The sequence below is a fragment of the Excalfactoria chinensis genome, chromosome 5, assembly GCF_039878825.1.
Source record: "Excalfactoria chinensis isolate bCotChi1 chromosome 5, bCotChi1.hap2, whole genome shotgun sequence".
Taxonomy (NCBI): Eukaryota; Metazoa; Chordata; class Aves; order Galliformes; family Phasianidae; genus Excalfactoria; species Excalfactoria chinensis.
Window position 1 is genome coordinate 478,164 of NC_092829.1, and position 72,089 is coordinate 550,252.

The window sequence follows — 72,089 nt, forward strand, 5'->3', positions numbered from 1 at the left end:
GGTGAGAAAGACCAGAACTGCAAGCATAAGCAGAATACATTTTCATAATGTAAACCATTTGCAGAAAATACAGCAGCACACTTGGAAACAGGGATGGATGATGAATGAGAAACATGTTCCACCTTGTCTGAAACATTTTTGCTCCATCTCACCTTCTTCTGGACGAGCACACAGCTGTGCTGTAGGGGCTGCAGGTCAGCCCTTTGCCCTCAGTGCCTTCACTGACATTGTATTTTTACAGTATGTGTGTGTAATACAAATATTTATACACACACCTATGATAATACGTAGTGCTTTACAGCTTGGGGCTCCTCAGATTCTACTTTATCAGCATTTCCTGAAGGACCATGGAAAAACATGGTTTGCTGACATCTGCCCAACCAAGCACCAAGCACGATCCTAAGAGCTGTTTAAAACCTGTGCTCTTTATTTGATTCCCTTGTTTAAAAATAAACAAAGAAAAAAACTGTGTCAGGTTAAATCCAGTTATTCAGCAGGACTAGAAAGTTTTCCACTCCTCCCAACCCCAGCTGGAATTCCAGCTTCCTAAAGCACTGCTGAAGCCCACATTTGGTTGCAGTGCAGCAGTGCCTCCAGGCACAGCATTCCTTCAGTGGTTCCATGCAGGGGGCTGCACTGGGGCTGCCCATCCATGGCAGCAGGATGGTGGCACAGCATGCAGCCCCCCAGCCTGCACTGTGTGCAGAGCCCAGGTGTGGAGCAGAGGAAGGACGAGTGGAGGGGGACCAGGTTGGATCCCCAGTGAGGTCTATGCTGCAGCTCAGGACACAACCAGGAGCAGGCTCTGTGTTTCCACCACACTGCAAAACCCTGCAGAAAGAGTGCAGCAATGGCTCTGATGTACACTCAGCACTGACCACTGAGATGTTCAGAGGGCTGGAGAACCTCTCCTATGAAGAAAGGTTGAGGGAACTGAGCTTGTTTAGCTTGGAGAACTGAAGGCACTGGGGAGAACTCATTGTGGCCTCCCAACACTTGAAGGGAGTGTATAAACAGGAGGGGGAATGGCTGTTTGTGAAGGTGGGCAGTGACAGGACAAGGGGAATGGTTTGAAACTGAGACAGGGGAGGTTCAGGTTGTATCTTAGGAGGAAGTTTTTCCCCCAGAGGGTGGTGACGCACTGGAACAGGTTGCCCAAGGAGGCTGTGGATGCCCCATCCCTGCAGGCATTCAAGGCCAGGCTGGATGTGGCTCTGGGCAGCCTGGGCTGCTGGTTGGTGACCCTGCACACAGCAGGGGGTTGGAATGGATGAGCACTGTGGGCCTTTGCAACACAGGCCATTGTAGGATTCTGTTATTCTGATTTACTATGCTGTGGATGTCACGCATTGTGGGGACACCTCATAATCCACCCATCACACTGGTGTAAAAACAGACAAGATAACAACAGCCAACTCTGCCTTTGTCTGGCAGGAGCCCGTTTTGAAATTACTGGGAATACATGTGTGCATGCTGGCAGGAAGGGGAGCATCCTGATGCTCACCACACTGATCCAGAGACAGTGTTTGTCAGTGCTGCTGTGTGGCCAAAGGGATCTTGGTTCACAAGCAGGGTGGTGCAGACAGAGGCACAGGAAAAACACCAGAACCCAAGGGGGAGGATGGTCCAGAGCAGGGCTGGGAGCTGGCAGTGCACTGGAGCAGGACATGAGCAGCAGGAAGTTGCCTATTTGCAGAGCAGGAGTTCTTCATCAGTTCTTCACCAGTCCTTGTTTTCTCCTGGAAAGCTGTGCTTGCAGGGGTGCACACCTTTATCACAGCCTGTCATGTCTGGGGGCTGTTGTTTGTGATGTAAACGAGTGCTCCAATTGCCTGCCATGAGATAAAGCAGGACTTCTCTCCTGGCCAGGGCAGAGCTCACATCACCTCTGCAGGTACCTCCTGTCCTCCAGACAAAGCACAGCTGCAAGATGAATAGATCCCAAGTCACGCCATGAGCCAGGTACAGCAGTAAAGCTGTATGATTGATAACCTTTCAATGGGGAAAAAACATAACGTAAATCTTCATCTGACAAGGCGTAGTCTGAGAATTGGACAATTCATTTTCTTGATATATTTGCTTTTTTGCTGCACGAAATCACTCGTGTTACAGAGCCCCACAGTGTCACTGGGAGCTGGACTTTGCAGCACTAAGCACCTTGCTGGGTACCTGGAGCTTTGTTCCACCCCTGCCATGGGCAGCTGGGGAGGCACCGTGGCTGTGTGTGGGCTGCCCTGGCTGCTGGATGGTGCATGTGTGTGCTGTGAGCACAGGGAGTGAGGTGGGAAGGGGGGAGGGCTCCTCATTCCACAGCTGGGTTAACTCAGGGCTGTCATGAATTGGACCAAATCCGTTTTCAAATCATGAATAATTTATTGATTTGAGTAAGCGACCGCAAACAAAAACAGCGCTGGGCGACCACGGGAGTCACAGCTCCGCACGTGTGGCGCACCCTCCCCCTGCTGGCCCCAGCTTTTATAGTCTCTCTTGTATTCTGATTGGCTGCCGTGTTGGCCTTCCACGCCTGCGCTCCCTTGTTGCCGGGCAGTATTGCTCCGAGTGGTTCTTCTCTTCTTGTTGATTGGTCCCATTCTTCCCGCCACTCTGTTCCCCGCCGCTATGCTTTCCCGCCACTCGTTGCCACGTGGCGGGTAGACAGAAGCCGCAGAAACAGGGGCGGCAAGTGCAGGAGCCGCAGGGGCGCTTACAAAACCCGGAAGCCCGCTTGACTCCGTTCCGCGCAGCCCCCTCCCCAACAACAACAACAACAACAACAACATACCCAACACAATGAACAAACTTTCACCAACTTTTTACAATCCCTCCTTTTTCTTTAAACTAACTTATTTTGTTCATTGAATCTTTGGAGTGCCTGCCAGCTTAATGCATAGATCTCGTTATCTTCATCATCTTGTTCTATGGTCTCATATTTAGCTCCTACTAACATTAAATGAGCAGCTTCTGATCGGTTCTTTACTATCGTGGTTACCCAATTGAAAATACATTGTCCAAAGGTTAACACCATAATTAACAACAACAGAGGTAATAATGTGGTGAGCCAAGGTGAGTAATTAAACCAGGATTCATACCAACTTTGGTGAGCCTCATTTTCTTTTTTACGTTTTTCCAATCCTTCCCTCAATTTGGTCATTGTGTCTCTTACCACCCCAGTATGGTCTGCATACATGCAGCATTCCTCCCGGAGGGCTGCACACAGTCCCCTTTTTTCAGAAAAACCAGATCCAATGCCCTTCGATTTTGAAGAACTACTTCTGAAAGGGACCTTATTGATTTTTCTAACGCTGAGATGGACTGTTCAATTTTAGCCAAGTCCTCATCTACAGCAATGCGCAGAGCTGTGAATCCTGTACCAGCTCCTGCAGCTCCTAAATCCTCAGGGTGGTATTGAATCCTTGGTATAATTATCACCTGTATACAAAAATCATGTGATATATTCCTTAAGCCTAATTAGACTCCACCGGAAAGGTTGATGTGAGCAGTGTTGTGCTGCCACACAAAACGTGATTACTGCGAGAACTCCTAAGCACCATCGCTCATTTATATCTCCCGGTTTTGGGGAGTTCAGTAAAGTCCAGCTGGATCCTTGCAAAGGGTCGATATGCCAATTCTCGCCTTCCTGGGATCCTTTTTCCTCATATTTTTCACATTTACCCTCCGGCAGGTCATACATCCATTGACAATCCCCTTTGCTACATTATATACCCCTATACACATATAATTATTAGCAAACTGGTCCACTAAGGCCTGAGTACCCCAATGTGTTTGTTCATGGAACCTCCGTAGCACCTTTGTAGCTACTGACTTTGGTAAAACCTCTCGTCCATCAGGTAGTATCCATTTCCCCGTTTCATTTTCCCGAATCCCCATTTGTATCATTTCTTTTTCCACAGACGTGAAACAAAGCAGGGGAAGGGGATTCTGTCCACCTTCTGCAAACATGGCCGGGCAATCCTCCCTCTCGGTTACCTTATATATACACATAAGAGAGGCCCTTTTGGCCTCCTAGTCAGCTAGATTATTTCCTCTAATTTGCGGATCCAGTCCTCGCTGGTGACCTTTTACATGTACTACTGCAATCTCTCTTGGTTCTCTAATAGCTTTCAAAACTTTAAGGATCAATTCCTGATGAATTAACCCCCTTCCCTGTGAGTTTATAAGTCCTCTTTCCTCCCATATTTTCCCAAAAGTGTGTACTATCCCATACGCATATTTAGAATCTATATATATTGTACCACTCTTGCCCTTTAATAGTTTTAAGGCTTGCAACAGGGCATACAATTCACAAGCTTGAGCAGACCAGCTCGGGCTTAATAGTCCTGATTCTATCACTTCAAATGTTTTTCCACTTACCAATGCATAGCCTGACTTTCTCTTTCCTTCAACTACTCTAGATGAACCATCTATGTATATCTTTTCCCCTGTAGGTAATTCCATGTCATCTAGATCGGGTCTCAGTTTTATTTGCTCCTCTATACTCCTAAGGCAATCATGTTCTAGGGGCTCGCTGGGTTCACCATAGAGAAACTGAGCTGGGGTCTGCACTGAAGTTGTTTCTAGGGTCAGTTTTGGGGAGGAAATCAGAATTCCCTCATACTTTAACAATCTTGCATCTGTGACCCATTTGTCAGCTTTTTGTTCGTGGCATTCCAGTTCAGTCCAGTGTGCATTACAAATATCACACTCCATAACCAAATAACAAGACAAAAACTTATTGGTTGTGCAGAATCATTCCAAATGTCCACTGCTTGGGGATTATTTAGGAACAAGGTCTCCTCCACTCACAAACTATCAGTCCGGCATGAAGACTAGATTCCCAGTTCATACCTTCAGGCACATTGGGAGCAACGCTGCCTCATGTGCTGTTACCAGCAAGCTGCTGGCCAGTTGACGTCAAATCACTGGCTGCACTGGAGACATTAACCAAGGAGACGTTGACCAAAACCGGTGCTGAAATGTTCGGATCCTCACGGTGTGTAGGATGGCTCATCGTTTGGTGCCGGCTTAACCCAACGTGCCGGCAGCCAGCGGGGCCCACTTGGGGTCCCGACACAGGCGTATCCTCTGCCCATGACGAGGAGTGGCATAGGGTCTGGGAGCCATGACCCTCCGTCAGGTCTGATCAGGACCTGACCTATTGGAGTCTGTTCAGTCAGCTGATGGTCTCCCATCCGATTCTCCAGATGCTTTAAACTAAACAGTGCACACAGGAGGAGAGCGTCTGGGCACAGCTCAAGCCCCTCTAGCCCTCCCCCCTCTTTAAGCGCACGAAGACACCCCTTCAAGGTCTGATGCACACGCTCCACAATAGATTTGTTAGTGCTGTTGCCAGGAATGCTGAAGGTATGCTTAATGCCCCAAGCTGTACACCAGTGTCCAAAACGTGCACTTCTATATCCTGGGCCATTTTCAGTCTTTAACTCCTGAGGTGCACCCATGACAGCGACAGCCATGTGCAACACTCTTATGCACTGCATGGCAGTCTGTCCAGATTGTGCCACAGCCCAGAGAAAACCACTACATGTGTCAATTGTGACATGCAAGTGATGGAAACACCCAAACTCTGGGAAACCCGTAGCATCCATCTGCCGAACCTTATTTGGTCTCAAACCTATGCAACAACAACTGAAATGTGAAGCATCTGGGGTTCACCCCTGCAGGAAACCTGTCAGCCGAATGGCAACCTGGGCAATTCTGTACAACATCACGTGCAACAACTGGAACGTGAAACATCCTGTGTAGTGACCATGCTGACTGCTGGAACCGCCCACGTGACACTTGCAACACTCCATGTATATTATAGGGGGAGATTAATTTCCCCTCCAAAGGTTATCTTTTGTGCTTCCTCTAGCAAGAGAGCAGCAGCTACTACTACTTTTGCAGGCAACTAGGCCAGCCCCGGCTAACATGATCTAATAATTTAGATAGGTAAGCCACAGGCTTTTTGCCTCCTGCCCAATCCTGGGCAAGCACCCCATAAGCTGTCCCCTCCACACTGTTTACAAACAGAAAGAAATGGTTTCTTTAACTCCAGGAAGCTCAGGACTGGAGGGTGCACAAGTTCCTTCTTTAATTTATTTAATTGTCCTTCATCTGTTTCTGTCCATTTAAGTAACCCATCTTTGTTTAATTTACTATAAAGAAATTTAACTTTTCCACTGTAATCCTCTATCCATTGTCGACAATATCCTATTAATCCCAACAACTGTCATACCTGCCTTTTTGTTGTTGGGGCTTTTAGGGCCAAGATCCCCTCGACTCTCTCTGGGTCCAGTTTTTTGTCCCTTTGCTCAGCAAATGACCCAAATACTTCACCTCTTCCTCCACAAACTGCAGTTTTGATCTAGAAACCCTTAACCCTTGTAAACTAAGGAAATTTAACAACTGTACACTAGCCTGCCTCACGCTATCTTCATCTGTCCGTGCTATTAACAAATCATCCACATACTGTAACATTGTTGTTCCCGGTGTTCTATTATAATCCTGTAAAATTTGTTCCAAGGCCTGACCAAATAAATTTGGGGATTCTATAAATCCCTGGGGAAGGACCATCCATCTTAGCTGTTGCTTCCTATGAGTATCGGGGTCTTCCCATTCGAAAGCAAAATAATCCGTGTTGTCCTTGTCTAAGGGGCATGCCCCAAATGCATCCTTTAAATCTATTACACTATACAACCGGTCATCTGGGTGCAATTGGCTTAATAGGGTATGAGGATTTGGCACTACGGAAAACCTGGTTACAGTTCTCTTATTGATTTCCCTTAAATCATGTACCAGCCTGTATTCGCCATCCTCCTTTTTTTCTTTTTTACTTATTTTGTAAACCTCCGCCCTGTTCCGCGGACACTCGGTACCTGGCCCTGGGCTGAGGGAAACGACACGAGGGCCCCGCGAGGTGCCTCCACCCGCCCGCTCGGTCGCCCGACGTCCGGGACGGCGCGCCGAGGGGAAACCCGGCAACCGGCCCCGGCGACCCTCGGGGCAGCGTCCGCCCGCGGGGGCGCACCCGTCGTCCGCCGCCACCACCTCGCCCTCCTCCCGGGACCCGGGGTTTCCCTCCGTAACCCGGCGCCCGCCGGCAACTGCGGCCGGGAGAAGCGCGGCTCGGACCGCCCCGCCCGCGCGGGACTCGAGCCGCCCGGCCACCGATCGGACGGCCCGGACCCGGAGGCGGACCGGACCGGCGACGGACCGGCGCCGCGGGGAGAGCGCGAGGAGAGGAAAGAGGGGAAGACCGCAGCGAGGGGGGCGGGTCGGTGCTCCCGGACCCCGGCGCGACGACACCCTCCCCGCCAACCCCCCGCTTCCTTGGCAGACGGGGCCGTCGGTTCGGGTGGGGGGTATGTAGGGCGGTGGTGACACTGGGACTTCTAAATCCCTTATCTTCTTCTTCCGCCCTCCTTTTTCTTTAGAGGGTATAAATGCATAAGGTATCCAGACGTGGGCATACTTACTTTCCTCTGAACTACCCAGTCCTCAGAGGAGCCAAAAAGGGCCAAAATACACTCTCCCCTTTTATGGGCTTATTGCCCCACACTAAATCATTTTGACTTTACTTTTTCCCCGCCTAGAAGGGGAATCATTCCAATTCTTAATCATTAGCCCTAATGGACTGTCTGGGGGAATAGGGGGTATACCTATACCCACACCACTAGTTCCCCCACCCATGGGACCAGAAGGCTTACTCTTCTTCTGTCCCATCTTCCGGAGCACCTTCACACACACTCACAACGCTTCCCCCTTGTCGTGGCCCAGTCCCTCGCGGGATGTGGGAACCGCACTACCGAGGGGTCTGCACTCGCTCCGCCCACAATTGGACGTCTCAGTCGTTGTGCTCCGGGATACCCAACCCCAACCGAACGGATCACCGGCCTATACTTACCCACCCCGTGGGTCTTCGCTCGGTCTTCGTGCACAAAGATTACTAGGGGTTTACCGGTTTTATTTTGTTTGCGTCCTTATTTTAGGTTCGTCGGTGAAGGGCTTGAGCAGGAGTTTCCACTCCTGGGGCCGCTGAAATCAGCGGGGCGCCTCCCCAGAAGGACCCCTGATCAAATCTCCTTCATCCGAGTCACGGCACCAAATTGTCATGAATTGGACCAAATCCGTTTTCAAATCATGAATAATTTATTGATTTGAGTAAGCGACCGCAAACAAAAACAGCGCTGGGCGACCACGGGAGTCACAGCTCCGCACGTGTGGCGCACCCTCCCCCTGCTGGCCCCAGCTTTTATAGTCTCTCTTGTATTCTGATTGGCTGCCGTGTTGGCCTTCCACGCCTGCGCTCCCTTGTTGCCGGGCAGTATTGCTCCGAGTGGTTCTTCTCTTCTTGTTGATTGGTCCCATTCTTCCCGCCACTCTGTTCCCCGCCGCTATGCTTTCCCGCCACTCGTTGCCACGTGGCGGGTAGACAGAAGCCGCAGAAACAGGGGCGGCAAGTGCAGGAGCCGCAGGGGCGCTTACAAAACCCGGAAGCCCGCTTGACTCCGTTCCGCGCAGCCCCCTCCCCAACAACAACAACAACAACATACCCAACACAATGAACAAACTTTCACCAACTTTTTACAAGGGCAAAGCTGCCCACAGCCGACCCGTTTCCGATAGACAAAGCTGTCATGGAGATGAGATCCACCTCTCATAAAGCATCAAATCAACCCACAGAGAAGTTTCTCTGTATTTGGTATTCAAATGAAAAATATTTGCCAGTGATCCTTTACAAAGCAAGCTTAGCCCTCCCAAGGGCTAATGATCTTTTCTGTTTTGTTGCTCGTTTTCTAAAGGGCCTCTTGTGACTTTGCAATAAAGCTGCTGCTGGCAATGCTGTGTAAAAGCACATGGGACGTTCCCATGGATGTAATCACAGAACCACAAACTGTGGGGGTTGGAAGGGACCTCTGGAGCTCCCTCAGACCAGGCCCAGCAAAGCGGTTCCCTCCAGCAGCTGCACACAAAGGCTGAGCCCCACAGCCAGGGAACCTCAGCATGGGATTTCCCACAGAGCCCTCAGGTGTGTGAAACAAAAGCAGATGCTTCCAATGGCTCCTGGGAAGGCGTCAGGCTCTGGGCGCTCTGGGAACAGTGCCATTTCCATTTCCAAAGCCTTGGGATGGTGCTCCTGGACACAACACAGCGCGTTGGTTCGGATGAGTTGTTTATATGCCTAAAAAATACAGTTTGTGAGTTTGGGCTGAATTCTGCTTTTGTTTTTCTATTGATAAGAGAGGGGTTATTTGCTGGAGATTTCAATGGAGGCGTTACTTTATATGAATATTTTTACTGTTAATGGTAATGGTGCCTTATTTTGAAATCAGAGTACCTGAATTCTGCCTTCCTCTTCAGATGGAGATGTGAACGCTTTTGGCTTCTATTTTCATCAACAAGCGGCCCAATAATCTCCCCCTTTATGTTAACCACCCTTTTCCCACCTGTGATTTTAGCTCACCTTCTAGACAGCATTGTGTCCAGGTTGCTATTTCCATGGTTTTTGTTTCCTTCTCTTTCTTAAATGCTTTAATAAAAAACATTCAAAAATAAAACAAGAGTTGTTACTTGTATGCTTTAACTATGTCATATATTTTCCATGCACCACATGACAATTCCTCTCCACTCTGTGGCCCAGGCAAGCCAAAAGGTCGTAAATCCATGTTGAAAGTTGCCATTATTGGCATTACTCTCATGGCCTCGGTGGTACCCATGCAAACTTATAGCCTGGCATTCCTGTTGGGCTCCTCCCAGGTCTGCCAACCTGTGTGATGTGCAGCACAGCTGAGTGTGGCTGCGTGGGTGAGAGATGTGGGTGCGGGCTGCTGAGTGGCACTGCGGATTTCTGTGCTTGGAACCCACTGGTGCACAGAACAGCAGTGGTTCATAATGCCTGAAGATGAGTAAAACACATCTAATTCCACTTCTAGATGGAGGGGAGGAGGAGGTGGGGCTGGAAGAAGAAATGGATAAGAAAGAAAACAAAAGAGGTAGGCAGAAGTCCTAAGAACGTGAATGTGAAAGAAAATCTGTTCGTATCCTTTGCTGCCTTTCTCTTTCAGATCTTCTTCCATTCAGGAGAAAATTTTCCTCAAAAGCTGCCACAGATGAAGTCTGGGCGCTGATCTGCAGCCAGTGAGCACCGACTATAGCTTAGCAAATAGGATTTACGTGAACTAAAAATGAGGTAACAGAGGAAAAGGCACAGCAATTGTGAGAACACATTTCAGCTTCTTGAACTCACCCTTAATAGCAGCCTTTTATATCACACATTTCTAGGCAGAAAAAAGATGCTTATCTGAGTGGGAAGGTTTAGCAGCCGGCGTCTGGGCTTACAGCTCGATTCAGCAGCATGAGCTCTGTGCTGAAACCCATCCAGAAGCATTTGTATGCTACGTACTACACAAAGCAATAGCCAAAATCTTGTGGCACCCACCGTTCAGACAGAGCTTCCTGCCTAAGAGCAGAAAACATTATAAGAAAGAACTCCCCAAAAAGATAAGGTTTCCCAAAGGGGCACATGGAGCTTTTAATGGGTAATTAAGAAATGAGTCCCACTCTTTCAGAAGCAGAGCTGCCTGTGCACTCAGTGCTCTGCTCTTTGCACAACCAAGTCATAGAATCATAGACTCATAGAATGGCCTGTGTTGAAAAGGACCATAATGATCATCCAGTTTCAACCCCACATTCAACCAATGTGCAGGGTCACCAACCACTACAGCTGGCAACCAGCAACACTGGTGACCATTCTGAAATAACAAAGCTTCAGTTCTAAGTCGCCTTTGTGATTTCCCCAGAACTGAATAAATGAAGCATCACGCAGTCACGACTATTTTGTCATAGTTGACTCGAAGGAATCCACAGTTGTGAGGAACTACTCCATTCCAGAATTAATGACTTGTGGCACTGGAATGCTTATTGCAGTAATTGGAGCAGCAGCTCCTCCACGTGATCTCAGAACATGCAGAAAATAATGCAGCAGCAAGATTTTCATGTCTGTTCCTGATGAGGAATGAAGACAGCATGCCCAAAGACACCTGGTGTACAGCAGCTGAGATCCTCCTGCAAGACAAAGCTGTTGTGGATAAGAAAACCCTGCAACAGCCTCCAGACAGGATTTATTCTCTTGATGATAAGCCAAATTAGTTTTGCTATTCTCTTCTTAATCTGATTGACAGGGCAAATCTGTCATCATTTATCATGACACCTACTCTGGAAGTCAATTAAATCAACAAGCACGAAGCTATGTAGCACTTTATCTCACACATAACTGCAGGGCAGGATGCACAGTGGGACCATACACACTCCATCTGGCCACGGTGATGCACGTACTGTTGGGCTGCAATGGAAAGGAGCTGCAGCAATGGCTCCCCATGGCCCTGAGGTGGAACTTCCTTGCCTGGAGGCTGCAATGCATCTGTATCCTAACAAGCTGCCTGAAAAACAAGTTGATAATTGAGAGTTCTAGTTTGTGCATCTTAACATTTATTTAATTGAATTGATCATTAGAGTTAATTAAACAAGTCAGTGGCTTCAATCCCAGTTTCAGAACTTGGCATTCAGGGGAGAGTGATGATTTCTTCTGACCTATATTTGGAGAGTCTTCCTTTATCCAGATATGGTCTTCTCCTAATTAGAAATGTGTTGCAGTGAAACAGGAAATACATTCTCCATCCTTCCCATAGAGCCTGCAACAAATGGGAAATCGGCCGTTTCCGAAATAGCCAATTTTCAAAGCATTAGAGAATTAGAGATACATCCTGCAGCTTCTGTCAGGTTTGGTTTGATCCCAAATGGAACCATTTCCAGAATGGCACTGCATGGAACTGTCATCAAGGCAAGAATTTCTCCCTGTAATAAAGATTTGCCAAAAAAAAAAAAAAAAAAAAAAAAAAAGGAGAGTTGTTCTAAAATTCATTTTATTTCTTAATTTAATTTAATTTAATTTAATTTAATTTTATTTTATTTTATTTTATTTTATTTTATTTTATTTTACCTCATTTTTAATTTCAGCAGCAAACACTTCCCTTGGCAAGGAATACGTGCTTATGGAAAGAAACTACATTACTCGCTCGCCTTGTCAAAGATGACTTTTCATATCTGGTGAACTTTATATTACATACAAATACATGATATTATTTTGTTTGCGTACACCGAGTATTTTAAAGAGAATACATCAGATCTCCAGTGTTTTTCAGAGCTAATATGTTTATTACTCTAAAGCATTTCCTGGCTGTGGCAAACAATCAAGTGAAAAGTGATACAACCTTACCAGATTTCTTGAAAACACTGTAAGTGGCGAAAAATTTCTCCTGCCCCAACAATGAAATTTTAAGACTTCAAACAAGTTCTCATGAAAATGAGAAGCACATCAATTGCAGTGAGAAATCTTAATTCCTAGTCTATCATTAGATATGGAGGTTGGTGGTCCTGCATGCAGCAGGGAGGTTGGAGCTTGGTGATCCTTGAGGTCCCTTCCAACCCAAGCTGTTCTATGGTTCTATGGTAATCACAAGTAGATATTAGCTTTGGGATATTTGATTATTATTGTCTATTATTGCAGGATTTTAACCAACCCCATCAGCGATGAAACCCTTCAGTGTACTCATCTGTATGAAACAATATTGTGTGAAACTTCTGAAACAAACCTATGCTTTTTCTACAACAAATGTGTATTTTTCTTTTCTTTGGCTCTTAAGTCATCCAAATTAAAAAGTGCTGATCTAATATTAAGAAGTTCAACAAAATGGGAGACATATGAAGTTCACTGTGACCATTTCTGCCTCTTTCAGTAGAGAGATGGCAGAACCTTTGCTGATCAGAATCAAATAGAAAATGTATTCAGAGTAACAGAAAGTTCACACGTTGTTCTAATGCAGGAACTAGGAGGCATCAAACATAGAAGGCAGGAAGCTGCATCAGAGCAAGCAAAGCAGGATCTGCATGAGAGCCTTCCCTGGGGAGCTCCTTAGCACACGGCGTTTTGATGCTCACAAATTTCATGGGTTGAAAAAGCAGCTGTGCTAATTCAGCAACGAAAACATCTATTGGGGCACAAAACATAAAGATAATATTTCTGCCACGGGACATTTTTTAGTCTGCATTGCTGTAGGCTAAGGTTTGTTTTAGAAGAGCATCACTACATGCTTGTGCACAGGAAGGGGTGGGTGAGAGCGAGAGAAGACTTTTCACATCTCCTTTTACACATAAATATTTGGTGAAATGTGTTATAGTGCAGTAATAGGCACCTGCTCCTGGACAGTTACAGTGACATAAATAGTCCTATGAGATACACAGCATCCCACAGCAGCTACCCAGTTAACCTATCACCTGGAATTTGGTGTTGCACGCTGCTGGGGGCCTCTGAGACAGAGCTGTCCCACCTGCCCCCACTGCTTTGCTACAAAGAAATGTCTTCATTACACATACAAGCACACGGGGTGTATGATGAAAAGCAGGTCTTACCATCTGCTTCCATTACATAAAATAAAGTCGAAGAATGTTTTTAGAGGAGAGCATGAAATTTGCACAAAGAAATTAATTTGAAAGATGAGCTATCCATGAAAATGACACAGATTGCTGCTGTGAATGCGATGTACTTACAGAAGTGTAATGCCATAACAGCTGATAGTTAATTAAAATCCATCTAGATTTATATTTTTGCATAGTAACTAAACCTATTGATTTAATCTTGACAGTCTTCAAGTGTTGTTTAGATAATGCCCTTAATTATATGTTTTAGCTTTTGGGATGCTCTAAAGTGGTCAGACAATCGGACCTGAGGAACTTTCCTAAGTACAGCCCAACTCCTCTCCTCCCCTTCTCCTCTCCCCTGCTCTCCTCTTTTCTCCTTTCCTCTCCTCTCTTTCCCCGTCCCCTTTTCTCCCTTCTCTTTTCTCCTCTTCACCCTATCCCATCCCATCCCATCCCATCCTATCCTATCCTATCCTATCCTATCCTATCCTATCCTATCCTATCCTATCCTATCCTATCCCATCCCATCCCATCCCATCCCATCCCATCCCATCCCATCCCATCCCATCCCATCCCATCCCATCCCATCCCATCCCATCCCATCCTATCCTATCCTATCCTATCCTATCCTATCCTATCCTATCCTATCCTATCCTATCCTATCCTATCCTATCCTATCCTATCCTATTCTACCCTTGTAACTTTCAGTAGGTCACTTTCTTTCTAACGAAACAGTTCTTGTTTTAAGTTACACTATAAATAATATATTACTAGGTACTATTTTTGTTTCAAAGTGTAATCAATACCCTTGTTTAGCTATTTCATGTCTCGTGTCATTTTTCCATTCAACTGTTCAGATCTCAGAAATTCTTTACTTTAGTTTGTCACGGTGTACTTTGAAAATGACACTTTCCCATTCCTGTGGCCTTTTATATATCAAAAGCACCCTGCTTTGCTCACAACAAAAAACAGAGTCATCTACTTCTCTGAGCAGGGACACCTTCCAGAGGGCACCAGGCTCAAAGGCATCTCAGAGGGACAGCCTGCCTTCCGGAAGGCCTGTTGCCAATAAGCTAGAATGAGCACAACCAAATCTTCAGATCCATACAGAGTGTGTAAGGTTAGTGAATAAATTAAAAAAGAAAAGATATTTAATTCATAACTGGAGCAGGTTTGATCCTGATTTTATCATGGTTCAGTAAACATGGCTCTTTTGAAGTCTTTTCAAGGGAAAATCATATTTACCGCAGCATTATTATTCAGACTGATCAGACCAGAATTCACCAGCTGTCTCAATCAGAGCATTCACTCACCTTTCTATGGAGCTCGTGGGTAACTTTGAACATGCATCAAGCAGCAGTGTGAGCATCTGCTCAGAAACACAAATTGTTTCACTGCCCACCCCACAGTGTTTCAAGTCCTGGAACCATAATAACAAATGCAGTAATCACAGAATAGGTGACCAGAACACAGAAATGACGTTCACTGCTGCTAAAAGGACCACCCTCCCATCCCTGAGATTGGAGGGAGCCTCGTGTTGGCTCTCACTGCTATGTCTGAAAATACCAGGATAGAAGTGGGAGAGCTGCCACCTTAGGAGTGCTCAGTCAGTGCATGGCAATCAACCTGTGCAGTCCTGTCAGGGCTTCCGCAGGGAGCTCAGCCCCTTGCAATGCTTAGTGCTGCTCCAGAATGATGCAGAATGAAACCTAGTCCCAAGGAAGCTTTGAGGTGCCACATTTTATACAGAAGGAGTTAATGCCTGTATGACGTAGCTGCAGCTTGTTAGTCCTTCCCATGGCCATACTGACTTCAGGAGGAGTCTTGAATATATTAAAAAGAAACCACCCTAAATAAGGAAAAATACGGAAAGGCATGAAGTTGTAGTTTAGTATGAAATCACTGATGAACACCCTCATAAACAAGAGAAGTCTGCTGCAAATCCTATCAAAACACACTATTAATTCAGGAAATTAGGCTGGGTTAATTAGTCAGAATGATCATCACTAACAAACTTGATTTCTCTCACTTGCATTTGCAGTTTCTTCTGTACACCACATGAACAAGCAGCTCCCCTCAGATCCCAGGAGCAAGAGACACTGTCTGCCCTTTCAGAAACCCATCCTAGTGCTGCAGTGCTGCTGTCCCACCTGCCCAGTTCCCATGCAGCTGCATGACAGTGAGGTGAAGATTAGCTTAGAGACCCCTGCTGACTTCTGCATATAAAAAGCAATACAACTGAAGATGCTGTTTAAAAGTAAGTCACAGATTCTACCTCCAACCAATTAAAAACTGTGTGAGTCACTTCCAAAATACAATCTATCCCACTTGTCCTATGCACCCGTGCTACGACAGGCTGACTCTCCTTGACAGTGTCAGTCCTCCTTCAATAGCACTAGCAGAAACCTGCACAGCTAGTTGAGAGTAGGGAGCTAGCAGCAGACAGGTGAGATAAGCACCAGGTTATGAAACAGCTGCCATCTGATGCACCTTCTCCTTCCCTGTGTCCCCATGTTTTGGGCAGCTCCAAGCAATAGTGCACTCAATCTGAGTGCTGCTAATGGCAGAAATTATCCAGAATCAGAAAGGGATTCAGCCACAACCTTGTGGTCATAGACTTAACTGGAGGCCGTGTGTACCAAAACAGTCCCAGAGGGCAACAGGAAGCTCATCAGGCTCTCCACAGCATCTGCTGGATCTCTGCCTGTACAGACTCTGTGTTTGAATCAAATTGTGTTGAGTCAGTGTTGCATGCAGAGCTGATTACAAGATAATTGGGTGACATGAGGCCATTTAATGGGCTGAGCATGGATATGTTAATAGAAACATGTCAAGAATTAACTGTACTACTCCACAGACACAACTTTGTTAAAATATGCTTCTGACTTCATTTCAAGTTGGACAACATTGTATTGGGGTTACGTGGTGATATTTTGGTAGTGGGAGGCTGCAGGATAGGCCTTGTGGAACAGATCTACACAGGAGCAGTGCTCAGAGAGCTGCAGCCCATGGGAAGCCCAATGGGGATCCACTGAAGAAGGAGAGCATCCATGGGAGAGACCCTATGTGAAAGAGGGGCAGAGGGACCATGGAGCAGAGACAGAACACTACAGACTGTCTGCAGCCCCAGAGCATTGACCTGCTCTGCTCAGGGGAAGAGGTAGAGGAGGGTGGATGGGGAGGAAGGTGGTTTTAGTTTGCTTTTAGTTGCTTACTGCTTCACCCTGTCAACAGTCGGCAACAAATCTCCCTATGTTGAATTGGTTTGGCCCATTATGGTGGCAGGAGAACGATCTCCCTGTCCTTTTCTCAGTCTGTTTCCTTTCACATCACTTGTTCTGTTGAGAGGGAGGGAGTGGTGTAGTGGGGCTGAGCTGCTTGCCAGCATGAAACCACCACACGCATCACTGCAGGGTGACTGTATCACTGAATCTGAGCAGAAGTTTTGCTTCAAAAATATTGTTTCCTAGTAAGTGCATTTTGATCTGCACTTAACAGTTAATGTGCAGATGTGCAGATGAACAGATTCTGAATGTTTCGTGATGGAAAGATTTAATGGCTATTGATTATTGCTACCATTACTACTTGTGTATTCAGTCTCTGTTGTAATAATACTGTTCCTTAGGATGCAAGGAGGAATTTGGGTCTGATTTGATACAGGGGTTTGGACCATTGCAACAATATTCTGGAGTTCTAACCAGTGTTACTGCAGAAATCAAGATGTGGGCTTTGTCCTTTTGCATCAACTCTTATGGTTTGGTAGAGGATAATTTCCTTAGAAAAACACCTACTCCTTATTTAGGGATCTGAAGCAATAGTGTATGCTACATTCAGTTACATCCCCTGTCCCACGTTAACACCTCGTTATTTCTTGTCATATATTTCTTCTCATGTTCAGAAAGTCTGGCTTGACCTTCTACCAAGCAGATCTCATTTCCTTGCCTGATACATTAAAGAACCTCTCCTTAGCAAGGACATTCACAGACACACACACACCATGATCATGTCAACTCGTAACTTCCTCTGGGATCCAATTTTAGACTGAGAGGCTGACTTTGTTTGTTTGCTTTGTTTTTCCTGTATTCTGTATTTTAACTCCGGTAGGTTTTTTCCCCATACTTCATTTCATTCTCATTTTTGCTGTTGCTGTCAGTGTTTTTTCCCCCTAATTCCCACCTGAAAGATCATTTTACTACAGGGACAGAGAGAGGTGAAAATATTAATGAACAGAAGATTTTTTAAGCTACATTCACTGTGAACTTTAACTCAAGTCCCTGTATCACTTACAGGGGAATTTACAGCAGAAAGCTACCCTCGTTTCTTGTTTTGGTCCCTTGTCACTGTGAGCTACAGCAGAGAAAATGAAGTGCACAGCACCACCCTGCACCCATTCAAGTACCTGTAAGGATTGTTTCCTGGCCTAAAAACTGCTGTTGAAGCAGCAACAGACAGGAAGAGCTGAGGACAGCCAGAATCATTTTATTTCCTTCTCTCTCCGTGTAGCCAAGGATACACGAATCCTCCTTAGCCCCACGTCTCCATGGGAGCTCACACAGAGCTACAGTGAAATCTTTTCCTCATCTAAATATTAGACATCTAAATCGGAGCCAGTTTTCTGGGCTCCCTTTAGCGTCCGTGGGGAGGAATGGGCAGTTCCCGTTCAGCTGATTTACCTACATAAGCGCTGCTCTTTTGATGCTCCCATTTCTCTTCATTAGCTACATGCAGAACCCAGGGTGACATACCCTGATCTAAGAGTTTAGCTCTTGGTTATCTAAGCCAGGATACACCCAGTCCTAACGATCTCCACTTGCAGCTGAAAGCCCTGCTTTCCAAGGCGCATCTCCCCAGCTCCCCCAGCGCATGATAATAGAGTTCTTTGTCCCCATACACATGTTAATGTTTATTTATATGCATGGTAATTACATCTTGCAGAACAAAGCCACCTCTGCCACTCCACTCAGATCATCTCTGCCGCCCACTCTATTTATGATAACCTCATTACTAGTATTCTTGGCAATGATGATACATTTCCTTTCATGTCAAAGGATTTCACAGCAAAGGTCTGAGAACAAGTGTTACAAAGCCTATGAACTATTCCTTCGTGGGTTTCTCATCAACAGAGCATGTCAGGTATTCATGCTCTTGAGATAAATTGTTACAGTGCACCTACCCCAGCTGAATGAGCGCTGACTAGAAGATCATGGAAAAGAGAAAGCGCAGTTAAAAATCAGCCTGGAGAGGAGAAGGCTCCGGGGGGATCTTACAGTGGCATTCCAGTACCTGAAGGGGCCTACAGGAGAGCTGGAGAGGGACTTTTTATACGGGCATGTAGCAACAGGATGAGGCGAAAGGGCTTTAAACTGGAACAGGGCAGACTTAGACCAAATACTAGGAAGGAATTTGTCACTGTGAGGGTGGTGAGATGCTGACATAAGTTGCCCAGTGAGGCTGTGGATGGCCCTCCCTGGAAGCACTCAAGGCCAGGCTGGATGGGGCTGGGAGAAGCCTGGGCTATGGGAGGTGCCCCTGCCCAGAGCAGGGGGTTGGGAATACACGATCTTAAAGGTCACTTCCAACCCAAACCATTCTATGATTCTCTAATTCTATGAAATTCAGGGAATAAATTGTACAGGTGAAGAACAGAATGGCACGAGCATTGGAGTTTGAAAAGCCACCATTATTTTTTCTTAATCTTTAAAATATAGAACTCATCATTTATTTATTTATTTATTTATTTAATAGGATCGACTGTGGTGCAATCAAGCAGCATTGCTATGAAAGTTATCATAAAGGGATAGAAAGCACTCTGATTCTGTAAAGAGAGTTTGCTGACCAGGGGCAGAGTCCTGTGCCTTCTCTGCTTATCCCTCACCAGATGGGGTCTGCAGAGTAGCCAGTGAGAGGCACAGTATCAATAGCAGGCTCAGTCCTGGGTAAATGCTGCATGTGTTTTGATTTCCAGCTTGTGGCTGATGTTCTAACACCAGTCTCTGGACTGTTAGTATTGCAGGATAAGCTTCCAGCCAGCATCTTCCTATTCACTGATTTCCCCCTTCTCGAATATTTAGTTTTGTGCTTCTAAAACAGTTCTTCACTGAAAACAAGCGGCACATGCAGGAAATAATTATTTTCTTCTGCCTGGTTTAAACAAGCTTCCTTCCTATTTCCAGTAAGTGCTCCTTAGCCCTCAGATTGTGGAGCCTGGTGAGCAGTTCTGTATTCACTACAGCTGCTGCCTTCATGATGTTGTATGCCTCAATCATTTGCTGTCTGTATGGGAGAAATCCAGCCTTCTCATGTCTTCTACCAGGGCATCTGCTTCACCCCCTTGACTGTATTGGCCGCCCTTCCATATGGGTTGCGAACACCTACCAACACTGTTCTGAATCGAGGCTGACAGTTCTGAGCCCAGCATTTCCAAGACCTGAATTAGGTTCCCTTCCCCTTGATGTAACACTCCACATTTACGTGTGCTGGAGCTTGTTTGCCATGATGTGCCCAGTTGCTCAGTCTGCAGCTCCTCCTGGAGTCCCTCACCCTTTGCACAGTCAGACACACCGAAGGAGCCCAGTCACCTGCAGGCTTGGAGCTGTCACTTCAACGCTCTCTTCTTCAAATCGCTGGTGAAGTCATTGAATAGAACCAGTCCCATTACTAACGATGGGGAACACTACTGAGGAACATTCTCCAGTCTTTAAAGTGACCAATATGCACTATGCTTTGCTGTTCTTTATTATTCTCCCATCCTTTATTTATAGATATGAATCAAGCTGAGATCATATCGCAGGCTCGTGTTTATTTTGATGCTAATATTCTGATATAAACAATAATCTTATATATTGTTCTTTTTAAGCCACAGATCATAGATCTGTGCTTTATAAGTGTTTTCCTTTTTTAGTCGTAACTCCCAATTCATAAACAAAATCATCAGAGTTTTCAGTGTCATATATTGCACTTGAGCTCCATAACAGCGTTTTGACTTCTAAAAATGAAAAAGAATAATTATCACACCTTAAAAGCTGACATTCTAAACCGATGGAGCCTGAATAATTGTAATCTATTACATTTCATATGGGTTTGACAAACCTCGGTTCAATTTCTGCCCCACCTGCAACTTCTGACATCTCTTAAAAACGCGTGGCCCGAACAGAAATAAATGTATTCCTTAAATAGCAGAGAGACTTTGCTGGCTGATGAGACACACAGTTCATCATTAGGCAAACCAAGGTACATCCAGACACACTGCGACTGTTCAGTTCATTACGTCCAAATACTTGTCTACAGAGACAATAAATGTTAGAAAATGTGTGGTTACAAAACTAGGAGCATCACCTCTCCTTTTTCCAGCGTGTTTGCAGCAAAGCGGGGATGGTGGCTGCAGCTCAGTGACAGAAGGCAGCTGCTACGTATTGTTTATGTTCTAATAAGCGTATCTCAGTTCTCTCTATTTTTTAACAATTCCAACGACTCTGATTCTGTGTGGCCACCTTGTGACGTATGCAATAATATGCAATGAATATTTACTGAGGATGAGTCTGCACTGTATAATGCAGCACTATGAAACATATAGTGAAACAGAAAGGACCATTTGGCCATCCTGTCAATAGCACAGCCTCAATGTGCAGTCTCCTGTCTGGCACACCAGGTAAGGAACAAGTGACCACCCTAAAGCTAAGTCTTGCCTCCACCCTGTTCTTGCAGGTCCTTTCATCCAGCGTGCAGCCCTGATGGCATGCAGAGATTGCTTTATAGCTCACTTTATATTCATTTATAGGCCACATCAAAAAAATAAAGTTTTCAGCTGGCAACAACTTCTGTTGGCTTCTAAAATCCTTTAGAGCGGTCACTGGGTGTTTTCGTAGTCTTTGAATACAGGTTGCTGCGTTTCAAAATGAGGTGGCGTGTTAAAATGTCTTCAGGGCATGACGGGAATTAAGATTAAAAATGCTGAGGGTTTCTTGGCTGAAGCTTCACCAGCTTGAAATTAATTTGCAAAGGGCTGTAATGAACCCCACGCCATATATTTTGGTGAGTAAGTAGTAAGAAATCCTACCTTATCAAGATGATTATTAATTGCTCTGTGTTTTCAGCTGAAATTATTCTATTATTAGCTTTTGAAACCTTTTGAAGATTGTATTGGCAAAAGGAAACAATGGCACCGGAGGATTAAAATATAAACTCCTTTTCTCCTTTTTCTTTTTCTTTTATTTTTCTCCCATAAGCAGACCTCATTTTTGTTTTAGAACTCATTTTTTTAGATCATTTGCGCACAATAAAAGTGGGAAAGACACTTTGCTTCTCCTTTTCATTCTGAATTCCTATGACAGTAAGGTAGCAAACAGACTTCCAGAATAACAACTCCCGGCTTGAAACCTTGACTAATGAGGTGCAGTCTGGTTTAACAGCATTGTTAAAGTGGTGCAAGTTTAAAAACACGGAATTAGAACAAAATCATCATCACAACATCAGCCGCGGCGGTCTCAGATTCCAAAGTGCCATTGAAATGTCTCCTAGAAAGGCCACAGTCACGGCAGAGAGAGCCCTTCACTCATTAAAAAGCTCCTCCAGGAGTTCTGAATAGTGAAATGGAAGAACTGAATAGTTCTAATGGAAGGTGGGCTGTTTGTGGTGGAAAGCTTTGGCAAACATGTTATCTCAGGAGCTGCCGTGCTTTGTGAGCAGCCATGCCGAGGGTTATTATAAACTGATGGTTCTGGCCAGTTGTATCGTTTACATCGAGATTCTCCTGTAGCAGTTCCGTGTGTTCTTAGAGCAAACTATGGCAGGGAACGTAGGAGAGAAATCAGCTTGTTGTCAGAGGGAAAGAGATAAAGGACTCGTCTGTCCTGGAGATCCTACTGCACTGTAGAAATATGTAAACTAACTTTAAACAAGCAATTAAAGCCTGAACTGTTCAGCTTTAGCAGCGTGGGGTCTAGCAGAAGCTTTTTCTTTTTTTTTCTTCCTTTTTTGCTAGAAAGTGAGATAAAATAGCCTACAAAGAGCCTGCTTTTGCAGCTAGAATACATCTGAGCTGGCACATCTAAAAAGTAGCTTGATTTTTCCTAGAGGATGCTGAAATCCGTTGTGCAGAGGGCACCTGAGAAGGAAATTCTGATCCCTTTTTTCTTTGTTTTGAATGGCAAGCTGGCTGCCAGAGGTGGGGATCAGAGCAGAACTATGTCAGAATCGCTACTCAGTAAGACTAGAAACCATTTAAACAAGGTTTGGAAATAACTGATCTCCTTCTGCCAGCTTTTCCCAGCCAGCTAGCCTGCCTTTCATCAGACCCTGACTTTGACAGACACCTTGGGCTAGGCAGGAACATCTAGCAGTTTGTGGTCAGATTAAATGTGGGCTGACTAATGAAAACCTTGTGATGGTGCACAGCAGCTGCTATCGCTGTATTACTTAGCCTAAGCCTTTCACCCCCTTGCAGCGTATCCCCTGATATGTGGGGAAGTTTCGAAATGTTCCTGCTTAGAAAAGATATCTTTCTCAGAATATAATTAATTGTCCATAGTATGACCTTGAAAAGCAGAAAGCAGAGCCCTCGGCGAGGTAAACTGCCTGGTCTGAGTGACTGCAGGCAGGAGCTGCCATACAGTGACAAAAAATTCAGCCCTTCGTAACACACTTACAGTGCACACTCCTGGGTGGCAGTGCAGTCCTGGGCTCCTTCCTGGGTTTGATAAACTACTTCTAAGTTGGAACCTGGCTCTGTTTCAGGGCAAAGAAGACAGGACAAAAAGATCCACACCTAATATGAAATACAGTTGAGGAGAAGATATATTGGGTCGTTATCTTATACAGTCCTTCAAAGCTTTCAAATTATTTCATCTGAAAACAAATAAACAAGAAAAGAACTGTATTTTTCCCTTAAAGCCAGAGGTTCTATAGTGGCCTGTGGGAGACCAGGGCCAGGAGTTATACCACACTCTCAGTCCTCCTCTCTAGAAAAGAAGAGCATGAGGTAGTGCAGATACAAGCTGTGATCCACAGACAGGGATCCCTTCTGGGTGGAAGGATGCCTTTAGCATTGGGTGCAGCTGTATTTGATCTAATGCTAGAACTTGGGACAATCTTAGCAGTCAGCCATCTGACTCCTTCAGGTATCTTGCCAAGAGGTCCAGGTGTCTGCTACCACTTTTCTGGTTCTCTCAAAATTAGAGGCCAGTCATTGATGGTACCTGTAGGAAAGTGATGAGGGAAGGAACGACCTGCCAAGAATCTCTGTGGTAACTGTCTGGAGAGCTGGGAGGGTTCAGCCTTTTCTTCTTTGTAATGTCCACTCCTGCTCTTCTTTGTTCTAATCACCGCCCTTGCAGCAGTTGTGGAGCATCTTGAAAGCCATTTCTCTCCTCAGAGATGTTCAGGATGATCAAAACAACAGAGCATAATTTCCTGCATTACCAATAGAGCAAGCAGGTAATTCACACTGTTCTACCATCAGGGAGCCCAGAGGTCCTGGCAGCATTTGGATAGATGGTTTATCAGGGACTTTTCCCTCTCTATTTGAAGGAAATTTGGAGGCATTAATTTGGGCTCATTTTTTAGCCACAGTTTCTGTACTGAGCTCAGAATTACTCTCACAGGTATACTCTAATTTATTGCAGCAGTCAGAAAGAAACAAACCAGCTATTTCCTTATGAACTCTTCACAGCTGTTCTCATAACTTTTGTTCAAACTGTAGAAAAATGTGATTTGATTGACTCTATGTGTATAGCCTTTTGTCACTGTTCTACCTAGTGTGTATGAGAGCAGCCAGGTAAAACTGTGCTGAGCAAAGGCACCTTGCATTGGCTCAGAGTCCAGCATGATGGTGCTGAGTTCACACATGGCACGTTGGTATGCAGGAATGGCAGCATCATCTGCAAGCTTACTACTGTGGGGGCTTCTCTTTCTCGATTGCCTGCACGTCGAGGTGTCTGTAGGCAGTTTGCAGTTTGATGTTTGCAGTTTGCATGCAGAGCAGGGGCTTATGTTCACCAGAATACTCAGTGTGAGCCATTTGCTGATCATGCAGGGGTGCTGGGATCTGTGGCACACACCACTAATGGCTCGCTGCCTCAGACTGTGGAAGGGGCCTATGCAGACCCTTCCTGCTTCAGTAACAGCATCCATCCCTCTGGAGTTACTGTGGACAGTGTTTGCCTTGGTTTTATGCTCACATAATAGAGGTAGAGGTATCAGCTATATGAAGGATCTGCTGGTTCAGAACGGGCATTTTTTGAAGAACTTTGTCAAAACGGCTTTCCTGTACTATATCCTCCTGTGATATGTCTAGTTCATAACAAGGACTCTGAGAATGAGCCACCTATTCTCCTTGGAAAAGGTTGCTTGGTTAGATAAAACATACTTGCAGAAAGATGAAGGCATAGCAAGAACAAATGTTCCTCTGGGATGTCGGCTCTGATACAGGATGGTAACTCCTCCTGCTGGGCTGTGCACTGATTTGTCTCCTTTGTACCTTTTGAAGCAACTTGGCAGCAGTGTCCATTACTAAGCAAAAAGAAAAAAGCAACAAAGAGGTTAATTATCGTAGGCACAGAAATCCCAAACACTTCAGATCCGAACACTTATCTCCTTTCATTTAAAGTAACTTTCTGAAGCACGAGAATTGGAAAGCATTCTATTTTACTCCATTGGCTTTTTAGAATGATCTGTCTCCTCACAGCTTACTCAGCAGATCAGCTTATTATGCACTCATACACCATATTTATTCATCGGTGGCAATTGAAGAATCCACTGTTTTGCTTAAAATGAGCCCTTGAAATATTGCAGGCTAAACACACAGGTGTAGCTGTGCCTTCTGCCATGCAGAGACTGACTTCAGATTTGCCTGTGTCACATACTGACATTGTCACTTAGTGAGAAGTGACGCGGGGATGATCAGTGATGAGTCCCTACAGCATCAGATTAGTTTGTCACGAGGATCCTTCTAGTCTTAAAATCTGTGAACGTTTGCGATTTGTTTTCACTACTGGAGAAGGAGTAGGATACGTGTTATACATAGGAATAAGAGTTCACAAAGTTTACAGTAATTTTGCTGGGTATGTTTTGTTTCTTCTAAATGAGAAATGTGTTTTCCCCTCACCAGAGAGACACATTTGTTTTCCACAGAGCAATTCAGCTGGGCCTTGATTCTGCATTCCTGTGTGTTGGATTCAATCACCCAAGCAGCACAAAGCAGGATTACAGTTGTACCAAATCAAAGTGGACAGACTTCATGTAAAAATTTGCTGCTGCAAATGGCCGCATGCAGCCCATGGGAAGGCAGATCCACTCATTGGTTTTTCTGAGGGCCCTACAGAGAGAAACATTTCTTTGACCATTTCTTGTATACATCAAACCGTACCCTTGGAAGAGCATTCTGGCCCACTGGAGTCACTGTGACTTTCATGTTGCCTTTGATAGGGTTGTGTTTGACCCCTGGGAGCTTCTCTGTGAAGCACAAGAAGGCAGGGCTGTCAGGACTGGGATGTCCAGCAGATCCTGGATGTGGACTGGTTAATAATGTGAGTTGCATTCTTTCCCACACTGTGGTCGCCTTCTGGAGCACAAGCAAATCGTTGTCCTGGGATGCATGGACCATCCTGCTCTTAGTTTTAGCCATTTCTGCTGGAAGTCAGGTTGTCCAGGCCAGTAGCTGCGATCAACATGTCACTACACAGCTCACACCGCTGGGACAATTTCATGTTAATACAGAAGGCGGCCAGCCCTGAACACCCCCCATGTGAGCATAACCACAGCACCACAACCAGAGGGGTGCACCATGTTAGAAACGCTTGTGGGGAACCAGGAGACCTTTCTCATCATTCCTCTGTTTAGTGCAGTATTCTTCTTCTAACTTTTGTTGATAAAGTGGCATCATAGTGCTCCCCATTTACGGCATCTCACAAGACAGCAGATGGAGTGAATTTTATGACTGAATAGTCTGTGTGTGTGTTTGTTTGTTGTCCACCAGAGCACTCGCACTGATTTATGTTTCAGTTCTGCACAATAAAAACTTTGGAGAATCTCTGGAGCTTTTGCAGCACATCTTCAGCCCGCACTGAACGAAGATCAGCCAACCACAGGTACCAGGACTTCTCTTCTTGGTTGGTTCAAAGCAGCTGAAGGTTGAGATGCAAACTGGCCTCAGTGTGCTGAGAAATAATAAATTGCTCAGCCATGTGAAGTCCAAGAAGAAAGGAAACCCAGTTCATACCGCCCTGTGCTGCTTTTAAATATGAACACGTTGCATGAGGAGGAAGTTTCCACTTTCACGTTATCTCTTGTTGCAAGTGAAGCCAAGGCAATAAGCTTGGAATCTGGATAACAGGAACATGACTCTGAGATCATGTATTGCAAGAGACGGTGCTGATAGAATTTGCTCTCATTTATTCTTTCTCTGAACAGAATTGGTATTGGACTCTCACCGTGAAAGAAAATGAAAGACTTCTGGTCATAAATTATATGTATAAAATTTCCTAGAAATAATCCTTGAGAACATATAATTAGAAGCCCTCTGAGTCATGCACAGAAATGATTTATATTTAATTATTCAGCTTCTGCATTAGAAGGCTGGATACAGAGCTGTGATATTTTCAATGAACAGAAGCAAGCATTAAAACTCCAGACAAAACTTGTGCTCACATTTTTTTCACTGTTTTCATACATCAGCATGAAAATTGTGCCAATCATAATATCCTTCAGTAGCTTAAAGTTTGGGCTCTGTAAAGCCCAGCAAATTAACCAGGGGTATTTAGAAAACCTTGTAATCACCCACTATAAATTTAGGCTTGGTATTCCACTGGTTGGCATCTGAATTTATTTATTTATTTGTAATAAATAGGTAAAAAGAACTCACTGTGAAAACTATTACTCCTTTGTGCTTACCAACACAAAAATCAGTTCATTAAATGGTTCCTCTTCATAATGATATTGAAAAATCCTCTCTGACCTAAGATTATCATATTGCCTCTTACTACCAGGGAGTAAGGCACGGAAAATGTGAGATATGACATATTATATTTCATTGTAGCAGAGCATTATTCCTCCCAATATGTAATCATAGGCTGCAAGAGAAAAATTATAGCCCATTATGAGTTAAGCTGAAATCTCAGTGTTATGCATAATGACCCTCCTGTTCCCTAAAGGACTGGTGGATGCTTAAGCTCTTTCTAGGCAGTTCCTCGCTGTAGTTGAATCTATACAGATCTGCCTTCACTGAATTTCTTGCTGATGGAATTCAATGAATAATCCCTAGTTAGCTTTGGCTCCTGTCCTGCTTTAAAATCCTGGTGACAGCTGTGGAAGTTTTTCCAAGTGAAGACAACAACATAAACCCCATGATGAGAACCACTGGAAACGTGCTGACAGTTGTTTCTGTGTTAGTGAAATGTCTGGGGATCCAGCTGAAAAGATTGACCATTGGCAGGTGAGACCAATACACCTGACTCAGCAGAATTCCTGCTTACTTACCCCATTCAGAGAGGCAGAGATTTCCTCCTCTCTGCAGGTCAAGAAGGTAAGGCAGGGGAGGTTACAGCTGTGATAGCTGTGATTCTGTACCTGCAGAATTAAAAACTTACATATTAAAAAGAATGGTTTTGTCTGATGTCAGCTCCCAGTTGGATCAGAAGGAGGGGGATTTAACTGTGGGGCAGGTCCAGCAGATTGCCTTGAGGTGCCCATCCTCTGCCTGGAGAGGGACCCAATCTTACTGTCTGCTTTGGTCAGCAGCTCAGCAAAGTCACAGTAGAGGAGTAGTTTGAGCAGCTGTTGATGAAGCTCATGTGTCTGGCCTTGTTTGCTGAGCTGATATAAATCCTGTTGGAGCTGTGGCCGCTGTCCTGGTTCTGCAGTGAATCCATGCACATGAACCTCTCTGCTGGATGTAGGATTTTGTTTTGGGGTGTTGTTTATTTATTTTTTTCATCAGCATCTAATTGGCTGAACTATGAAATTTCACTGGAATAGAAAATTTGCTACAGTAGCTTGAAATACAGCTAACAGTTAGCTGGAGCCACACACATGGGTTGTGTCAAGAACTCGCTTGAGTGCAGCCCTGTGGAGAAGGATTTGGGGGTGTTGGTTGATGAAAGATTCAACATGAGACAGTAATGTGCACTTGCAGCCCGGAAGGCTGACTGAATCATGGACTGCATCCGGAGAAGAGTGACCAGCAGGTTCAGGGAGGTGATTCTACCCCACTGCTTTCATCTCGTGAGGCCACATCTGGAATGCTGTGTTCAGTTCTGGGGTCCCCAACACAAGAAGGACATGGAGCTGCTGGGCAGGTCCAGAGGAGGGCCATGAAGATGATCAAAGGGAGCACTGCCCTTACAGGGACAGGCTGAGAGAGCTGGAGCTCTTCAGCCCAAAGAAGGGCAGGCTCCAAAGAGACCTTATAGCAGCCTTCCAGTACCTGAAGGGGTCCACAGGAAATCTGGGGAGGGATGTTTTATAAGGGCAGGTATTGACAGGACAAGGGGAAATGGCTTTAAACTGGAAGAGGGTAGATTTTGGATAGATATTAGGAAGAAATTCTTTATGGTGAGGGTGGTGATGCACTGGAACTGGCTGCCCAGTGAGGCTGTGGATGCCCCCTTCCTGGAAGCATTCAAGGCCAGGCTGGATGGGGCTGTGAGCAGCCTGGTCTGGAGGGAGATGTCCCTGCCTATAGTGCAGGGGTTGGAACAAGATGGTTCTGCAGGTCCCTTCCAAACCATTCTATGATTCTCTGAAATAAGCAAATTAGTAAAAATAAAATGTATTTAATTCCAAAACACTGGATTTTAACATTATCGGAATGGGAAATTTCAGGTTTTGATGTTTTAAAATCTCAATATTTAATGAATCGCTTTTCATGAAGAAATTGAATTTTCCATATTAAAATGTTCACAGGTTTATGGAGGAATTCTGATTGGTGTAATTAGCACCGATCTGGTTGGAAACAAAGTGCACTTTCAGTTTTATTTGTTTCCTCAGTACTTTTAAAAAATATTTTGGTTTAGCTGAGCATAATTTCCTCCCTTCCTGTTTTCCTTTGCTTTGGATGTGTCTGAAAATCCCATTATTCATCTTCATGGATTCTGAGCCCCTGTAAACTTGGAATAAGTCATAACAAGGCGAGGGCTCACAGCCAGAGTAATGACAGACTCCTGCAGCTGAAGGGTAGCGTGGATTTGAAATGCTTATTAAAACCAAGGCCAATGTCCATTTCGAAAACCACTGGCTCGTGGCAGAGGAGTCTGAAAAGATGTTATTCTCAGTGTTCTTTTATTTAGACTGCAATTTTCATTTGTACAACCAGCTCTATATTTGCCTGAAGGCAGCAGCACCGAGTGAGGGGAAAAAATGACCAAGTTTTAAGGATCTCCCACTAACATGCTGGTATCTCACATCTATTCGCACACCGGGAAGGGGTAAAAAGGCAGAGGATGAAACGATTCCAGGCAGAGCGCTGTGTCCTGGAATGACCTTGCAGCTCACACAACGCATTGAGACAGATGCTTAGTAAGCCTATATATATATATATATATATTTATCTTTTAAAGAATTTCTTCTCCATTTCCATCGGATCCAGGTTATGGTAGGGATTCAAGCTTTATCTTTATTTCTTCATATTTTACTTATTTCTGGGACCCGGAATATAAAGGCCGGGGTACATTCTGTAGCACTTCTGGACTACTGGCACTACTTGCCTTCCCCAAGTCCATTGGAAGTTACAGTGCATCCCTCTTTCTTTTTACAAATGCCCTATCACCCCCTACAATGGAATTTTCTGTCCTGTTCCATTCACCTAACAGTGTGGCCACTTATCTCTGTGCGGTTTTGTCTTTGCATTACATACGTTTTGTGCATGAGAACTAACTATTCATTCACATTTTTCCATCACCATGGAAACGGGGGATAAAAGTTTGCTAATTCTCTCAAACAAGCTACAGTGACTTTCTGCGTTTCTGTGTTATGTGAATTTATATTGCTGTAATGAGAACAACAGGGCAAATCCCATTCACACAAACTGGGCGTCTTTTCAGGCAGCACCACCTTTGTCCTGGAAATCAGGGCAGGTGATTCCAGACTTGCTTCCTTCTTGTCCAGTGATGCGTTGTCTTTCTTTCCTCAATGCAATCTTCATGTTTTCCCCTTTTCATTCATTTTTCTGTGCTATAAATGGATGTTAGCAGTTTTGTGCAAGCTTGCTCTAGATGAATGTGGTTTGGTTACTAAAGCAGCCATATGTGTAAGTCAGAGCACAACTGGGTCTCCATCACTGTAATTCTAAAGTCCTCTGGAAGACAAACCAGTTTAGCTCAAAACATATTTCTCATAGGAGAGTGGTGCACAGCCTGGTGACCTCAGCTTATTACATTTGAAAAGCTTTCTGCTTTCATGTCCCTCAGCCTCCTCCCTCTGCAGCATGTGCCTGCCTTAGGAGAAGGAACTTTATCCTGACTGCAGGCAGCTTCAGAAGGGTCAGGGTGCTGGGACGTGGGAGCATCAGAAGTAAAGAGATAAATGTTGTAGCACTGTACAGAAAGGCTCCCTCCAGAGGGAGAGCTGTAGGGAAATCAGCCCTGGACCTTGACCTCTGTGAAACTGGCTTCTGAGGAGATGAGATTAAGAAGAGAAAGGACAACTGGGATAATCCACACTGACCCTGACTTGCATATGGACAGAAGGAAAATAGGAAGAAGGAAGCCAAGGATGAATACCAAGCGCTTCTGCTACCACAGGTAAAGGCTCCATAAGGAGCAGGACAGGATTGCTGCTACCTGAGGTAGCAAACCCTCCAGTAAAAGGGCAGTACCTGGTACACAGAGGAGTTACTGGTTCTGTTTATTCCCTTCCTTTGGGGTTGCTGATCCCTCAGTTAAGTCTGACTGAATCTTTTCCCAAACATTTATTTCTTTTTAAGAAAACCTATTTATAAGTACATCACTCTGAATTCCTTTTCACAACCTTGCCTGTTCCTCAGTGCCCAGGTACCTTATCATCCAGCACCGGAGTTCCCAAGGAGGTAACGTAGTGCTGCACTTTGATTTGTGAATGGCTGTTTGGATTGGTAAGGCCCTGAAGGCTCGTGCCTGAGTAGAATACAGTGCTTTTCCCATGGCTCTGCAGTATTTTCTGTTTATGGCTTATGGAAATTGGTATTTTTAGTTGGTTTGAACATACAGGAACCCTAAGATTTTAAGACACCATATAAATAATTAAAAATCACTAAGAGAGTAGAGTGTTCATATGCTAAGAAAGTTTTGGAACAGTTCTAATATATTTTCTTGACTTGCCACAATGTTAGAAAAGCTACTTCTGAACAGCAGATGGTCTCAGGCCAGGAAATTACCAACAGAGTGGAACAAGTTGAATTACAATTGGTTATTTCTTGCCAGGTTTCTAATCTCAGCCCTGCGAGGTGTTAAGTGCCCTCAGCTCCTGATGAAATGAGGGTTGATGGCATTCAGCACTCAGCTGGATTGGGGACTGCATACATAATATAATTTGTCTATTTTAGAAATGCAATTTCTGATACAGGTTTTAAGACTGCACAGTAAAACTATCTAAGAGTGCTCAGGCAGGTGTGGCTGAAGCCGAGGCCTGTTGCATCGCAATGCAGAAATATTTTAAGCAAGATATTTGCTTGCCTTAAATCCAGCACACTGAAATGGAAGAACTAACGGCAATGTTCAGGTACAAAGGTTGCCCTGAAAGCAATGCCTCCTATTTCTTTCAGTGGAAACTACAACAGTTACTATTTGATGGAGCACATTCTCAGCTACAAAGCGCTATTTTTCAACATAGTCACCACCATTAGCTCTGCACTTCTACCAGCGCTGAACAAGAGCTGCCCGCTGTGCTCGTAGCAATCTGCCCCAGAGGAGGTGACCCACTGTCACCACTGCTGAGACACACCGCTCACCCCTCGCTGTGCTCACACTCTCTGTTTGGCCTTCATCAGAGGTCAGCAAGTGTCAGTAAATGCCAATGGGTGACACATCTTTTGCAAGGAGGAATTCAATGGCACCTTTTTTCCATGTGCGCTTCCATGTCAGATGCCGTTCTATCAGAGCGCACCTCTGCTGCCATCTGTTGTATGGCAACAACATGTAATGCAGTTTTGTTGGGAAGGTTCAGCCTCTGCTGCTGTAGCACCAACATCCACATCTGACGTCTTGGGCCAATAGAATAAAACAGAAGGCACTACTTTCGGAGCAGCCCTCATAGTTTGTCATGCAGCTAAGCACAGATATGTTAAAAATGTGTGATTTCAAGGGGTTGAACAGAAATTTGGGGTGGAGACAAATAGTTCTGTGCAGGTAATCAAACCTGCAAGGTAAGAACAAAGAACTGGGAAGATCAGGGAGGAGAGATCAGAGGATCACAGCACAGTTGGGTTGAAAGGGACCTTACAGCCCCCCCAGCCCAATTCTGCTAACAGAGCTCCTCCACGGATGGGGCACCCACAGCTCTGGGTACTGCCTCACCTCTGTGAGAATAGGAAAATTCTTTAGATATCTGATCTAAATCTGGTCTCATTTGGTTTTGAGGACTGAGGGCTGTCTGGTTCCCAGGAGCTCTGGAGAGCTGAGCACACATAACCCTAGACACTCTAAAAGCCATAATGACTGTGATAGTAACATGCCAATTAGCTGTCTATCTGCCCATTTCCTACTTTAGTCTTTCATTTGTTGTTCCAGCCTCCAGATTCAGTTTCTTTCCCTGTTTGTTCACCCTCCTAGAAAAAAACCTGCGTACATGAGTAATAACCTGCGTACATGAGCTGGGTTCATTCCTGCTCCAGTCACCTTTCATAGCGGTGTTTTGATGAGCAGAGAATTCCAGAGAATGTTTCTTGTTTCCTCATTAGTGAAAGATATACCGGCTTCATAGGGGAAGAAATGACACCTACCCTTACAGGAGCCTCTTGCTCTTGAACAAAACATCTTTAAATTACTTGACTCTGAACACCAGACTTAGAGCTTGCAATGCTGGGAATATTTATAAGTGCTGGAAATCCTTAACTCTGCTCTATCAGTGATCAAAATCAATGATGTTATCTAGGAATGAGACTTCTGCTCCATTTTCACTTTCTACTGCCTCCCTCTTGGCTCATTTTCTTTTTTAAGATGTCCGGAAATGTCACATCTCAAGAGCAACTTCTAATTATTTCCCTTCTATATTTCAGCAGAGTGTGGTGGATTCAGGAGAGGTGCTGTGAAATCATACATTTTTCTCTCTCTGGAAGAGGTGCGTTGTTATACTGCCGAGGGATGGCTTCCCAGGGGATGTGTCTTGTGGGTACAATGTTGGCCAGTGGCTGGTGCCCACTGCAGGGGTTGGAACTGGATGGGAGTTACGGTGCCTTCCAACCCAAGACATTCTGATTCTGTGTCCTGCAGCAGGACCTTGAGCAGCCCAAGGGCTGCAGCTGGTTCTGCTGCAGCTGATGGGCAGAGGATGTCCCTGCAGTGACTCCCAGCTCAGGCATGTTTCTAGATGTTTCCTGTCACCTCCAAGCCCACACTCATACAAAATGCAGCTGGAGTAAAGAGGGCCACAGTATGGCTGTACAGAGAGAAAAGGGGCAGTGGTGACAATTGCAGCTTGGCTTTACATCTGTCACAATGATCACTGGTAACAGTGCAGTCAGATTTAAGAAAGAGCTTCTTCCCTGCAAGACACTTCATAAGAATGGACACAAGGTCATGGAGGGTGGAAGTGCACAAACTGCTCAATAACTTGTGTGCAAAACCTGTCAGCTATGGATCCTTTCAGGCAAAGCAAAGAAACAGGCACAAAGAAAGGATCAGAAAGCCAAAACCAGTGCTACTTGCAGAGAGTTATACACTGAGGTTCTCAGCGCATCCAGCTAGTTCAGATTTAATTCTTCAAACAATTCCCTTCCATTGAGCTGAATGCCACCCAGCACATAGAGAACAGTTGCTTCAGGCAAATGCACGGCATCCCGAGCTCTGGCCCTGCTCAGGTGAGCGCTGCCTCAGCACACTTCTGTTCCGGGCAGCCACTGCTGGGGCTGCTGCTGGCTTCACTCTGGAGACCCTGGTATGGGACCTGAACTCCTGTTTTAGGAAACAGACTCAGCAGGGGATGTTATCGTTAATTGCCATCCTATTTATCTTCTGTCCTTTCAAAGGTTATTGAAAAAGGTGGGAAATCACCTTCAGGATTGTATAGCCGGGCTGATACTGAAGCAGTAACGAGTTTCAGGCAAGGCTGGGCCCTCTGTAACCGAGGGAAAGGGGCTGCTTGCTTTTAACAAAGTGGAGGTGTGCCTGTGAGGGTGACATTGCTCATCTCCTTGTGCTGCGTTCAGCAACTTGGAGGTTTTAAAAACTGAAGGTTTATCCTTAAGCTGTAGGAACAAAAAGCAGCTCAGATTTCTTCTGGGGGTTTTGCTTTCCCATATCGTTTAAACCAATACTCATAAGCTTGCTGGTCAGTACTTACCAGGTGATGTTCTCCTCATTTAAATCTGAGATACGTACCTGTTTCTTCTTTAAAATCTCTTAATCCTCCCCTAAGTTATTTTAGTCAACATTAAGGGCAGATTTAATATTACCACCACATGTACTGTACTGTGCACAGTAACACAAATTATTTTCAAACGGCATCTTTCCTCCTCACTACCATTCTTCAATTATTCATCCCTAAGAGTTGGATTCTTCTGCTACTTTAATTGACGTTTGAGTATTGGGAATGATGAGATAGAAGAACCCAAAGGAAACTATGGCCACTGTGATTCTGCTCCTGCATCTGGCTGTTCTCTTCCCCAGACCCACCACGGTTTGGCCAAGACGGCCTTTGGGATCCCCCTTTCACCTGCTCTTCTCCAGGCCATGCAGGCACAGCTCTCAGCTCATCAGATGTGCAGATGATACAATAATTAAAATATTAAAATAAGAAGATATGTAAGAGCCCAGTTTAGAAAGAAGCGGCGCTCACAGCTGTCTGTCAATGCAGACCAGGCGGTGCACCCACTGTGGCTCCCTTCTGAACGCAGCAGGCACGAAGAACCATGCAATTTCCAAAGGAGAACCTTGTGTTTGGAGTGCTTTTTCTCTTTCCACGAAGTGATGAATCTCCAGGCTCCCAGATCAATGCAACAAATTACTTAACTTTCAGCAACTCACAGAAAAAATACTGTTTTTCATTAGCTGCTTAAAGCTTACTGATTTCATGGAATTGCTGCAGCAAATTGTCAGTGATGTATGAATTGAAGTAGCCTCACCCACCTGCTGCATGGACTGAGCTCTGCTGACAGGGCTGTGCCAATGGCTGGGATGCTGAACTGTCATGGGGAACGAGAGGAGATTGTGTAATGTATATGAGGGCGGATAGTAATAGGACAAGGGGAATGGTTCTAAACTGAGACAGGGCAGGTTGAGGTTGGATCTTAGGAGGAAGTTTTTCCCCCAGAGGGTGGTGACGCACTGGAACAGGCTGCCCAAGGAGGCTGTGGATGCCCCATCCCTGCAGGCATTCAAGGCCAGGCTGGATGTGGCTCTGGGCAGCCTGGGCTGCTGGTTGGTGACCTGCACACAGCAGGGGGTTGGAATGGATGAGCACTGTGGGCCTTTGCAACCCAGGCCATTCTAGGATTCGATGATTTTAGCCATGGCTCAGGGTAAGCATTCCATCCCTTGATAGCAGACGCCTTCTGTTAATGTGTAACAATAGGAGAAGAAATGCAATGTTTTTCATGTAGAAGATTAAAATGCATGTATCTGTGAAAGCAGCCATTTAAACTAAACACTTCTAAAACATTGCCCATACCAAGGCAAGAATTTGCCCAATTCCCTTCTTACTGTGCTGTTGTTGAATTCAAGCAGAGCTGTTCCCTCTAACAGTTCCTGCTGGTTTGTTTAGTTTGAATGAACTAAAGAAATACATTCAACACACTAAATCATGCTCTTCTGTTTTCTTCTATTAATTGCAACGTATGGAGCAAGAGATTTGATAAATTGCCTTTCATATGTTCCAGATCAATAAATATGTGTGTGAAAATCCATGAAGGAGGTACAAATTAATTAGGTTTATATCAAAGGCCACACTAATTTCTGCAGGCATCAAAGGAGCAGCTCTGGTGCCTCATTCAGCAGCATGCTAACCAAAATACTGAGCGTGGTATTTCGTTGACAAGAAGCAGCTTCAGAGGAATAGCATTGTTTGCTGGTGCTGTGCTGATTTCGTTTGCTTTTCTGCAGAATCCTGCTTCACTGAAACAAGGACATTTTGTTACTCTTCCTCTGAGAAGGCCATTTCTTGGTATTTGAGTTGTCTGTGAGAAGGTTTATATGGTTTAGCAGCTTAGTGGGCAGTAATGGTGATAGGAGGACAGTGGACTACATGATTTGTAGGTCCTTTCCAACCTTATGATTGTAAGGCAATGCCATACTGCATCCTACAGTGCTCTATAGCCCAGCCTGCCTGGAACTGTGTGAGACGCTGAAGATCACACGATCAGAAAATGCAAGTACCTGTTATAGGTACATCAAGGAACTCATCATCCTTACACTTTAAATCAAGAAAGCTGTCTCCCATTTTGCTTCATAAAAGAAAGAGAGAATTTAGTTTAAAATGTAGAGTAACACTGCTTGTCTCAGGGAAAAGGGCAGGCAAATGCACCAGATTAAGCCATGAAAGGTCCCTCCTCTTCCCCTTTCACAGCATCCAAAACAAGAGATAGAGGGAGAAAACAACTTCAAATCTGGAAATCTCCCTTGCAATCCAAAGCAGCGGTGAAGTGCAGAGCAAGGATGGATGAGCCCGCTCTGGGAGGGCAGCACATCTTCTGTTCATCTGCAGAGCTGAACTCCAGCCAACTACTTTCTGAGATGCTGCAATTTTGGAATACAAATCTCCTCTTTGTTTTGCTTTTCAGCCCTGAATGTGAGCCAGAACTATTTGTAGAAGCAGTCTGGGCATTTCAGAGGAATGTCCATTCTTGTGGGATCCCCAGGGAAGAACAAGGAGGTTGAGGTTAGTAATAGAAGGCTGCAGAGCAGCACTGACTCCCACAGCAGCTGCCACGTGCTGTTCTGCATGAAGAGCATGGCCCTAGGGGGGCTGTGCTGGCCCTGTTGCTCACTGGCCACCCTCCACTCAGTACTTCCTTCTGTTTCCCTTCCTCTGAGTTTCTTACTTAGTATACAACATCCTACATTAATCTGTTTCAATAGACTATCTTCTCTTCCTTGTCTGGTGATTGGCAACCCTGCACATAGAAGGGGGTTGAAACTGGATGGTCATTGTGGTCCTTTTCAACCCAGGCCATTCCATGATTCTGTGATTCTATGATCCCATGTGTATTTCACTGTTTCACACAAATTCAGACAGATTAATCTGCCTCTGTTACAGAAAGCAGTTGCATGCCAAGGCTCTCTTTGATAACTCTACATTAATGTGAAATGACACACCTTCAGTAAGCCCACCTGCATGATGGCCCCTATGGATGCCCTTCTGTTTTAAGTTTCTCCAAGATTTGAACCAAGCCTCATGCTGATGGGGTTGTGGCTGCTGAATTATTCTCCCACCTCACCCCAGAGAGCAGCACAAGTGCTGCACTTCAGTGCACGATCAGCTTTCAGTATCATCACATCATAAGATGCACTAAGAGCTGCTGGGTGGTGAGGCCCAGCTCCATGGCTCAGCCAGCACAAGCTTCTTGGACAGCCTGCGTCCTGCAGGAGAGTTCAGAGCTGTGTCTGAAATGTGGGCAGAGGGACTGATGCTCTGGGAAACACCTGCACCCAGAGTCAGGGCTCTCCTGTGCCATATGGTGATCACAGTGCTGGTGGTTTCTGGCTGAACATCACTTCCCTTCCAAAGGGAGCACCTGGCCTTCCTGCTGGAGGTACATTTGGGAAGGACGCACATAACCAGGAGTGTTTTGTCTGGATTTTAGTTGCCTAACCCAAATCTGTGGTGTCACAGCCATTAAAATGTTTCCTGACAGTGATGTCACCATTTTGTACGGCAGTTTTGAGCACCATAAAGTAGCCAAGCAGAAAATTACTCAGCTTTGTGGCATTCTGTACCTCTTGCATGTGACTGTATGGACTGCTGTGTTCCATGGCTATTTGGACCAGTTCAGGTAGGGCTGCAGTGTTAATGTGCCATTAGCTGTGCTCTACTGGAATACCTGACTCATTTTTTTTCTGTGGCAAGGAGTAGCTTAGCTCTGAAATACAGCTCCACAAAAAACCTGCTGTTTTATGGGTGACAGGGCAAGGTAGTTGGCAGAGCTGAGTAGAATTCTTATTCCAGGCATGTCCCACTTCTGGCCACAGCCTGCTCTTGCTGCCTGGGTGCACTGAGAACATATCAGCATGTTTTAAATGTTCTTCACCTTGCTGATGTTCTCTTACAGCTCTGAGCCATGGGCACAGCTGGGACTGGCGCTCAGCTCACTGTGCTGGGCTGCACCTGCATCCCACCAGCAACACCAGCAACACCCCACTGCCAGATTCCAAGCTTGCTCTAGAACCTTCCCTGAGCAAATACGCTGCACCACCTTCACAGTGATGTACTGTTTAGCTGCAAATACACTGAACGCTGTCCCTGCTTCCTTTAGGAGGAGTGGTTTCCAGACGGTAAATGCCGAGCCGCCCTGGTCCTGCGCTGTGCTGAGGATGCGGCAGGCGCTGAGCCCTGCACTCCGTGCACGGGGCTGGGAGCGGTACCGGGAGCAGAGCGCTGCTACAGAGCAAACAGCCGCCGGAGCCCACCCGAGCACAGGGCGCACCCAGCTGCGGCCATCAGCAGCTCCACGTAGATTTTTATTCTACGCGTCAGGGGTTTTTTTTGAGCCCATTTGTAAACGGCAACTGCTAAAGCTTTACGGCAATGAGTTCTGCAACCTAATTATAGAATCACAGGAAACAGGATTGAATAGGAACATCAAGAGGACATCTGGTCCATCACTTGCCCCAAGGCAAGAACAACTACATAATGTCATTCCTGACAGATGTTCACCCAGCGTTCGGATGAAAAAAAGATATTCTCTTGTGTTTCCTTTGAACGCGTTACCTGGGAAATTGATTGGGGTCCAAACTTCTATTATGAAAGTAATAAACAGCCGTCCCCCATTTGCTGCTTCTGTGTCACTTTTGGCTTTACAGGCTGCTGTGATATTCTCGGTGTTGTGTTTTTTGCTTTCTGAGGTTGAGAAGTTCTAATCTATTTAATCTTTGCTCATACATATGCATGCAGGATGTGAAAACGCTGCTGCAGAGTGCTTGTTTCACTCACTCCAGTAACTGATGCTAACAGTGATGAAAGCCTTCAGCTATCTGGAAAATCATGCAGAAATGGTTGTACCAATGATTTCAGTGCTGTAAAACCAAGAGGATCTTTCAATGCTAGAAAAAAAATCGTACAGCAAAATATATGCAGTCTAGAGGGTACATGATTTATATGTACCTAGAGGGCACGTCTTATCTGAAATAAATTAACTCCGTGAAGCTGGTTTCATCCCTTAATGCCAACATTTGCAATTGCATCCACTCAACACCAAAACAGCTTTGCCAAACTGATTTTGTCTCACAAGAGAACCCCGGGGGTTTTCCGTCTCCTAAGGAACCTGAGAATCTTTTTATAATGATCAGATGGTAAAAGGGATAATGTTAGTATAAGAATCCACGTGTCTTTCCAGTGGGTGTGTTTAAGAAGATAACAGAGAGGTCTGATCTGTCTCCCGGTTCCTTCAGTTCTGCTGTGCCACACTGCAAATGGGCACTACTTGGGATGGCCACCGCTAGGGCTAAGAATGTGCTAAACCCAATCAAAACAGGAAAATAATGAAGGTAACATCCTGTGTATTCATGTTTGTGTAAAAAGTGAAGAAAAAAATAGTGAAGGTTAAAGGAAACTACCCATTCAGCTGTGAAAGGCACCTGATTGGTGGTATTGCCTGAAGGTATTCCTCATGGTGGGTGCAATTTTAAGGGCACTGCAAGTGATCCAAGAGTGGGCAGTACTGTCCTGCAGTAGAGCTGGAGTGAGCAGTATGGGCTTCTGACCAGAGCAACATTTAATGATAAAAATAGTTGTAAGCAGGTATCTTTGTGAAGGTGGGCAGTGACAGGACAAGGGGGAATGGTTTTAAAGTGAGACAGGGGAGGTTCAGGTTGGATCTTAGGAGGAAGTTTTTCATGCAGAGGGTGGTGACACACTGGAACAGGTTGCCCAAGGAGGCTGTGGATGCCCCATCCCTGCAGGCATTCAAGGCCAGGCTGGATGTGGCTCTGGGCAGCCTGGGCTGCTGGTTGGTGACCTGCACACAGCAGGGGGTTGGAGCTGGATGAGCACTGTGGGCCTTTGCAACCCAGGCCATTCTAGGATTCTATAAAATAAACAAAACTGATGGAAATGATTTCAAGTTATGCCACGGAGGCTTAGATTGGATGTTATGGACAGTTTCTTCATGGAGATGGAGGTGAAGCATTGAAACGGGCTGCCCAGGGGATCAGTGGGGTCCCAGCCCTGGAGGTATTTAAGAGATGTGTGGGTATGGCACCAAGTTTTAGTAATGGGACTTGGTGCATCAGTCTGATGGTTGGCCCTGATGATCTTGAAGTTCTTTGCTGATGTGAATGAACCCATGTTTGTACATGACATTGCAAAATGAGCCCATAAGCCCCTGTGCTTTCACACTTGGAGCATTTGGATCATAAAACCAATAATACCGTGTCTTCTGTGGAGGTGTTCAAAGCTCATCAGACACTTTTCTGTACAATGAATTCAAGGGAAGTGCTGTGAAGGGTTGGGCTGGGGGGGCTCCAGGGGTCCCATCCAGCCCCTGTGGTTCTATGATTCCACTATATATGAAAACCCATGCCTGTCCGAGAAAAGCTATTTTCCCAGCAGAATCAGAGCAAGATGGAATATTTACCTGATCTTGTATCTCTGAAATAAGGGAATCAAATCTCAGTTTCACAGAAAGAAAAATATACGGAGAAATGCATAATTCTGCAAGAATTTTCAGTATCAAGGGAGAACATTATTCTGTACTTAAAATACCTTGAGAAGCCATGAACTCGCCCCCCAAAAGTACTTGAGCTCATTCTTATTTCTTGTTATGATACAGCTAAGGACGTTGTAATTATTTCCAGTGGGACTTCTATCTTAAGAACTGATTCAAAATACCTCAAGCAGTGAATCCTTCTATTCTCACCTGTCCAGACAGCCACATGAATGTTTGTATTTTATTAATTTCCCCCATTTTGGTTTTCTTTTCACATTGTTTCTCCAGGTATTTGCATTGGTTCCAGTTTAGTACAAGGAGTAACAACAGGATAAATAAACACATTGATGTCAGATTGGATATAACCTGATCCCTTATTTTCCTGTCTTATTTTTCCAGGGCCTTCTAACTAAAATTGAACAGTGAGTGCAGGCAACCGAGGAAATCAAAATGTATTTTGTATTAAAAACTAATAACACAGACCCCAATGTGTACAGAACAATTCTCATTTAATTGTGCCAAAGAAATCTAACCTTAACAACAAATCCTTACATCAAACAAATCTGAATTGGATTACACAGCGCCAAATTGTGGGCATCTTCTCTTAGCAGGCAAAATGCAGGAAGGCGAGAGGAAGGCCTTGCAAAAGATGCAGGACTGGCAGAGCTACCAGCTGAGAGAAGGAAATAGTTCGGTCTGTAGGATTTCATGCATTACGTTTTGATTAAGTCCTGGAAGAAGTGTGGCCAAATTGCTGCGCTGACTGTTGGTCATGGGTCAGACAGGCGGGAGCCATAAATATTCATTTCTTGTAACTGAAAAAAAAAAAGAACAGGAAGAGATCTATATGTTGAACAGGACGGTGAAGTGTTCTCCAGCCCTTCTGACTTCAAGGCATGTGCTAAAAAATTCTCCCGAACATTTTGGTTCAACAAATCTGGAAACCTGAGTGCAGAAACTTTGAATGGGATGAACCAGCACAGCCATGCATGGGAGGTACCGGCCTGCATTTAATGGCAGGAGGCTCTGCAGCCAGGGGCATTTCTTCAGGCAGAGAGGACGAGCCACAGCCACGTCGCGGTTACAATGATGTCAGCCCCATGTACTCTATGTAATAACCTATGTACCCTGTGTACTCTATGTAGTAACCAAGCTGACACAGAGAGACGGAGCAGGCAGGGCCAACCCTGCCCCCGGCCAGCATGGCAGAGTGCAGGTCCCAAAGTCGACTCAACTGCTTTGTCTAGGAGGGATCTGTTATCTCCTGGGTGAGCCTGCAGATCTGACTAATGGAGGAAACTCTGTAATACTCGCAAGCTCTGGGTTTTTGCTAAGAGATGATCACCAAATGATGGTTCCTTCACACACACAAAAGACTATTCTCTGTGTTATGGGCGAACACACAACTATTCTCAACAAAAAGTTTGGATGTGATAAACAGTGACAGAAGTTAAAAATGGATTGTGAGGACTGTAGGTAAAATGGTGGCAAACATGACATGCTCAGACAGGCCAGTGCATAACCAATGTGCAAGCCTGGTGAGCAGGGAGAGGGCGGCAGTGATGTTGATAAGATCAGAGTGGAAGTCAGCCACCAGATCAGCACCAGCTCTTGATTTGATGCTAGAGGTGAAAATAAGAGCTTGGGGGTACATAAAGGAAATAGAGCAAGCTTATTTCTGAAAAGTCAGAGCACTGCTGAGAGAAATGCAGAACTACTGGGTTGTGGTCTCTGAGCGTAAATGAAACACAGGAGCAAGGCTTTCTTGCGGAGGTCACAAGTAGAACCCAAGACTCTGAATCTGAGACTGAAATTATGCATGTTGGAGGAAATGTCCTGTGAATAAAAAGTCCAGATTGTGGCTGGGCTCCTGAAAAGTGCCTGTAAATTCGCCTTTGGATGTGAATGCCTTCCAAGGGAAGCAAACAGCAGAAAAGTGAGAAAGTCTGTAAAAGTCCAAGAGATAATCCCATCCAGGTCTCAAAACAGCTCCTCTGCCAGCACAGCTCAGGGAAGCTCTTGTGTTGAAGGGCACCCACAAAGAAAGCAAAATGGTTCCTATTTTACTGTTGTTGGTAAGGCACAAATTTAAGAACAAGCAAACAAACTAAAAACAGTGGTTACTTTCTTTGCAAACTTACAAACTGCTTCAGCCGTGTCTGCCCAGACACTTTAAACTGCAGTTACACCTTCAGGAGTGGACCTGCTCCTGGATGGGATTCCCCGCTCCTGGCAATGAGTAGTGAGTACCACTTCCTCATAGTGTGGAATACTAATATTAACAGCACAACCAATAAGCTGATTTCTCCTTTCTTTTAGGCACTGATGACTCTCATCTGGCACCGTATGGATAGACTGGAAAAGTTCAGAAGGAAACTCAGAGATCATGCAGTCCATATTATGCAAGCTGAGCTCAAGTCCAGCAGGTATCCCAGCCCACTGGCACTTCAAGCCAGGTCCATCAGGAAGGCTGTGCAAAGAACTGTCCTTTCCTTAGTCTGGATGCAGCAATCTTTAACATTCGGTGCTTGAGAAGAGACGCCATTAAGGTAGCATCTAAAAATTCTGCAAGATGCCTGCTCTCAAGAAAGTAACCAACCAGTGATCCATCTACATCCATCGCACTCCTCCTCCTGGGCATGTTTGCAAACTGTAGTTATCCATTTAACTCCCAGAGCTACTCCGCATGGGGGGTGGTTTTTGAATGCAGTCCCCAACAGAGCAGGTGGGAGAGTCTCAAAATGCATAACCAGAAGGTGAGAGTCAGCAGTGCTGCTCCTCAGGGAACTTAAATGTCTGCACTGCCCAGTGGAAGAGCAGTGTCTGTCAAAGCAGGCAGATGGTGGCAGCAGGAGCCATAAGGAGAGCAGGCTCAGACTGAAATGGGTGTCTGACTGCCGTCCATTCAGGTTCTTGTTCTGTTCTACTTTTTGCTGAAAGAGACCGTGGTGATCATCTTGTCTCGCCTTGGATGTAACAGCACAGAGCCTCACCCGACAGCTACTCCAAAGAGCTGTGTCTGCAAAGGAAATTCAGTCTTGATTTAAGAGAGGAACAAATGTGTCTGTAGGCCATTCTGCATCAGCTTCATGAGATCAGGCTCATAATGTCATCACTTGCAGCAATATGACCTTTTGGGGAAGCATTTATTCTGGGAGGTTAAAATGGATGTATCTTCCTTTTCTTTGCTTGAACAGTTCCTCAAAACTGCCTCAAAAATCCCCAGCAAGACAGTGTCACACTGCTCACTTACTAAAACAATTGTTTCTGCACAGGCTTTCCTCCAAGCAGGACAGAAAACGAATATACTTGGAGACACTTTGTTTATCAAACAAACAGTTCTTGAAATGACCTTGGAAATACTGCACTGTTTTAGTCTAACAGGAAAGAAAGCAGCTTTCTTTCGTGTTGCTTTTTTATTGTAGTGAAGGGAGGGGAAGATGTGGGGGATACCTGAGATGTAAATGGCAGTGTGTGCTGAGGTGGAGGAGGAGCACTGAGATGTATTCAGCAGTGACGAGACACAGCACAGTTCTGTAAATCTGGCAGAAAGGAAGCAGAGCACTTCTTTGTGCTACCAAAGCAGCTTCTCAGACCCAGCTCTTACTCGGGGACATCTCAGTGATGAATATTCTTCCTGCCTCTCTCCACAAGTGCTCACTTAATTCACCAAACTGTATCAGAGAAAGGGATGTAATACAGGCCACAATGAATCAGAAATGTTACTGCTGAGACATGGTTTTCAACAGTCCGGGTCCAAGAAATAGTATATTTTAAATGGTGATCAGTGCAGTTGGAAAGTGGCATAGCTCCAGAGGAAAATGGAAATACAAGTAATTAATTACTAGTTCTGCTCTCTATTCAAGTGCAGGGAAATAGTCACTCAGTTAACCGTGATATTACCAGCCAGTCCTCTCATAACAGTCCTGCTATGCCCTTGATCCTTTCAATTAATGGTGTATTTGCTCACTAATTGTGCCCTAGACTGCAGTTAAATTCCGCAGTATTTCTATTTTAATCTTTCCCGGAGCCCTGTCAGGTTTGGAGTGTCAACCTCTTTTTTTTTAATTAATTCTCAAATCCCAGTGCTCCACCGCAGGAGTGTAACGTGGGATAAAACCAAACAAAACCTGCGCTGTAGACACTCTGCTCTCCACTACACGTCCCTGTGTGCGTCTGCTAACTGCAGCAGTGCCAGCAGCCCTCCTCCACCCGGACGTCTCTGGAGCTGTGTTAGCAATTGGTTTCCAGCTTACGGTCAGTGTGTTTCTCCTTAACGTTTTGGTTTTTGGAGCTGTTTAAAACTGCACTGACTGTACACCCAAGAAAAACCATCAGCCAGGAAAGGACATGTGCACAAGTCCAAGAGCTCCTTAGAATCATAGAATCCTTAGAGCTGGAAGGGACCTTCAAAGACCATCTTGTCCAGCTCCCCTGCAATGAGCAGGGGCACCACAGCTCTCCATCAGGGTGCCCAGGGCCCTACCCAGCCTCGCCTTGAAAGTCACCGGGAAGATACGCAGTTGAGATCAGTTATTATTTGTACTGATTTGTCAGAGAGCTTTTGACCTTTTTGCGTTGGCTTCAACCTGAAGGAGCCCAGGAGCACTATGGGTGCAATGCAGCGTCCTCACAGCAGTGGCAGCCACAGCTCTGCACCCATCCCAGTCCAGCCCTGAGCTCTGGGTGTCTGTGGAGTTTCTCTTTGTTCACCTAAGCAACTGCTATGATAACCACTGCAGGTACACAGTGAGCCACTCAAGGGCTGCTGCTCCTTTCAAGCTAAAAGGCCTTAGAATTCATTCCTGCAAACAAAAAAAGGAAGGTTCATTGCCAGCAATTTGTTTCCCTGTTCTGCTCTGACTTCTGACTGCGGTACCCAGGAGAAGAACAAGGCTTGTTCTCGCAGCCAAGCAAATTCTCGTCGTCACTGTTTTGAGCATTTGAATCTACCTTTATTTTACCACTGTGCTCAAGTGCTCTCCATGCTCTTCAGTTCTGCTGCACATTAAAGATGAGATGTGTTAGGTTTATGAAAGAGTGGCTTGTGGTGGGAATGCATTCGATGGGAGCTTGGTACTTAACAAGTTAATTACACAACAGAACCAGTTCTCCCTCATGGATTTCATTCAGTCTTTGCAGCGCGATTTCCTTCCTTCCTCTATGATCTTAATGAGTCAGTTCTGAAGTTTTCTAGTCCTTTCAGGCGAGTGGGTTAATTTTTGATAGAAGTAGTTAATTGCAAGACCTATTGCCATTGAGAGTAAGTCGGAAGGAAATGGGTGCAACAGCTCATCCGTGCCTCTCAAGGTGTGTGATATGAGCAGATGGAGTGCAAAGGTTACAGGAATTTTGAAGGACTCAGGAAAATCTTCAGCTTGAAGAAACCAGGAAAGAAAAACACCCATTTGGCAGTGAGATGGATCCCTTTGTTATGCTTTTCTTTTACTCTTGTGTAAACCCCGACACGTGATTTTATCATTTCTCTTTTTCTCTCTCTCTTATACCATGAGTTAAATTCCCTTCCACGGTTTGTGCCTTCTTTTGGAGATTGGCTTCAGATGGTTTTAACCACTCACATGGAAGAACTGGTGCAGAGGAACAGTTACATCACAGCCTGAACTGAGGCTGAGCACCTGCTGCAGGAGTTGCTGGTCCAGCAAGCACAGGAGTGAATGGTTCATCTGTGCTTCCCACCCGACCAGAAGGGGTGGTCCATCCCCACAGCTGGCTCATTTAAGAGCTACCCTATGAAAGGAGAGCATCTCCTGCATAAAGGCTGCTCTCTGAGGGCTGTTCTACAGCTGGAGTCCCCAACACCAGCTGAGTGAGCGAACATCTTCCTATATATGGTTCTGGGTATTCCCAACAATACTTTGCCTGGTATTGCAGAATAAAAAACTTGTCAGCTGTTTTGCTGCTTCGTAGGACAAACAATTGGTAACACTGCCAGCATCTCAGACAGAAATGCTTCCCATTTGTTTCCAATGAAAACTACATTTCCTCTCCCCCTGTCTCCAGGCTCCCACAGGAGCAGTAATCCTCCTCCCAGGTTTTCTGTGTCCCACCAGCCCTGTCCCTAACTCCTGCTGTCACTGCAAACCTTCAGCAAAATGATGATGGCAGGAGATGCTCTTACTTGCCTCCACAGTCGTCTGCACTATGTGGGATGTGGATGTCAGGATAGCAGAGCCCACCTGTTGCATCTGTTCCTGGCTTCTGTCTTAAGACACTTCCTTGTTTATCCACACTAACGAACAACCTGGTCAGGGCAGCTGTTCAGAGGCCCCTGTGAAATGCAGCAGTTTCTCTGTGTCTGTGAGCTGTGAAAGGATGACTCCCATGGCCAAGCTGCCAGGTCCTTGAGGTCAGATGGCAGCAGGGTGCTGGGCTGAGGCTCTGGAAGTGGTGGGACACGTTCTGAGCTCTGTGCTGTCTGCACACCTGGGATAGTGGCCCTGGGGTTATGTGGGCACCTGACAGGACAGGCAGATAAGCAGATCCTTTTTTGGGGGTAGGCAGGCAGGCCTGCCCTTCCCTGAAAACAGAATCTCTGCTGAGGAGTGTTAGATGTTGCTTTTCTTTGTGCCAGCGATGGCCAGAGGCGACAACAGCAGCAGTGTCCTTATTTGGATGCAGTGTTCCCAACAGTTATTTTAACAGGTCAGGGGTGGTGGGTCAAACAGGATTTAACTCATTTCGGTGTTGCTGAAATCATTAATGTTGTGGCCTGGCGTGCATGCAGACGAACTTCATCCCCCTCCCAGTCCAATGAAATGCACAGCATCCATTCGAACAAAGGAGCGTGCTGAGCCAGCTGCGGGCTGACTGTGGCACACTGCGGTGCTCTCTGGAAGGGAAGGTGCAGCAGAAGGCCCTACCTGGGGGCTCAGCTCCAGTCAGGAGGAGCTGGCAGACATGCAGACAGGTGAGAACTGCAAACCCACGCTATTTCTGCACCCCTGTGCACAAACACTCACTGACTGAGCTCTTAAACTCCCCCATATAATGTAACATGTTACTGCTCCTGGAATATATATTCCCAGAGCTGACTTCTGTAGCCCGTAAGAGCATAAGATGAGTTTTCTTAGTGGGCACGAATGCTGGTGTTGTAAGCACAGACAATGCAATATTGACAACATTTTGCTCTAGCATTTAGTACAGATTTCACACAGATATTAGAATGACAAGCAGCTCTTTTACATGCGTATTGATTCAACAACAAAAAAAATAACAACCTCTCACTCAGCCATTTTATTGTCTGAACAATAAAAGATTCTGCTGGGTGATTTGAGTCAACTCTGCACCCAGCTAATGTGAGCTATCATTTCATGCATTTCCTTTCTCAGCTGGGTATCAGGGCAAATCCGAATGGAAATTACCCACAGGAGAACGTGTCCCAGGATATGAGAGACACTTACAGAAACCTCAATAACTGTCATCAACTTTAATGTAGGCATGAACTCAATAATAAACCCTACAAAATCACCCACCGAGGATCGTTATTACGACAGTAGAGATACCCATACAGATTTGTTCACTGATTAGGAAATGTTTGCCACAGTGGTTGGCAGAGGCAGAAAGCTGCCTGGCGGCCTTCTTGTCTCTATGGGGAAAATCCATTCGAGCAGCATCCACCTGGAAAGCTTTCTTATTTTCAACAATAGCATTTTGGCAGCAGTCTCCTAAAACTGAAGCCTCACGTGTCACCTGATTTGTTCCAGTTACACGCTTTAATTCAAGAGAGGGAATACATTAAACAATGCATAACAAAGGGTTCTGGCAATTCCCCTGAGTGCTGGGCTTAAAAGACAAAGAGGAGGAAAAAAAAAAGGAGGACTCATCCCGCGAATGAGAAGCCCTTCACTGAAGCCGTTCTGCCAAATGAAGAAGGCTGTGATTTCTTTTGAGGACTCTCTTCACATTAAGGAAGGCAGATCTTCACATTAAGGAAGGCAGATTTGATTCGTGCGCCGCGGACTCAGGGCTGAGTTGCTCCTTGGGAGGAGCGTGGGTGCAATGCCCGGTGATGCGCAGCTCACGCGGGGCGAAATCGCCGTCATGATGCAGTAATTGTCCCAGCAAAGGGCTCTTCAGTCATCTGCAGCGGCTGAGAAACGCTGTGTTAATAAACCAAAGGAAAGGAGCTGAGGGCCCGGCTCGGTGCTTTTATCCGAATGTATTTAATTGCGTTTGTAACTTTTTCTTCAAATAATCTTTACGCGGTGCGCTCTCCAATTAAAAACTACAGTCTGAGCCATTGGAGCTGCTGGAAGCTTTCCTCCGAGCGCAGCAAGCGGGAAGTCACGGAGCCAGGAATGTAGGGAACAGGTTCATTTTTTGTCCTTTCTGAATTCAGAGAGCGGCTCCAATGACAACGGGAGCGTCTGGAGTAAATCTGGGCGGAGGGAGGAAAAAAATGCCGGAGGACAAAACGTGGAGTTAAAGCCAGAAAAATCTCGTTGTATCAATTCGGGGTGGCTGATCGGGATAGTTAGCGAAGCGCTGCTGAAAACGGTGTGTCCTCCCTCAAGTGAGAGTGGTGGAAAACAGAAGGTTTCTAGATGACAGCCACACCAATAGCGATTCAAGCAAACCTTCTGAATAGGCGTTATTAAGCCAGAACAGCAAGGGAAGAGCAGAGGCTTAAATCTGCATGTGTAGGTAATTGTAATCAGAGGAAGATTAGTGATAGGAGGCAGTTCTGCAAATGAGTATTTAAATGACCAATGTGATGCAAAGTGCAGAGGCTGCAAGCAGAAAATGAGCCTGGAAATAAGGCACGGGGCCATCGGGCTCACTTCCAGCAGCTGGGGCAATTAACGCTAGAAACAGCCTAACCTGCAACATGGCAAAGTCTCCATCACTGTGAAAGGCTTTGACAGCACCTGAGTGAGCTGCCCTGGCAGGACAGCCCTCTGCCCAGGCTTAGTGCATTGCTGCAGAAATGGCAGCAGCTGTGTTACAGCCAAGCAAGGCCGGCTGCCCCCTTGCTGCTGTGTTCCGGTGCAGACTGTTCTTAGCATCTCCCGTAAAGGACTGGCTTCCTCACAGGAGTGGTTCTTCTGCTCATAAGGAAGAATTCTCATGCCGAACACCTTATAATTAATTCACAAATATTCATTTCATCTAGAGCTCACAGCAGAGTCGCTTCACTTGGGGGCCTAATCTGAGGCACTGGAGGTTCCCAGTTTTACCTACTGGTGAAAGGAAATAATTATTTAATTCAGATAAGCAGTTCAGTCTGCAATGCTCTCAGAAGATATTCTTGCACAATTTCAGGGGCAAGCCCAGAATGCTCAGAACTCTTCTCTTGTCTAACAACACCCCATCTTATTCCACAAGAGGTGAAATTATGTCCACGTATCACATCAATTCTCTTAGGCTAACTGATAATATATCAGCTTCCCTGCAGCAGAGTAGTGTAACTCACATCAGCAGCTCCCAGTGCTCCCTCTCCAAATGCCCATGCATTGGATGCTCCGAGCTGCCCAGCCTCACAGCCCAGCTGCACTTTGAGGTTCCAGCTCAGAAACATTTACTCACATTCAACTTTGCTTACTGGGAGCTAATGTTATGGGAAGAGTCATCTCCTGCTGAAAAATCACTTGGTTTGTGTTCTCACCTTCCATCATCACATCGCAACTTAATATATCCATAGCTTTAAGATATCACTGCCAAAGTAAAGCACACCATTTGACTATCAAGGCAGTGCTTGCACTTTCCTCCAGGAAGATAAAGCTGTTGGCACAGAGGGTCAGGTGGAAGATGGTTTTCAGCTCCCAGTTTCAATTTTTGATCAGAGCATCAACGTGGATCCCTGGCACCCAGACTCAGCCTGGTGGCTCCCTTAGTGATGCTGTGCCACAATCTGCTTCCCTGGATGCACACAAAGAGATACGCAGACTTATTCTTCAGGTGGCATCCGGTGTAGATGATACCATAGAGAAATAAATCAGTTTCTTCCCATGTCTACAAGATTACTTACCCATCAGAAAAGAACATTCTTCATTGCACCGGCTTTCTTTATGAATGCTAACAGATGCCCAAAGCCGCTATCTGCTGAGCTGAAGAGACTAACGAGCTATTCACAGATTATTTTCAAGTCTCAGCATTAACTAAACCACATAACCCCACATCAGCACACTGCTGCACATACAGGTCTGGCAGTGTGTGCTCCCCCCAGGCTGCCCCCGTGCATCAGAGCACACCTTCCCTTGTGCCTCAGCCCCCACAGAGCGAGCATGTGAGTGCCATAGCAAAGAGCTGAGCAGTTTAAAGGGATTTTGTGGACATTTCAAGGCATCAGCAGTTATGTTTACCTATGGATACTGAAGATCTTGTTAATTCCACGCTAAAAATATGCTGATCAAGGGCACTGATTAAGTCCTGTGCATCAACAGGACCACAGGAACTGGGCCACTGCAGGGCAGCTGTGAGCAGTTAGGAACCCCTGAGATCACCACAGCAGATCTGCTTTTACTTTAGAGATCATAATCAAAGCTGCAGCAGTCAGAATGTCCCAGGAAACCATGAGTGCTTAGCTGTGCTATTGCAGCATTGTCTAGAGGACCCAAGGCCTCAAAACCTGTGGCCTGAAAATGGGACCTGGCATCTTCCCTTTGGCAGCAGCTGGCCCATGCCAACACAGACAAGCCCTGTCATTCGGATAAGGCATGTAGGGCTGGCACACCTTGGAACTTGCAGGGATAGTGTTTAAAATCTCTGCCTGCTTTATTTAAGGCAGTAATGCTTCGCTCTGTCAGGAGTTTGCTGATGGTGGGGAAAAAAAGAAAACTAAATTTGAACATTAATTTTGCTAAGGAGGACCTTCCATGGCGGCTGTCAAACTGCTATCATCAGTTATACTGAGAAAGTAAACCCATTGCTCACTGCCAGCCTGAGCTGCCAGGAAGCATTTCAGTCTGTCTGGTGGTTCCTTACCAAACACTGGAGCACAGGAGGCATGTAGGGCACCCCAAGCTTGGATCAGCTCCGGCTCTATCTTTCCTGGCAGCCCAGTGACAGCAGCCCTGCAGACCTCCCTGGAAACCCACTGCAGGGCTGAATCCTTCCCAGCATCAGAAAACTTCCCTGTGTGCTTTTTGCCCATGTTTACCTTCCTTTTGCCATGCATGATGAGCAAAGAAAACCAAACAAATGAATTACTAAATGTTTCTTGCCAGCTTTTCAAGTAGCTGACAGGCATTAACCACATCCCCCTGGAACCTGCTTGTGCCCATTGCTCTCCTATAAGCTGAGCTTTTCCAGATGTTTTCCTGCTGTTGGTTTCCCCACAGCCTCAAACTGACCAAGCTCTCCCTGCAGGTGCAGCACAAAAATCAGACACAGCACCCATCCCTCCTCCAGCAAAACCCTCCCAACACCAACTGGAGTGGAGAATTTATTTCACTTCTCCCAGGTAGCGCTTAGGTCAGAGGCTATTTCTCACAGCTGCATGGTATTGCTGATTCAGTATGTTTCAGTTATAGCCAATGTCATTTTCTGCACTGTATGAATGTAGATTCCCCCTAAGTGCTGCACTCAGAGCATTTTTCATCTGATGGATTCCTATCTTTCCAGTCCTTGCGTGGCAGAATTGCTGCTGGCTTGGGCTGCCCTCCAGTATATTTACAACCTGTCCTATATTGATGCTGTGATGTTTAGGAGACCCAGGCTGCTAAAAAAGCTGTCCTTGGCCAACCTGTGCAGATGCAGCCCTCCTCGTGGTAATGAATGTTAATAACCTTTCTATGGGTACAATTTCCAGGCACACTTGCTCTTGTCATATATTGTTCTTGCTTTGTACCGTCGAGGTTTTTGTGTACTGCTAAACATTATGCTGTTGTATTTTAGACCACACTTCTCCTGTTTGTCTGGGAGAACACTGTGTGGGGTATTTGGACTGTGGTGAGGCTTTTGAAACTCTATTGGGCGGCTTTTAGCTAGAAATCATGAGGTTGTTACTGTCTTATGTGGAAGAAAATAGATTGGTTTGATGTGATTCATTAAGACCAAGCTGTGCCTAATTTATCATGCTGACTTTTCGCAGTTCTTCTGGGAAGTAAAACTAAGTTCACTGATTTTTACTCCTGGTTGTTTCTCCTGCTGAAGATTTGTGTAATATTGACTCTTCTCCTGTTTTCCAGCCCACCGCACCACTGCTCGGCGATTAGCAATAATCACTAATACTTCTCTGGAGCTTCTCAGTCCTTGCCTGTCATTCATTGCCCTTGCTTTAAAGAGGGCAGAGGTCTGACCACGTTTGTGCTCCTTGATCAGGTGGCTGCTGCAGGGATTGAATTCTGCTGCTCCTGGTTTGCTCAGCACTCCCCTGCTGGGAGCTTCCTTACTTGGCTGGATACTGAGCTCGTGCTGCTGGGGTCCTCTTGTTTGACACACACTTTATTTCTCATTACCGTTGCTATCAGTAGATAATGAGCTCTGCTCAGAGGGATTCTGGGCATGCGTATCCATTCTGATTCTTTCCCACAAGTTGCTTCTTCCCATTTTAGTGGTTGATGACCCTGTGCATAGCAGGGGATCAAAACAAGGTGATCGTTATGGTCCTTCTCAACCCAGGCCATTCTGTGCTCCTATGATCTTTGTTTCATCCTCAGCGTATTAATCCTTAAAGGCTTTCCTGACCTGACTTCTACTAAATATCCTCTGCTTTCAGGCAGTGATTGCTCCTTGATCACCTTGTGACTGGGTTTGTTCCTGTTGGTGTCCCTGCTGAAGTTCACTCTTATAGACCTGGGTTATCTGCACTCAGCTCTATGCAGACAGCCTAAGCTGATCTGTGCTGCCGGAGCTCTCACCCCCATTTTGCTTTCATCACAACTATTAACAAATACCTGCTTTGTTCCAGTAGTGATATGCTGCTTCCGAATCAGAGGATTTTCAAAAGCAGCTGCCTTTGGAAAAGTTACAGAGGGATTAAAAAGAAGACACGATTCTGGGTCAAAGACCAAAAAAGTAAATATCCAGCTGCTGGCTCCATTTCTGGAGCACAGTGAGGTGCATCACAGCAGACTCTGAGCAATATCTCAGAGAAAGGCACTCCCTTCAGGCGCTGGGAGTGATGCAGAAATGCCCTCTGACTGTGCTCTGTCTGAGAAGTGCTGCTGAGCTGGCATTGACATTTGGAGAGGATGACGTTGATGCTTTTCTGGTTTCCCATGCTCTGTTGTGAACAACTCTGATTTACAGGACCAGGTCACTGTTGTCATTCGTTACACTGAGAGGTTTGCTAACAGAGCACAGGTTTGTTGTTGTAGCAGAAATGCTGAGTCACAGCCTGAAGCAGTGATGGAGCAACTGGTGGGAAGGCGAGGCCAGCCCAGGGGAGCTCGTGTGTATGCAATGAACCTGAGTGGTGAAAGGGTGGAACCAGGATCCTCCCTTCCCTCATTTAAGGGCTGATAGTGGAGGCCCCTGCCTTTTATGGCTATCCCTGCCTACCTGAGGCCTTCTAAGGGTAAGCAGCTTTTTTTCTTCCCCTTCATTTCTGTGCTCACAGCTGTTGCATTTGAGCATATCCTCACTTGTTGCAGCCTAGGACCTTGCTGCCCTGCTCTCTTTGCTGTATTTTCCACTGCATTACAGTCATCAGCTTTTACATCAAGGAGAAATGAATATTTTTCTTCTCTGATTCCTTTAGAATTTAACAATGCAATCATCTGGCTGCGGTACCCAAGGTACCTAAATCAGATTTCTCTAGACATTGCTGTAACACTGTTTAAAAGGGCACTGACAGCATTCCTAACCATGTTTCCTTGTTGTAACTAAGCTAAGATGCTTTGCAGCATCTTCTATCTTTGCTTGTCAGTTGTGATTTAAACAATTATTATATGGAATTCTGGTGTCTGAACGTTACAGTAACAGAGACTTGTTATATACACACATGTACAGTATTTGTATCTGTGCCTCTTTCATGCATAGAACAAACCCGTATCCGTATGCATACAAACATAAATGTATATACCACTTATGTACACTTAAACACACCTGTATAGAAAGCAACCTTTAGCGTTACACTGCTGCTGTGAAGTGAAAGGAACAAATGTGTAGGAAATGCTCAATGCTAGAACAGTTTTGACTGAGAAAAACTCTAAACCAACCAACCTGCCCCATTTAATCTGTTGCTGAGTCTTTAGGTGGGAATAGTGTTAAACTCTTTTGGCAGGCCAGCTGTGCTGGGTCGCTGTGTGAGTAAAGCAGGTGGAAGGTGTGTGTGCTGTTCCCTGGCCGTGGTGGCAGCACGGTGCCCCCGAACGTGTTCTGGTGTTGGCTGTGCTCCCCAGAAGCACTGGAGGGATGTGAGGGATGTTCTGACACAGTTGCTCCCTGGGCTGGGGGTGCAGCTGAGTATGCAGGGCTGATGTTTTGGGGTCTGTTATACCCAGGGAGGTGTAAGATACACCATCAGAAATGCTACCGAAGGAGTGTTCGGCTGTGTGATACGTGAAATACTGGGTCTGGGAAGGGGCTTTAATGGAGTCTCAGCCTTGGCCTTTGGGAAAGCAGATATCCCAAACTCAAACAGTAACATGAGTCCTCCCAGCAAGGAAAGGCAGAGCTGTGTGGCATTGGACACCTGAAACTATGATAGGAGGAGTGAAGACATAAGGGTAAGAGGGGGACAATTACCACAGATCCTGTTGGTGTGGGTAATCGTGGTTGTTTGTACACTCACTGAAGGTCAGAGGTTTGGACTCTCTGTACGTATGAATGCATTCCCTCTTCTGGAAATTTCTGGCTAAGCTGAGGAAAGAAAATGGTGATATTCATAGGAGGGGTGCACACAGCCCATGGGAGACAACACTGCATGGATCAGCTTGGCATGGCAGGAATTTGGCCTTGTCATCCAGCTGGATATGGGTGTAGCTGCCAGAGATCTCTTGGGACACAGATGTTTAAGCTGTCTTAGGTACAGACATGGAAAATGAGGAGTGTCCCTGTGTTGCTTGAGCCTGGAGAGTGATGGCATGGGAGATTGTTCAGGGTCCTTAAGGAGGAAGGAGCAGAACTGTTCATGCAGGGGCTCTGGTACCAGGCAAGGAATGGCTGTTTAATTTGCTGAGCAATCAATAGGAGCATTAATGTAACCCGTGGGTAATGCTTAGCTGCAGCTGCAAATAGGAAATCCAGGAAATCAGCTCATCGTGGTCTTTGGAAATGCCAGGGATGGGTTTTAATCAAGAGATGGAAGATGTTGCTGGTGTCTGTGGATGTGAGAGGGCTGATGAGGATCCAGAGGGTACAAAGTATTGTTGTCAAAGGAGACACTTGTATCGAGTGGTGGAATTCAGTGTTCTGATAAAAAGATCTAATGAGACAGTTAGAGAAGAGATGACAGACTTAAAGCAAACAGCCTTTGGTTTCATTGGGCTCAGGGAGCAGGAGGGTATAAAGCCTTGGGAATGAGCACTAGGAGGAAAAACCAGGCAGGCGGTGTGACTGAAAGGAGCTGCACTGAAAGCAGAATGGAGAGGAAAGATGGGGATAAAAGGAGGTTTATTAAAGAACACCAACAGAGGCTGAAGAAACAGAATGTAGCCGGAATATCCACCTTTACCTGCGGTTCTGAATAACTTGTAGGCGGTGAGGAGATCTGTCAGCATATTTTAAATGGAAAAGTTGTGGTCTGAGTTGTTGTTTTTGGTGCTTTTCCCACATTTTTCAAAAGTAAAAGCAGAATTCAGTAGTGAACACGCAGATGTTCCCCTTTCTGTTGTTCCGAATTGAAAAGGGGGCAGTGGACTTCACTTATGTATTTTATTTTTAATGTACGGGGAAGAATCCTGTAATTTCTAATTGAATAATCCAACACAGCACTTCTAACTTGAAATGTTTTCCTCTTAAAATTAAGTGTTTTCAGATACTGGCAAAGTTGGGAGTCTGTCAAGTGCCGACAGATGGGAAGAAGCCTGCTTCCAGTAATAGTTCTTCCCAAACTGCTGATGTTATAGCTGGGAGAGAGCTTTAGTCTTCAAGAAGAAAGGCAAAGGAGAAAGCGGAGGCTGCTTCTATTTCTGTTTGTGTAATGCTGTCTGACTCTTGTCAAGGAGAAACACAACAAAAAACCAACACATTTTTCCTGCAGAAGTTTGTCTGGGGTGGGAGGAGGAAAACAAATCATTTTTCCGCTAGTTCTGTTCAAACAATTTGCAGTCCTGCGGTGTAATTCAGCTAATTGCAGGTGTTCAACCATCTAGCTGCTTCCCTATTAAGCCTGAGGTGAAACCAGGTCTGCAAACCTGGAAGGTCCATTCTGTGCAAAGGGCCAGTGGTGTTAGACCAGCGCTCACACCTTGCTATCTGGGGAGGTCCTCTATCTCTAATCAATATTAGCATTTAATTCTTCAGAATACTGAGAGTTGGAGATCCCTCTTTGGGTTTTGCAGGTGCACATCAGGTGGGTGTTGACAGATGAGGATTGGATGAGTTGTCTGGAGGTCACCATGTCCCAGCCCTGCTCAGTGAGGGCAGCCCAATGCATGTCCTGATGGCTTTTGGCCATCTCCAAGGGTGTAGGTGGACTGCTGTGTGATGCAGTGCCAAGATGGGCTCTGCATCCCAGCCCAGGGAGCCCTGAAACACTCTGCCATGTCTTAAAGCATTAAATATTCCTGGAGGCAAGTTAGAAGAGGGATGGTTCAGCTGTCTCAGGATCCTTTGTAAAATACAAGGCGTAAAGAGGGGAAACGTGAGTAATGTCGTACCACAAAGCTGTAACTGTGTCATGGTTTTGTGCTGTCAATATTCTACATCATGACATCATGTGCGGTATGAACTGTTTTGGTGGTATGTGGAAGTGTAACAGAGGGTATGTGGAAGTGTAACAGAGGGTATGTGGCATGGGGCCCTGAACAGCAGCAGGCTTTTGAGCAGATAAAACAAGAGATAGCCCGTGCCGTGGCCTTGGGGCCAGTACGGACGGGACAGGATGTAAAGAACATCCTCTACACTGCTGCTGGAGAGAAAGGTCCCACTTGGAGTTTGTGGCAAAGAGCCTCAGGAGAGACCCGAGGCCGACCCCTGGGATTTTGGAGTCGAGCGTATAAGGGGTCTGAAGAGTGCTACACTCCAACTGAGAAGGAGATCTTAGCCGCATATGAGGGGGTTCGGGCTGCTTCCGAAGTAGTTGGAACTGAAACGCAACTCCTCCTGGCACCTCGACTGCCCGTGCTGAACTGGATGTTCAAAGGGGAGGTTCCTTCCACCCATCATGCTACCGATGTCACCTGGAGCAAGTGGATTACCTTGATTACACATCGAGCAAGAATGGGGAACCTCAATCGTCCAGGAATTTTAGAGGTAATCATGGACTGGCCTGAAGGTAAAAGGTTTGGAACATCACCAGCAGAAGAGGTGTCACGCGCCAAAGAGGCCCCACCATACAATGAACTTCCGGAAAACGAAAAGAATTTTGCCCTGTTCACTGATGGATCGTGCCGCCTTGTTGGGAAACATCGCAGATGGAAGGCTGCTGTGTGAGACTGCTCGCCCTTGATGAGCACGATGGCGTTGCTGTCGTGTGCTGGGAAGTGCAGGTGCTGCAGGTTGTTCTGCAGCTGCAGCTCAGCCGCCAACAGGGGCCGGACCCGGCAGAACACCCGGATGTTGCCCTTCAACTCCTGCACCATGTTATGGAGGCGCCTCCTGTCCATCTCCATCAGGTGCTGCTGCTTTTCCATCTCCTGCAGCCGCTGCTGTTGGCTTTGGGATTGGGATCGGAGCTGGGCCACCTCGGCCCCATAGGACTCCTCCTGTTCCCTCATCCTACAGCCCTGGGATTCAACCCTCAGCTTCAGCTCGGCCACCTCCGAGTCCCTCTGAGCTAAAGAGGAGTGGGAGTGATGGAGATCAGCCTCCAGCTTCTGCACCATGTTATGGGGGCGCCTCCTGTCCATCTCCATCAGGTGCTGCTGCTTTTCCATCTCCTGCAGCCGCTGCTGTTGGCTTTGGGATTGGGATCGGAGCTCGGCCACCTCGGCCCCATAGGACTCCTCCTGTTCCCTCATCCTACAGCCCTGGGATTCAACCCTCAGCTTCAGCTCGGCCACCTCCGAGTCCCTCTGAGCTAAAGAGGAGTGGGAGTGATGGAGATCAGCCTGTGCCTGGTGCAGCCTTGCCGTCAGCTCCTCCAGCTCGCGGCCTTTCAGCTCTGATTCCTCACGGAGCTTGGCCAGCTCTGCGCTCAGGGTGCTCACACATCTCTCCATCTCCTCCCCTCTCTCCTCCTTTTCCCGCAGCTCCTCCTTCAGTCCCTCCACCTCCTCCCGGAGCTTCCCGTTCTCCTCCTCCAACCTTTGCGCTCTCTCCTTTTGATTCCCCAGTGCGACCCGCACATCGTTCAATTGCCCCTTTAAATCCCAGGCAGCTCGACGCCGTTGGGCCCCACCGACAGAAGGAGCCGCTCTTGGAACCAGGGCTGCCCCACGACTCCCTTTCCCAGCCCTTGGGGCAGCGGTGACCGTCATGGCCTTCCTTGGAGGCCCTGGCCCTGAAGCAGCTGGAACGCTCAGTGCCCGCAATGGGGCTCGGCTGGGGGGCTGCGAGGAGGAGGAAGCGGTGCAGAGACGTTTCTGCTCCGGAGCCGCCGGTTGAGGGCCGGGAGCCGCCCGTTTAGCCGCAGCTCTACGGACCGAGAGCCGTGAGGTTGGAGCGACCACCGCCATTCCCGGCACCGAACCGGCGCTGTCCTAAGCCAGGGATTGTGGGTTCGAGCCATAGCTTCAGGAGCCATAAACCATGCCGTGCGTTGGCTCTGGTGCTTGGCTCTATTTTCCGGTGGGTTGAGGAGCATCCTCTCAATGTGGGAATGTGATTTGTGAGAACATCTTGTCACCTGCAGCTTGATGGAGGGCTTCAGAACAGCTTAAATCCCCCTTCATTCCATTCACGTTTGGGTAGTTACGAGATGTATCCTACGTAGAGTGGCAATTCAGGGGAAGATTCAATGCAAAGAGCTTTTCTGTGAAATGAAATTGCATATAGCTCTCTGTGTGTGGATCTGAGCCTTAATGCCCTTATATCCATCCCTTTCTCAACTGTCTGGGTGTGTGCTGACTGATGTTGGGTCTATGGGGTCTGATAGAGCTTGGGGGTGAGATGAGTTTTGTAACTCTCAGGCCTCATGCACGGCCTTTGCTGTGCGAAAGTATCTGCAGCCCTTTGCTGCAGGCTGTCATGAAGATGAATGCCTCGATGTAAGAGTGTTTATTTAATGGATGTAGATGGGGACAATATTTGACCGTGTTTTGTTCACAACTTTTTTCAGACTTCTGGATTCTGTGGGAGCAGCTGCTCCATCCAGTGCCCAAAGGCTGTGGGATGTGGAGTGTGGATGTGGGGTGGGTGGAGAAGGCAAGCCATCAAAATGCACTTCCATAACAAAGGCCACAGGCCTATTGTGTGGCGTATTATTATACAGCACAGTCATTTCCAGAAGTTACAGGCTGGAACTTGTGCATATGAGCATCTGGATGTTGAACTTACAGGTGATTTCCATAGAGAATAACACTGAAGCCTTACCTATGGAATATTGTGATGTTGAAGGGTGGTGAACTGGGAGAGCCTATAGACATCATCAGGAAATAGAACATACGCTGTGAGTGCTCATGGGAAGGCTCAAGAGAATCTTCTCCATTCCTGTATTTGTACACAGGGATGTGACAAAGAAACAGAATCCAGGCTCCTCGTGGTGCCCAGAGCAGGGCAGGAGGCACCGGAGTACAGGAAATAAATGTTACAGACTTCTTTGGAGTGATTCAAATGCTGCCATGGGTTGCACAGAGGTGGTGGAGGAAACATCCTTGAAGATATCCCAAGCCCAACAGTTGGGCATTGTGACACTTGCCAGTGTAACTAAATGCCTGTTGGTAGCTGACAGCATCCTTGTGTGTGTGCAGTGCTCTGCTGGAGATGGACCCTGGTTTCGAGCAACGAGCTGTTTGAACCAGTTTTGTTAATAAGACTGGTAATAAATAATCTTCTTTTAATTCATCCTTTCTCCTTTACAATATACACTTTGCACACACTTTGCTAAAAGAAAAGCCATCTCAGAGGAACTAAAATCCTCCTTCAGTGTATGGATTTTTCTGAAGTTCCTTAGCAGGTGGTGCTTTATGGAGCGAACAGCCACTTTGTTTAATAATAAAACTAAATCAACTTGGTTCTAAGTCTAAGGATTAATCCCTCCCACTCACTCCTTTGAGGTGTTTTCATTGCTGTGCTTCTCCTTTCTTCCAGCTTGTTTCTTGTTGCACAGTGCTGCACCAAGAGACTGCTTTACCCCACCTGTGTGCAATACAGAAAACACTAATCATTGCACAGTTCTAATGTCAAAATTGGTACTGAAGCAAAGGAATCGGAGTAAAACAACTGACTTTTTTCCAGAGAATGGCTCTGAATACAGATTAAATGAACTGATGTGGCAGTGGGGATGCTGAGAAGCAGCGGTGCTGCGAGGTGCTCATGGGGGCTGTAGAATGAAGTATCACAAGGGAGGATATGGGCTGTGTGGGGGAGGTGGACTCAAATTGCAGACCCCCATCTGCTGCCCAGCAAACCCCAAAGCCCAGCCTGGCTGGCAGCAGGAAGAGGAGGTGACTGATAGGGATTGGCCACGGCGTGCTGCTGTGGGCATTGCTGGGAGATGGTTGATGCTATTGACTCTGCTGTCACTATTACTGCACTGAAGAGTTATTTGGAGCCTTTTTGTCAGCATTTACAATCCATAAGGTTCTATCATGCTCAGTGCTATCAATAACAGTGCTTTAAAAACGTTTTTGTTGTGTATTTTCTCCACTCGCATGCGTTTTCTGTTAGAAAATGACTGCTTTTTATCCTGGAGTCTTTTCTTCTGCTTGCTCACATGTGTTGAGCTGTATCAGGAGCAGGACTGTGAAACAGATAAAGAACCAGCCATATGCTTTCTTTACGTTCTCACAGTGCCTGGAGCCCTGCAATCTGGCATGGGTTTCCAAGCAAACATGAACAACCTGAAGGCATCTCCACGCTCTGCTGCAAGCAGCGCTCCTCTGCCACCAGCACTGCTCTGCACCAACATGAAATGGGAATGAGAGCACTGCTGCTCAGCTGCTCCTCATGTGGGGCAGTTATCTGCTGGGGTGGGCAGTGTTGGGCTGCCATTGTTGCTGTGTTGTAGCTGAGATGCCAGCCACAGCCACGTCCCATCTGGCTATGGCTCTCTCCCACACACGCTTGCACCAGGGATTAATGCAAGTAGGTTGTAGCAGTGCAAAAGTACACTTCTTTTTATCACCCAAGAAAGCAATCAATCTGCTTCCTTCACAGGCAGTGCATTGCTGCTCTTATTCAAGAGAATGGTGTGTTTTAGCAGCCTAGCCAATCGCATGCTAACTTACTAGTGATTCCAAATGGAAAATGTTTCTGTTCAAAGCCTTCTGTTTGTATATGCTGTAACTTAACGAAGGGCATTTGAGTCTGCATCCTTCTTTTCTTGTTTTATTAAAAAGCATTAAAAATATTGCTCATAAAATATATATACTATTTTGAACTTTTGCCCCTGCTGCAGGGATGGATAAATGCTCTGTATTAATAAAAGCCAAGGAGAAATAAAGCTGCAGCATGCAGCATCTTAGTATGAGCCCAAGCAGTTCCCAGCAGCTCTGGGCACTCCTGCCTGGGGCAGAGCAGGCCCACGTGGGGTCCCACTCAAGTGGCTGACACATGGGCTGTACACAGCAGCGTTTGTGCCCTTGTCTCTGGACTCAGGGCAGCATTCCTGGCCCACTGTGCGCAGTGCAGAGCTTTGCAGGAGGCTGATCAGGGCTGATTTATTCCCTAATTTGAGATTAAACACATAAGACACTTCCAAAATTAAAACAGAAGAGCAATTTACACTGTCATTTTTCCTCTCTACCTTCATTGGAAAGTGGCCTTGAAAAAAGATGTGTGTGTATATATATTATGAAATCCTGAAGACACAGCTGGGGTACAGGAGGAAATTCTTGTCTCAACTGTTGTGTAATGCAGCCAGGGCTAGGGATTGCAAATAGGACTAGATGCAAGGGGCTGCATCTGGAGGAACCTGCCTGTTGTAAGAGACCTGAGTCTGCTGGACACACAGAGCAGGAATGGAGTGCCCTCCCAGTGCTGTGCATCCCTCCTGTTGTACTGGGGCAGCTCTGGGGGCCCAGAATGGTGCAGGATACACCTGCCAAGGCCAAGTGCAAAAACCCATTTTCCATACATGTAGGAAGGCACAGAAGCTCTTCTGGAGCCACAAAGTAAAACCATCCAGCATGATGAGGTGCTGGAAGCCCTTCCAAAGGCTTGGTCCTCCCAGGAGGCTGAGAACAAGCAGGGAAGCCTGGAATCTTGTTTCCTCTACCTGTGCCATTAAGAATTGTAACCAATAACCCAACAAGGAGCATCAGGCCATCCCTTTACTGCTGGACACTTGGCGCCCAAGTTGTGAAGCAGCACGAAGCTGCTGGATCTTGACAAACAGCACAAAACTCAAGATCTAATTAACTACAAGTGTTTAGAGAACACGTTTCAGTCAAGTCTTCTGTGCCTGAGAGTTGTGCTGAGGTCGCTTGTTTCTTTCTGGCCCTCCTCTCTTTCCATTTTCCTCCTGGATTTGGATTTATTCCCCAGTTTTGGTTCCTCATATGGGGACTGACACGATCAATAGAATGAGGTCTTCTGCACAAAGGTGAGCTGCTTGCTGGGCAGAAGAACAGGCATAAACAAGAAAGCTCCAGGTCTTAGTAAAATAATATTGAAGTTAAGTAGGTGAAAAAAACAAATGAGCAACTCTACAATTATGGCTACAATCAATGAGGAAATACAACTAAGCTCTTCCTTCCATCAGCACTAAATCTGACATCAGTCCATTATTAAACTGTTGTCAGGAACCATCAACAGCTCTTACAGCTCTGTCTGGTCTCATTGTATACAAACTGAAGTGTAAATAAATCAAACAATATGAAGAACTTACAAATGTGCTATTTCCGAGGGCTTTTTTTTCACACTTTCTAGGCCATTTCTCTGCTCTGCACAGCATTTTTTCACAGCCTATTTCCATCTGTTTCCCGTGGAACTGATAATGTTCAGCACAGCATTTCTGAATCCTTCACCCAGTGCTGCAATTAAACGGCGCTCACAGTTCACACCTAATGTATGCTAAAAACAATGACAAACAAAAGCTCTCTTGGTTTGTTTCTAGCTTGAGTGTTGTTGAGGTGTTTCTTGTTGTTCTGCATGGCACCTGGTTTTCAGCATGATATATCCTTTTCTTTCGATAGCAGAAATGCATAGTTTTTAGGAGGGGAGGGTGATGAGCAAATAATAGTCTGGGGAGAAAGCGTATCTGTAACCAGAGCATCATCCACAGGAGCTAGTTATCCACGTTGTATTTGGAATAAGCAGTAAGCGTGGTAGTGTTCTCCAGCTAATGCTGTGATCCTTGGTCAGAGCCAGCTCCTGTGTCAGCCCTCTGGCAGTCCCCAGCCAAAACCCTTTGTGTCTTTCCTTCACTTCTTGTGGACAAACAGCCTCAGATTGTGACCAACCAACACTTACCCAACAGCTGCAATTGAACAGAAAAAATTACCTCTGAAACAAACTTCTTCTTTAAGCACCTATTTTAGTGGGATGCTGTGTTTTGTTACCAGAAAACTCATTTATCATCCCACCTCAACTCCAGGATGTGACAGTAGTGGAGCACAGGGGTTTGCCCTACAGCCCCGTGCAAAGCAGAGAGCAGAGGCTGCCTGCCAAACGTGCTGTCCCACCCACAGCTGCAGAAGATGCGCTGGGGATAATGGAAACACTCACATATTTGACATTTCTCTGAAAAAAAACCCAACAATTTTGCTTAAATGTTTTCGGCTCCCTTCCTCTGCCTTGCTGCCCCCCAGTGTGCAGCCAGGGGACAGCTCTGCCCCCCACCCAGGGGCACTGCAGCACACGGCAGGGCAGAGCCGCCAGCACCTGCTTGTGGTGTCCTGGTCTGAGCAGCTTGGGAACTCATCTCAGACCAGCTCCTATCGAGCACGAGGCCCTCAGCTCTCTAACAATTAAAGTTCTCTTCTAATTTCCAGCTTCCTATTATTCCTACGGGGATCTCATCCCTGCTACCTCCAAGCCCCCTTGGCAGGGCTCCTCACAGCCCCCACCCTCTGTATGTGTTTCCCTTAAGGGCAGCCCTGCTGCTTGCACTAATGGTCCTAAACATGGCTTTACACAGCGGAGCATTTTCTCTGTATCGCTTTCATTTATCTGGCTCCCTGGGAACCAGAGGAGCAGCTTCTAAATCAAGGATGTACTTATCACTAACAAGAACTGCAGCTGAAGACAAAGCACTCGCCACTATTTTCAGTTCCTTCAGCATGATCATAAGCTCTACTTTCTCCACCCTCTTGCAAAAACAACTCTTGCTTCTCCTCGTAGCTGAGATACCCACAAATAAAAGTGAACGGTGATTCACTGAAGCCCTATGCTGTTTGCACATAGAGGTTTGAGGCTGACTGAGCAGAGCTGTCACACTCCAGGAGCTATGAAGCAGGGCTCAAATCAGCACCAGCAATGGCTAAAGTTGCCACTGGTGTCTCCGTCTCATTCTATGACTGGGTCTTCATGCCACAGCTTTGTGAATGCTTGTGTTCATGCTGCAACAGAGATTGGCCATCAAATTGCAGAAGCACTTCTGAGAGAAGCCTGTATCTCCAATCCCAGCTCCTTACTGCTATTCTTTCTTTAGCACTGGGATTGACAACCGGTTTCAGAAATGATGGAAATAATAGAAGCTGCAGCTCTCATAAAAGCATACCGAGAACAGCAGGCATGAGTACAGCAGGCACGAGGGATTTGTGGAGAGGACAGATGTAATGATATTTATTAGGTGTGAAAGAGGTTGGAAGGAATACTTTAGAGGCAGAGAGTGCAGACAATAATTGTAATACACGCGGATAAGATACGAGTCTAAAGGATGTTGGAGTATTCAGAAGATAATTTAGAGGAACAGAGGCATTACCAGGCCCAGTTCTGCCTACCAGGCACTTTAGGGATGCCCATGAAAAGCTGATGAGCATTTGGTGCAGTTTTCTTCCAGACTCCCTGGAGCTGCAGTCGTCCCCTGAGCAATGGCTGGCCTCTGCCCAGCAGACTGCACCGCTCAGAGACTGGGCCCAAAAACTCAAGCTAAAACTTCTCTGATTTTAATCCCATTTACCCAGTATGTATAGCACACAAATCCTCACTCTTCACAGTTTCTCTTTGGATAACGTGCTTATCTATTTCCATGACAAAGCATTCTTTTCCACAGACACGGCACGATTTTCCCTTTTTGCATCCCATGTCCATTTTCCCTCCACAGTGGAAACCGAGAGGAGTCTGTCTCCTCTCCATTCCTTCATGGAAACAGATGCAGACATGAAATCCCTTCTTGGCCTCTTCTTGCCCTGCCCGGCTGTGCAGGCTGTTCCATCCTTGTTGCTTTGGACACGTTGTGCCCCCTCCCACCCCCCAGCCCTGCCCCATTGGTACCAGGCTGCACCGGAAGCCTTCATACAGAACCATCCAAAGAACAAACCACATCTCTGACATCTTGATGATGATTTGCAGTGTTTTGCTTTGCTGCCATTCCGTGAACCTCCCATGGACTTCAAATTAAAGTTGGCTTTGCCTTTCACCTGTCAGCTCTGCTTTCCCACAGTGTTTCAGTGTGATGCACCACTGTGCATGCTGTGCAGGCCGTGGCTAACACTGCACTTCACCACGCTTTGTCTGGAAAGGATGAGTGTAGACATTGCTTTGCAAAAGTCCTTGTTGGGGGTGAAGGGGCTCTTTGGGGTCACTTCTGAATGGTGCAAAAAGTGATTGCATCTATTCCTGTCAGCTGTGTTCTTACAGATGGTCGTAATATGCACAGCGTAATTCGCCGTCAACTTCACGCATCTGGTTCTCAGGGAAGTTAAAAACATTTGCTTATATTTCTCCAGCAGAACTTTATTAGATATAATTTTCAGTCTAATTAAACCATTTCAGAATTTTGGCTTCCTGTCACCCGGAGATAAGTCTGAAGTGTAAAATGAGGTAATAGCCATAGAAATCGAGACTCCGCTTATAGGGATTTTTTAGTAACTTCTATATTGTTTTAATTTCAATTGAATTTTATTTTAATGGATTTAAGGGGGAAAAAAATGCAAGCAGCACTTACTGGGAACCATGACCCTGAATTCTTTAATAAAATATTAGATTACAAGGTGTATTGATATTACATGTGCTAAAGAGTACAGCGAGGAGCTGGACATTCCAATGTCAATAAAACCAAGATGTGCCCAAGGATAGAAGAGCTCTCTTGCAGCACGGTGCCACTTACTGCACTTCAGAGCTGATGCTCCAGAAAGGCGACCTCAGAGAAAATATGTGATTTTCAGAACGGTTTTACATTTTCCTGACGAGGGTTTGCACTTAGAGAAGTGGAAACTGAGCCTGACCACAGGTGACAGTGACCGAGCTGGGCGGGATTTCCTCTTTTTGTCCTGAACTTGCAGACATGGCCACTGGAAGAATGCGGTTACCCCAGTCTGAGTTGACCTTACACAGATGCTTCCTGCTGGCAGAGCTTCTCTATAGCCCTCCTCCTCCCCCACCCTGATTCACCTCTTAACACCCACTCCTGCCTCTGCCATCCCACCAGCACAGTAAGTCCAAGATCTGCAGATAGATAAGGATTAAAAATAAATGAACGTTATTAATTATTATTATTACTGTTGGTGGTGGTTTATCTCAGCGATCCCATTGGAGTACGACATCGAAAAGGCACAGCAGTAAGCAGCTGTGAGATGTACTGTCTGGCTGGGGTGGCCAGGAATGTAACAATTCTCTTCCATCTGTTTGGTAAACAACTGCAGTGTTTGTCCTTTTTTCTAGTCTCACTTATGTTTCCATTCTTATTTCTTCTTAACTTTGTTGTTGTCGTTTTTTTTCCATATGTTCCCAAAAAAGCCTTGTCCAGATTGCCAGCATTCTATGCTTTTATATTATCTCTCTGAATTACCTCCAGTATCTTTGTTGTGTGCACTACAGCTCTGCGGATAAGGCTTCTTATACTATCAACTATTGAAAAGAATGGGGAAGATGCAGTTAGGTAATTGGCACTGTCCAGGAATTCCTCATGTCTCACTTTGAAAACCAAGGCTATCACACCAAGAGGTCTTAGGAGATAAAGACAACGATGCATTTAAAGATTGAAAGCTCTTGAAAGTTAGAAAGAATGTTCTGAGAGCTTGATATCTTCTCAGCATCAGTGTGTGCTGGGAGACAAGTGATGAAGAGCTTCCGAGGAGCGAATGTAATTGCTTCTTGTAATAACAGTACTGCTCCGCTGTTTGGTCTCAGCTTGGTGGGGCAATAGGGGTGAGGGAGATGATAGGTGCCAGTGCTGGGATGCAATGAGAGGAGCTGGACAAGGCTTTCCCAGAAATACACCCGGCAGGTCCTTGGGGGAGCAGAGCTGCAGCAGCCACAGCTGTCCCCGGCACTGCTGGGCCTGCAGCCTGAGATGGGCCAGGACAGTAAACATGAGCACATCCCAGCTTCCATCAGCATGTCCGGGAGGGCAGTGAGGCCAGAGCTGCACTTCTGTTATCAGTATGTAGTATTCTCCAGTAGACTTTTCTTCCATGAAGTTGAGGTCAGCTGTACAACTAAATTCTACTTTCACCATCAGCAATATTTGACGTTCACAGCTCGGTGATGTGGGTTGGAATCAGCACATCCTGTGCTCAGGCCTGAGCTCTTACCTGGAATTTGGGTGCGGGCACAAAGCCTGAGCTCCTTTAATCACACACTTGAATGAGCAACACAGGCTAGAGGGAGGCAACGGAGTTCTGTGCACCTACAGGAGTTTCAGTTGAATACCAGTGGGAATTCTGAGACTTTGGGGCACCTGTAATGTACTGGAGCTTTGGCCGAGTCCTGGCCTTAAAGTGGGAGCCTACATTGAGACTAGATCTAAGGAAAAAGTTCTTTATGCCAGCGGCAGTTTGGCACTGCAAAGGCTGCCCAGAGAGGAGGTGCTGCCCCATCCCCCCATCCCTGCAGACAGCCAAGGTCAGGGGATGGGCTGTGGGCACTGATGGAGCTGTGGGTGTCTCTGTGCACCGGGGGAGTAGGACCAGGGGGCTTTTAAGGGCCCCTTCCAATTCAAATGATGCTGAGATTCTGTGATTCTGCCCAAACTGCATTTTCCCCAAAGAAAGAGGTTTTGGATGTCAGACTGATTCCCAGTCCAGGGCACCCAGTCCAGGCTGGGCCACCCCTGGGCTATGTGATGCCTCACCTCACTGGACCCCAGCTGGGGTGCCCATTCCCACAGTGCTCTGAGTTTGGCTCCACTAGGCCGGGGGACCCCCTGAAAAAAGAGCAATTGCTAAGTCCATAATGACTGCTGGGACTTCCAGATCTGAGATGTGGGAGAAAGCAGAGGAAGTAATCATAGAATCATGGAATTTAACTGCCGTTTGATTTATTTATATCTTCTTTAAATAACAGAAATAGTTCGAACAGACCGTTGCCTTCTAAAGGAAACATAGTATACTGACATAACCCTCCACGAGGATGGTAAAGGTGTCCTTATTAGCTCTGGTTATTGACTGCTCAGTTCATTCAGGATCCCTCCCCACCCATGATCTAACCCCCTCCCTCCCAGGTTAGCCTGTGCAAGCTGTCCATCTCAGAACTGCACTGTTAGCTTTGCCAGGACACACCTCCCGAGCCTGCGAGCTGCAGGCTTCACATTTCAGATTCTATTTTAATCCTTTTTCTTTTCTTATTTCTTTTTTTTTAAGGAAGCATCTCTCATGCATTTCATTTATTCATGAAAAGGCATCTTCTCCTGTCCTGTAGTGCCACAGCTAGTTTCCATCAAGCCAGCTAGCGTGCAGCTATTTGACAAAGTGGATGCTTCTGATCTGGCCAGAAGATCCCTCGCTGCCTTCCCATAACAGGATCACAGCTTTGTACCCCTTATTGGAGTGGAGGGAGCAGTAGCCATGCAGCCCTATTCATGCCAACAGCACAAGGAACGGACCTCCAGCTCCACCCTGCCCTGGTGGCACTTGGCCTTGGTGCACCTCGCTCAGCCAGGCTCCTTTCCTGGCTCCACCAGCTCCGTGTGCTGTAAGCGGAGTAATTCTGGCAGAGCAGACAGGAGAATGCTGGCTGTGCGTCAATGCCAGCTGAACATGCTCTTAGGAGACCATTTGTTTTACAGGATCAAACACAGTTCCTCCTGAAACAAGAGTGCAGAGCACTGCATGAGCTGTTAGTGTAGTGGTGGCTGCTTTGCTGAGACGGGCAGTTCCAATGCAGCATGCCTGGTGTTGGGCCTCTGTGCAGGAGAGGGAACTCAGCAGGATGCTCTGACAGCATTTCGGGTGAATTTGTGCTTCCTGACCTAACTGTAGGCTCTGACATGTCAGCTGTGCCTGAACTGCTATGGCCGTACTGCAGGTCCTCCTGTGACCTGTTATAAATCACACCAAGAGTCAAAGTTCCATATTTTGGATATTTCCTCACATCAAGGTTTGCCTCGTTCTTTTATCTGTTCCCCAGGAGCAGAGCCCATGAAGTATAACAAATTTCAGGGGTATTACATCACAGGCCTTCTGCACAGCACCAAGGTGTCCAAATTACTGAGAGGATGCTGAAACCAATTGATTCAGAGTACATCAGGAAACTCACTGCTGCTACAGCCAGGCTTCCTCTGTGAGCACTTGCTTTCGCATTGGTAGACATCCTGCTATCTAAAAATAGAGGTGCTTTATGTCATGCTTACCCAGGAAACACCTCCAGTGGCAGCAGATGAGCAGGGCAGCAGGAGGAGGAAGACATGGCAATCATCAGCAGGACAGGGCAGAGGCACCAGTGCCACATCTCTCCTGTGTTTAGCTCTCAGAAGCCATTCAGGCTGGGCTGTGTGTTCTTAGCATCAAACTGAGGTGTAAAGATACTTATCCCAAGACTAAACAGAGATTAATTACATAAATACAAGTTTAATAAATGATCTTGTCCCATAATAAGAAGCTTATGCCAGTTGATGTGAATGTGGGCCTACGTATGATGTATTTTTTCCCATAGACATCCTTGGTTATATTAAAGTCTTGGAGATCAAGATAAACTTGAATAGTTTTATTAATTAGGTCAAGTTATTCAACTTATATTTTGCTCTCAGTAAAGTGCTAAGGACGTACAATCAGTCCAGGTCCTTATCTGCATTCTGAAGCTTAGAAACAGATGAACAGTACACAATTCAGTTGGATTAGTTCGCTCAAGTAGTGAAGAGAGCTCAGTGCCCTACGCAGCAGATCTTTACGAACATACCCGGTGTCAAGTCCTTTGAAAAGCCTCCTTTTTTTCCTTCTGCCTTCTTCTTGTTTCTCTTCAATAGGTAGAAATTACTCAAAATCAATAACGAGAGTTGCAAGGTCAGGAAGAAGACCATCCCAGACCTGGGTCTTAATTTCAGGGCCAATTTGCCTCGCGTTCCAGTAATCCATTATTTGAGTTTTAGCAGATCTGACAGCTAATTAATTATAAAGGAAGATTGGAGAGTGGACAGCAGCAGTGG

At 46.0% G+C, this 72,089-nt stretch overlaps 1 protein-coding gene across 1 annotated transcript; it reads right to left on the reverse strand.

Annotated features, from left to right (window-relative positions):
• Positions 1-5,022: 5,022 nt before the first annotated feature.
• Positions 5,023-60,138, reverse strand: LOC140252533 (uncharacterized). Its single transcript, XM_072337366.1, has 4 exons — positions 58,929-60,138; positions 7,901-7,924; positions 6,793-7,424; positions 5,023-5,082 (listed from the first exon to the last, which is right to left on the reverse strand). Exons 1-4 carry the CDS (start codon positions 60,136-60,138, stop codon positions 5,023-5,025), a joined length of 1,926 nt encoding a protein of 641 aa, XP_072193467.1.
• Positions 60,139-72,089: the final 11,951 nt, after the last annotated feature.

Coding starts and splice junctions, on each gene's coding strand:
- LOC140252533 (XM_072337366.1), bottom strand. CDS start 60,138: ATGGCGGTGGTCGCTCCAACCTCACGGCTCTCGGTCCGTAGAGCTGCG. Junction 7,925..58,928: donor AGCAGCCTTCCATCTGCGAT/GTTTCCCAACAA, acceptor TTGTGCACGAAG/ACCGAGCGAAGACCCACGGG. Junction 7,425..7,900: donor AGCGAAGACCCACGGGGTGG/GTAAGTATAGGC, acceptor TACCCTCTAAAG/AAAAAGGAGGGCGGAAGAAG.